Source organism: Gymnogyps californianus, chromosome 7, assembly GCF_018139145.2.
Source record: "Gymnogyps californianus isolate 813 chromosome 7, ASM1813914v2, whole genome shotgun sequence".
NCBI lineage: Eukaryota > Metazoa > Chordata > Aves > Accipitriformes > Cathartidae > Gymnogyps > Gymnogyps californianus.
Genome location: NC_059477.1, coordinates 19,347,855 through 19,419,943, shown reverse-complemented (window position 1 = coordinate 19,419,943; position 72,089 = coordinate 19,347,855). Strand labels below are relative to the sequence as shown.

At 37.2% G+C, this 72,089-nt stretch overlaps 1 protein-coding gene across 4 annotated transcripts; it reads right to left on the bottom strand.

The window, feature by feature from the left end:
* Nucleotides 1-12,816: 12,816 nt before the first annotated feature.
* LNPK (lunapark, ER junction formation factor) lies at nucleotides 12,817-56,904 on the bottom strand. 4 transcript variants are annotated; one of them, XM_050900334.1, is made up of 13 exons: nucleotides 56,864-56,904; nucleotides 52,868-52,949; nucleotides 51,547-51,591; nucleotides 50,166-50,353; nucleotides 46,741-46,799; nucleotides 43,483-43,523; nucleotides 35,895-35,975; nucleotides 35,755-35,806; nucleotides 28,241-28,459; nucleotides 22,965-23,085; nucleotides 22,191-22,261; nucleotides 20,759-20,929; nucleotides 12,817-13,775 (listed from the first exon to the last, which is right to left on the bottom strand). In XM_050900334.1, exons 2-13 carry the CDS (start codon nucleotides 52,892-52,894, stop codon nucleotides 13,585-13,587), a joined length of 1,266 nt encoding a protein of 421 aa, XP_050756291.1. In that variant the 5' UTR covers nucleotides 52,895-52,949; nucleotides 56,864-56,904; the 3' UTR covers nucleotides 12,817-13,584. The 4 variants fall into 4 exon arrangements, with proteins under 4 accessions (XP_050756291.1, XP_050756293.1, XP_050756292.1 ...); XM_050900336.1 differs by having other exon boundaries at nucleotides 22,965-23,070; XM_050900335.1 differs by having other exon boundaries at nucleotides 51,547-51,588.
* Nucleotides 56,905-72,089: the final 15,185 nt, after the last annotated feature.

Here is a 72,089-nt window from a genome sequence, read left to right as displayed (position 1 = left end):
TTTTGGCTACAGAGTTGATACTTCTATTGCTTCTAAGAGTGCATATCACCTTTCTAGTATAATTTATCTTACAGATATCTTATTAACTTTTTATTAATCATAACTGGAACTTGACTATCAAGTATGGCCAAGCTCCTGCCTGCGATAGAAGAGTGACATGTTCTGCAACTGTCAGTTTAAATCCCAGAGGACAGCCTGCCCCAGCATGAAGTGCTTCCAGGAGAAGAACCACAGACCTCTATATTCACCATGTTCCCCCTACCTGGGGGGAAGTAGCCCAAAGACTGGTTGAGGGTTTTTTTGGTGCCTTGCCCTTTTTTTCCTGTTTCCCCCCCTCCAATATTTTTTCATTCAGTGAAAACAGATTTGTTCAATTAAGTTCCCTAGAGACACTCCTTGGAAATCCAGTGAGTAATAATTTAAAAATAATTTACTTACAGTCCTAGCATACTTTCAGCATAAGAGACAGTAAGCAAACAACTGAAAAGTGCCTTTTCTAAGATCTCCTGGCCTCCTAGCATGGAAAATGACACCCATTGCCCATGACCAAGGAACTTTCAACTAAGTATTACAGAAACCATTAACTGTTTTATCAAAAATGCTAAACAAATAATTCAATTCATAATTAATTGGACAAATACCACATTAGAACAAGATTTCTGAGGAAATAAATGATGCAGTAAAGTCAGGTTCAATAAAATCATGGTGATATCCCTTCATGGCTATACATAATGTCCTTGTCATTAAGACATGAAAAATTACTGGCAGACAAATCATGCTGCATTGAAGCACTTGAGCCTTTTGCCAAAAAGAAACCTGAAATGAATCTTGGGTGGATTAGTAACATCTGAATTTTTTAGGACTTTATATTACCGTGCTCATTCCTTCTTATATTTGCTGTACAGAAGTATCCATTCAGATTATTCAGAGTGTCACGTTCTCAGTTATCACCACCACCATTATATACAACAGTGAACACACACAACCATAACACAAAAATTAACTTTTCTAGAATTCTAGCCCTGACCCTGACAAAAACTCCCTACCCAAGACATTTTTCATTCAACGAAGAGAGATCCACTCAATTAAATGCTATTAGTCTAGTAAACCCCATTTTTTGTTCAGGTATTAAAATAAAATCCCAGGTAATATTCCAGTGTTGTATAAGCTCAGAGGGAAGAGTTTATTAAATCATTATTTTTGTAAAGGCTGAAAAATAAAAACCAATGCTTTTGGTCGCTATTAAACACATACATTTTTACAAAATACATGCATCTTGTACTCTGTGGATGTATCACAGAATTTAGCCTGAGATGGAGTCCATTGACTGAGAATCCTTACAAAAATATCATTAAAGTTGGTTTTAATCAACTTTGTGGAGAAGTCAGAAGCATAACAAGAGAGCCCTGAAGACATACATTCCTCAAATGCAGCTTGTCACTCCCTTGACAAGCAATGTTTTGGGAGATGTACAGACACGTGCTTCCTTGGCCAGTGTTGGGCAACAGGGCATTTGTGGAGCCACGACATCAGATTTCTCAACCCTGCTGCCCAGGGAACTTTTTTCCATCTCAGCTTTTATGTCGGTGAAGGAAATTAGAGTGGCGTCAGCATCCGTACACTGAAGAGCGCACTTCTGGAAACCACGAGACTGAGGAACTTCCCTCCGTCCTCAGCGTACCAGCCTTTGGCAGAACCTGCAGAAAGCAACAGCCAGGCAACACACTTATGTCCTTTATACCCCCTGACCATAGGTGCGTCACCTGTGGAAGGTTCTTAAAACCCTTAAGCTTAGTTTTCAATGGGGCACTAACGGCTCAGGGGGAAATCTCAAGGCTTTAACAAGGATATGCTGTTCCAAAAGGGTAGCTGGATGCCCCACTATCAACATGAGTGTTCAGCTATTTAGCACCTTATAAACACATTTGTGTTTAGCAACTGAGCTTTTTGATATTTGATAATTTTATCAAGCTACCTTCTGAGCCCAGAAGCAAAGACAATGGAGAATCAGCATTAGTTTCTTTGAGGGAAGGCAAAAGGAGAGCAAGATACATTCTTGTGCAGTTGTTATGCATATTTTTGGGAGTTATACAACTTTAGTTTTGCAAAGCAATTTTCTGAACTTTCACTGACAAACAAATCTGATCTGAAAAATCTTACATCAGCAGGGTTGGTTTGCAGATGTTATTTGCACCATTTATTTATCAAAAATAACTAGAAAATGTTTTTAAAACATCATTCCAGACTGTACAAATAGGAATGTGACATGGGCTGTCTGTTTTACTTATACTGTTTTACTGCTTCATATTCTGAGCAAACAGAGAGGCTATTTTCCCCAGGGGTTCAGGAGGGCATACTATTTCATTTCTTCAGAAAATTGTTTCTCTGGATTTCAATCTTTTTAGCTAGATATGACAAAATATAATATCAAGAACACTTATGCTTTTTATCAGCTCTATTTTCAAAGCATAAATAATAGATCAGTATATATTTAAGTCAGGTGACCAAGTCTTATTTCAGAAATCAAATAAGCATTTTGCAATTTTTAAACGATGCTGTACATTTTCACTACAGTATCATTATGCCTTTAAAATGCTTTCAAAAGATCAATTTATAAGCATGGAGAGATTTTGAAGATATTTCACTAGTGTTAATAATACCTCACTCAGGTGGCATTCAATTTTCTGAATCCTTAGGTTAATGAGGCAAATAAATCAAAATTAAATTGGCCGTGGAAAAAAAATTCAAACAAAATTGCATCTATCACATTATACATCCTGAGACTCCTTCAGTACTGTTCACAATGGCTAACAACATTCCGGCTCAAAATCATTACGCTTACTCATAACACAATCTGAGATTTTAAAATCAAATAGATCAGACTTCATGACTAGACGAACATAACACCTTACTACATCAGGAGTATTCACAGGAAGTTGCACACAGTCTTAGTTGAGTACTTTCCATTAATTGTCCCTAAATTTCAGCTGCCCACCATTTGTTCAATAATCCAACAAACTCCTTCCAGGAGGATTTCACCATTGCAAACCAGTAAGTTTTAAGATGAGCCTTAAAAAGAAAATACATTCTGCAACCGGACTGTCATTCACCATCTCTTTAAAAAAGCCCCAGCAACACACAGATGCAGCCAAATAGCTGAAACAAACAAAAATCCTAGCATTTTTGAAAAATAAATACTTCTAGTCATATTGCTGTAGTAGGAATGGTGGAAAAAATATTACCTTCACTCCCTTCTCTAAAATATGAGAGAAAGGAAATATTTTCCAGATATTACAAAAGGGATTCTGCTGTTGGGGAATACCAGTGTTGTCAGTTCTTTAAAAAAAATGGTTAATAATATACAATACAGAGAACTAAAGATGCCTAAGTTGTTACCAGAAGTAATAAATTCAGCATGAGCAAACAACAATCAACAAATACTGACATGCAATGACACAGCAGTTGCAATTGTGCTGTTGTTACCTGTAGCCAAGTAACAAATGCAATTCTCTACCCATGGAGTCACCTACCTGCACAAGGGCATCCTTTCACCATAAGGAACTTCCCACAAACACAAAGCCCCAGTTGAAAAACAAACTTCCACACTGAGCTGTTGTAACCGCCTTCATCTGCTAGGTCAGCGGCATAGACTCAAGATTTCCATATACACACTATTTACAGTTTTTAATGGAAAACACTGCACAAAAGTAGGTTGGGTATTTTTTCAAAAATAAGTTAGTCTATTAACATTTAAAATTTAATGAAAGTATGCAAAAAAGCTTGAGGGTTTTTTCATTTTGAAGGAGTTAAGGGCCCAAGTGCCCTTACATGGCACAGGTTGAAAGCGACAAGGAACAGCACAGAAACATGTTTGCACAATTTCCCCAGGCAGCGCCTTCCTTGTGGCTTTGCAAAATAGTTTGTATGGCCAAGAGTTTGATTAGGAGTAATTTATGTGATAGTCTAATGTATTTGTTTTGCTTTTCCTCCCAGAGAACAAATGACACCACAGATAATCAAGAATTTTCTAACTGTTCCTAGAAAAGTAGTGAGAAAATCCATTAGAGACACCCCTCCATTTTGATGAAACTTTCATTACAAAAGTTTTTAGGTTCATTACCAGTCTACGACTAGTGTGTATGTACAGCAAATGAGTAACCTCCACAGCCAGGAGTTCGAAAGAGAAAGCTACTCTAGAGAAAGCACTCACCCCTCTGCTCATGGCAGATTTGGGAGAGACAGGCTCCATTCAGTCCCCATCCCACATCAGCAACTTGGGTCATCTGCCTCCTGCACCAGGGTCCCAGGACAGCCAAATGTTATTGGGGACTAGGGGTTCAGATTTTTGACAGCTTAAAGAAAACCATTCCAAAAGGTGTTGATTTCACCTCACTATAAAACAAAATAAGCATATCCCCAGCTCCTGAATTATAGTTCAGTGCCTAACTCCACCATGCCGACACTGCTCAGTGCCCAGCTGCTGAGGAAGCAGATATTTTAGAACAACAAGAAGTTCTACTTTGAGTTATTCCTTCGAGTTTTGGTTGTGACAGACAGCATTGATAGAAAGTCACCATTCAATAGTTACTCAATTGCTTGCTCAGAATGACACAGTAATTTTATTCTGATTTTTAGTCCACAGACCAGAAGCTGCAACTGCTATCAGTCCTCTCGAGGCTTTATGCTCTTTGGCAAAGAGTATTGATTTGTGTTTTTATAGCGCCTACCAGGTAGTGGTTGTGCACTATCATTACCCAATAATTTATAACAACAGGTGAGGAAGAAGGCTTGGAAACTAAACCAAATGTATCTTGATCTGCTCAGGAAAAAGATGAAACATCGCTGGAGCAGCTAAAACAGCCTTTTAAATCAATACGTGGTGCAGGTCTGAGACACTCTCGTATGTTCTGAAAGGCACTTAAAAGCATGTAAACTTGCATTATCATCATGCACGCAACCAACTCTTATCATGGGAGCAACATGAAGACCGTGACACGTCAATTGCTTGCAGTATCAGGCTTTAGCCATAAATCAGAATATGAAACTTAGATTACATTAGAACACAACAAAAAGGGTTAAAGAAACTCTCCCAGAAAAAAGTATTGTAAAAGAAGCCAATGGCACAAGACTCCCTTCTACCACTGAACTAATGTTAATTTAAAAGCCAAGATTCATTTGAAAACATTCACCTGTAAATCAAAAAGTCTCCAAAGATTAATTTCTGCATTTACACTATTTGCAAAATATATTTAACTTAGAGGCATCCTTTTTTTCCTGAAATAATTGCTTACAAGATGAGAACTAAAACACAATCTCAAGCGTTGTAAAGGTAATTGCTATACTTACTGCTCGTGTCATGTTGATGTATTACTACGTATCAAAGGTCACAGTTCTGTACTCATACATTATCAAATTTGAAAGAGCAATATTCGATTCCGACCAACCTTTAAACTGCCCAGAATGTGTGTGAAAATGGATGTCGGGCTAACTTGGGTTTTAAAAAAATGAACCCATGTTTCAGAAGCTGAGGGGTCAATTAAGCCAGACTGACAGGGTTAGGTGTCACTTCTGTGCATCTAATACTCTCTTAGATTATCAATGAGGTGCAGTACACTGATCACAGGCTAAAGCAGCTGTACTAATGAAAATGAAACAGTCTGAAAAAATTAGGTAATACAGGCCTGTGACACGGGGGCAGTACCTTGTGGACAATAATGCAGGAATAAGGACATAAATCACCATTTAGATACAATAAAACCTGTAATACCCACCCTGAAATGTATGTCTACGGAATCGCAGGCCAAAATCAGCATCTTCACAACTCCACAATCCCCTCTGAAGTTGGCACACAGTTTTTTATTCTGAGTCAAGGCAGGTTTTCCATGCCTCTACTTCACTGTGCACACAAAACTTTGCAGTCGTGCCAGGCTGACCTTTGAGGGTGGGTAGCTGGCTGTTCATGCCATGAGCCAGGACTTCTCACAATTGGTTGTAGCACAGATAAATGGGTCTTATCAGAACCTACTCAACCTTGAACAACTTTCTTTTCCTACGTATGCCAGTCCAACTGGGGGGCGGGGGCCGCACTGAAGAAGCTGGGGCACCCTCATCCTTGTTTTGGTAACATATGAGGTCCTTTAAAAAAAATAAATCTATGAAATCCAAGTTGATTGAGTACAGCCAGCACAGAATGAACTACTAAGCAGAATTATCACCTTAAAACCGTAAATCACTACCATGCAAAAAGCAACCTGACTCTGACCCCAGCCATCATCGTAATCCAGATCAGATGAATATTCAATAGCTTTTTCAGAATCAGGTTTTTCCTCAGGAAGTTACATACACAGCAAAGGCAGCATATATTCAAACAACAAGCTATATAATTTAATTTCATACTCTTTAAAATTTGCTTCATTGGGTAAAATACTAAATTTCAAAAGGGGACCACAAGTTTAAATATTTTCTCAATTACAAGCAGAAAAGCTAAGACAGACATTTCATGAAGTCTATTAGACCCTAAGAATTCACACTAACTAATGTCTTTGCCATTGATTTTAATGGCGTTTCAACAGCAGGTGATGTAACTACTGGTCAAGGCCACAGCTAGGATTAAAATGATACTCTGATTAAAGATACTATTTATAGTACATAAACACACATACCCTTTACTAATGGAACAACAAGGCTATTACAACAATAAGAACTTAAACTATAAATATACAAGATCTCCTGTTTAAATAAAAGCTTAATATACAGAAAAATAAGTTCAAACATTCCTTAAGAAATACCAACTTTCACATTTCTTCTAAAACATCATTTAAAATAGTTTTCTTAAAATGAATTTTTGTGGTGTTTTTGTAAAATGTTTTTCTTTGTGTGCTGAACAAGTCAAAATTAAGTTTTGTCAACTGAGTAGAACTCCCTGAAGCAATGCAAGCAATTAGAGGGCAGACCATTTCAGGAGAGCTGGAAGGTCTTTGTTGCTTGAGTTTTCTACAAATCCAGCATCTCTATTTTCATTTAGGCAGCAAAATGGAAAGAGAAAGAATTATTTCAATGTAAGTTACAAATTCAGAGATGAATTTGAATTTACAAAATTGAACACCCAAAATTGCCAGATCTCCAGTATCTGCACCCCTTGTTATCTCCTATATCTGATTATTTCAGGATTTTGCTGCATGTATTTCTCTCTGGCAGTTGCAATCTCCCTTTTGCAAATTATTTTTGTCACACAATAAAAGGAGAATACATGATTTCACAGTGGCAAAGGCTTATGAAGACCTCCTGAAAAACATTAGTAATTGTTTACTGAGAATCCTAGCAGTACAATGCTAGGTACGTATAGACGCAGTCCTGAAGTAGCCTTATTCCCACAGTGACTACAACGAGAAATAACTAGTATTACGAGAATCAGTCAGGACCCTCCCCTCTATGCAAAAATTAAGTCATGATCAAATTGATTTTATGCAACCTTGAAAGGGTTATGTTATGATTCAGTGCTTTAGATTTTGCACTGTTGCCAAGTTAGATAATCTATCAAGAATCTTAGAAGTGTTTGCTTTAATCTCAAAACCCCATGGTTTGGGAGCAAATTATTGTATAATCAATACATTTCATTTTAAAACCCTTCTCTCTATCCTGCCCATCATACACCTCTCTAGGTCTTATTCTTGCAGAGAAAAGATTGAATGTGACCTGACAGGACCCCAGAGAGGTTCACAAATCAAAAGCAGTGGCGAAGAGAAGTCAAATTCCTTGAGACGCACAATCTTAAGGGACAACTTTTTTTTTTTTTAAATGCTGGAGGGTAGCAGTTCCTACTGTTAAACGCTATTATAACTTACTCTATTTGTTCTGTAAACAAACCCCTAGTAAGGACCAAGTGCTAAGAAATTCCCACCTACTCAGGATGCCATCATTTTCCTCCAAAGAGCCAGAATCCAGAGCATGAAGTATACTTAATTTCAGACTACCAGATACAATCTCAGGTATGGCACACTTCTGATTGAAGTTTACAGTTTGTCCTCTGACAGAAGCTTTGGTGCGTTACTACACACCAAGACCTGGAAGCCAACAGCCCTATGCCAATCAGCCCCCTAGGAACATTAGCATTAGAGGAGTCAGTTGTAATTCCTCACTTTCATCACCCTCCACAAACTTGAGACACATGAACTCCGCCTAAAGACCACACACTGGAAGAGAGGAGCACTGCCACAGATCAGTAATTAACAGTTTCACAAACACTTTCCTTTCAGTGAATCAAAACTTTGACAACAGCCAAAAATCTCTTCCATGAACTATCACACAAATCATGTCATTTAATACATTAAGCGAAACCAGGAAGGGTGCACACCATTAGAAAGAATCCATTGGTCACGGAGTAATCTATTACCCTCTCATTCTCAAACTCCATTTTAAACCTAATGCCTCCTGCAAGGCTATTTGTCCAAACTATTAGGAACTTTCAAACTTCCAGTCTGAGTTTATCTGTGGAAAACTTACTTTCCTCCTAGTGTTCATGCACTTGATGTATTTGCAGTCTTTTTTTAAATTAGTTTGTATTAGAGATGCGTCTTCTATACAGTCTCCTATACACTACAAACATATATGTGAAACTTCAGAGGCTAACTACACCAGAAATCTGGACAGGTTTGCATTATCAATGCAAGAAAGTAATTGAAACATGAGATGTTGAGATCTGAGGCACTTTTAACCACGTGACTGGACAAGAACAAACATCTTAGAGATATTAGGCAAAAAAACCAATCCGCAAGACATGGAAAGAAATGAGGGCCTAAAGATTTTGCTTGAGAACACTCAGTGAACTGGTCAAATGATTATTTACCAACAAAGATGCAAAATGAATCTTCAAGGTTGTTCTAGTGAAACATTCACAGAGAGGCCATTCCTTACCCATGGACAGTCTTTCTCATTGTGGAAGAGCTAACAAAACCTCACTCCAGAAGCAGCTTATTTAGAATTTTCTTTACATCCAGTACTCTTGTACTGAAAATATTCAGACTTTATGAAGACTAAGACTTTTGAAGTTTTTAATAGCAGACTTAACTATTGAATAATGAACAGTTTAGCCTACTCACTCCTCCATCACCACAGATCCCCAAGTGCACAAATATTGCTAAGTTCAGAACCATGCACTAGAGAAGTGTTTCTCCTAGCCTTTGAAGGTTAATAAGGTTATAAAAACTAATTACTGCTACAGTTTCACTAGTCCTAGAAGTAGAAAAGAATTTCTAAGTTTTTATGTTTAAATAAAAAAGGATAAGAGCAACTTTGCTACCATCATCTCTAGTAATAGCTAGACAGTCTTATACCAAGTTATTGTCATCTGCTTATTCTGGAATTAATCTAAAAAGCAAACAAGTTTCTCCAATATGATTCCTTGTCAATTGCATCCTTATTATTTCTGACATAAGAACATGATATTAACCTGAGGTATGTACTGCCATGTAGTAATAGCCAAACCCTGCTACATTTTCTGAAAAAAATCTTTTCAAGCTCTTATCTTTGTATCTTGATTAAGACCTTGTTCTGACAGACAAAACCACTCTCCCTCCCCCCCCCCATCTGTTTCACTCTATCATTCTTTAAATCCTTCCATTGGCTTCTACTCACGTACCACATGGGGTTCAACCTTCTTGTTCTTGACTTCAAGGCAACCATACACACCCCTAGTTATATGCTTTTGATAACCTCTAGACCAGTCCATAAATTGTCAGCTTCCACATCATCTTCTTTTGCCTTTCCTTGTGAGCTTCTGCTTTTCCTGCATGTAGGCTGAACAGCTTTCTTGAGACAAGCCATCTTCATACCCAGATTCCCCTAAATGATCTATTTCTGTTAAAATCTCCAAGGGTAATCAATTGTGTTCTCCTTTAGAATAATTATTAGAATTTGAAGTAACATTCCCTCATTTCCCTGTTCTGCAGGCTTCTTCGTAAAACTTAAATTTGACCAACTGACTCATTTCAATTTATTTTGAATTAGAACACTCATTTGTCTTTCGTGGCAGATTTTACATAGCCCAGATAATTTCTCCCTAATATACAAACTATGTTTGAATAAAAGGAGATCTCTGCAATTACTCACAATATTTCAGAAGCAATAAAACCATGGTACCAACAAGCTTGCCAAGTATTACTTTACTACCCCCCTCGATTTTGCTTTTCATCCAGGCCACAGGAAGAAAGGGGGCTTGTATAACATCTCTCAGAAGTGAGATTTTCACAGGACCAGGCTTTTAAGTACTTTTGAAAAAATTAAGATTCAAGTACCTACCAGGAAGCCAGAAGACAACAAAACATGGAACCATAGCATTTGCTACATTTTTTCCCCTCTACTTTCTTCCACCTCCTCCTCTTTTGAGAGTCAGTCTGCAGCTGGATTAAATATCACTGACAATTGCTGTACCTTTTTGCTCTACATACTCCTACTTCCAAGTTTTTTGGTGTTACAAAGACACAACTAAGTGTGGCTACTGCTGTTCACTAAGAGGTATTTTGGACAGGCATCTCTTACTATTCCCACACTTACAGTAGACAGAAGCCAAGAAGCAACTGCTGCAGAAACAGAATCCTCGTCTCACATTCATCAGGGCTGGGGCACACCTACTTGGCAGAAGTAACATGTGAATGCCTACTGTAAATTGAGGAAAGCCCAGAGTCTGTTACTGTCATATGTATCTCCCTGAGCCTGAATTCACTTACAGATTAATTAAGCCTCTACCCTCATTCACTATAGCTGCTTTAAAATTCTGAAAAATTAGAAAGTTAAAAATAGATCTTTTTCTACCAAAATACCAGGACATCCATAACATCTTTTTCAAGCCTTCTGAAGCAATTAATGGGAACAACTGCTTGGACACTTTTTTTAGCATGAAAGTCTTTCAGGAAAACTACCATGTGCTTAAAACTCACTTATTCTTCCCCCTCCTCAAAAATTCTAGGTAGTCTTAGGTCTCATAGAGCTAGGTTTTCACATTTTAACAAGTATTTGTTTTCACATCAGGTTGACTGTTTCTACTTGATCTTTCAGTAACATATTAAACAGAAAGTATCAATCATTCCTGTGGCAAGTTGCTAATGTCACGTTTAAGAATATTGGGAGAAATAACACCCCACCCCATACCAGATACTGACTCTCCTTTTTAAAAAAAAAAAATTCAGATTCCCAACAACCTAAAAAGCATCAGTTTCCTTGACAAAAGCAGGACATCTGAAAACAGACATCTTCCAGGCTAATGAAAAAATTTTAACGTATAGCTCCAGTATCAAGATTATTTTCTCAGTCAATTCAATAGATATTTTATGCATTACAGCTCAGTGGTTGCTTGTCATGGGAAGGACGTAAAATTACTCTACAAAAAGCCTGACACTTAAGATACAAATTTTTAAAAGGAAATAATACATGGGCCTAGAGTAACCTTAACTTCTGAAGTTACAGTAATTCATGCATTCATATCCCATATGAGGGACCATAATGTCAAATTTTACTTGTTTTTAGCGCTTATAATGTAAGTACATCCAACAACTTACTGTGCTGAATTACTGAAGTATTCTGTGATTTTTTTTTTCTCCAAAGAAATCAGCCTTTAAACAGATAAATTAGTGAGACACAAAATGCAGTGTAGAGATTAACATCTGAAAGTCTTACAAAATAATGAGTAAGCTTTGTCACCTTTCAGGCAAAGCTATTTCTATTGTAAAAAAGTTCTGAAATACAAAATACGTTCTCTTAAAACATGAAAGAATGCATTCCTCTGTCACTTTGTACCCTGCACTTTTCTCATACTGTAAAACATGTTTGGAAGAGGGACTGTTTTCTTTGTATTCCCAACGAAGACAGTCACGCACAAGATTTTACTAATTGTTTATATATAGCCAAACACCTACAAGTACTCCTTTAATCACATGCCTACATTCTGTCTATTAAGACTACTAATTAAAATATGAATTCCAATTTAGTTAGTGAACCAGAAAAAAATTTCCTCATTTATCTAAATACAGACCAAACTTGATTCTGACTTATGCAAGGGTTGAGCTTCTAAGCTAACCCCAAAGAATCAGAAAATAAAGCATATATTTGGAAAAGAAAATTAATCATTGCTGTTCACGTAATAATTACGTCTCATATAAAGACATGGATGCTAAGGTCACATTTAGAAACATGTTTTTCTTGTAGAGGGCTTTTGAGCTACCAAGATTGAGCTTTTTGCTGCCTTTACACTGTAAAACCAGTTCACTTTGGGACCAAGACGATGGATTAAAAAATGTTTTTGAAGTCTCTCCTTCCCTCCATATAGTGAGGTACACAGAGAACATAACACACGATAAAACTTTTATCGGAACTACTACTAAATCAACCAAGTTACCCATAGTCAGCATTTATTTCTAAAAAATCCGATTGATTTAGGTACCTCACTTCCAGGCACCAGAAAAATTCTAGTCCAGATTCCCAACTGTTATATTTAACAGGAAATGCGTAACAAGTGTCCTTAGCTTGAAAAGCAATACAATAAGAAAAGTACAGTTTCAGTAATCCAGCAGCAAATATTCATTGTAATTTTAACAATAAATAGTATCAGACTTTAGGTACAGTTAGGAAAGTCTTTTGGCAAATGCACATGCACTTCCCCTGTTGATCAGGGATCCATTTTATTCTATCAAAGCCACCTTAGCTACATATAGACATGCTCCTTTTAAGGTGCTATATTCCTTCTGCACTTCTACAAAGTAACTGCAGAATAGCTGCATACAGCAGAACAGAAATTCTTTTCAGTTTTAGGAATCACAAAGCAAGTATTGCTGCTAGATGTCTTTATTTTCCTTTAACAAAATACACAAAGGCACAAAATTCACTTATATCTTGTCATTATTGTACAGGTATAAATAGTGCTTTGTATTCAAGTACAATCAAGTGCAGAGACTTTCTATATTTTATGTAAACACAAAACAGTTTTGTATGTACGTGCCTCTGGTTCATCTGCAATGCAAATACCAAAGGAGATGCCATTTATCTGAGTGCCATTTAACTGAATTCTGTCAAAAAGTTAGACAATGAATAACATTAACACCACCGTAATGACACTTTCCATATGCTTAAGTCAAATGTCGGGTGACACTTTAGCTTGTAAACATCTGTGTATTTAAAATGTACTCAATTCATTTCAACAGGGAAGCATTAAAAAGTATCTTAAGTTCACTAGACCAAACTTATAGATCAGTTGCTGCCAGTAATTGCTCTTTATGTGTGAGAGCTAAAGAGATGTCAAATTATAGGTCACCCTTAGCAAAGCTTATACTTTTAAATTTTTAAATATGCAAACTGAACGATGGCTACGACTGTTAGACTTCAACCAACTATACATTCTGTGTGTTAACTTATTTAAAGACACATGCTTAATTTACAATACCCACTTTTACACATAGGTTTGACATACTGTGGCAGTTGAGGCAGTTTAAGCTCAAGCGAGATTTTTAAGTTGTACCATTAAAAAAAGCTCACCTGAATAGTAACAACAGGCATGAACAAAGCTAAAAACTAGCTACAGAAGGCACTTGAAGTACTTTATTCTGCTTTCCTTAAAGATTCTTCACTTTGTTCAGGTGAAATAGACTCTGAGATAGAGTCTTCAGTTGTTGAAACGTTTTCTGCTTCTTTTTCAACTTCTTCAGCTAGCTTATTTAGCTGCTCAGGACTTGGTGCTTTATCATCTGTCTCATTTGTCTCGATGATCTGGGCCATGTCTTCTTCAGATTCTGTGAAAAGAAAAATGATGAAATAACCATTTCCAGAAATGAAAAGGTAGCTAATATTCATAAAAAGCAAACGAAACAACATTTTGCAATCATACACAGGTTTTGACTAGTTACTCCATGCAGTTCAACTGCTAAAAACTATTTTATTTTTCTAACAAGAGGGTCACAGGCAAAACCTGTAAAATTTAAGAAAAAAGAAAATACTATGGAAAAGAGTTCAGATCCCACTATGAAAATATTATGTATTATTTGTATATGTTCACCCTCAACAGAATCTTTCTAAGCTTGTTCATTAATGTGAGACAGTGTCAGAAATAAGATATGATGGTAATTCAGCTTCTTTGTGCTTGGTAATGGAAGTTCTGCAGAAAAAGCTATACAGTTGGTAAGAGTTCAATCTGTACACAGAACCTAAACATTCTGTTTTGGTGGAAACTACTTTAAACATAAGGAGCCAGATAACCAGAAAAAAAAAAAAAAGAGAATTCTAATCTAGTTCTCAACATCTCAAAACAGCCAATGAAAATTACTGCTTATTCTCCATCTTCCCACAGGAAGTGTAAGAAGGATACACAGGAGTATCTTTACTCTCAATCTGGGATGGGGGTTTCTTTGATAATAGGCATATTTTGAAAATCAGTCAAAAATATTTATCATAAGTACTACCTCTACAGTAGTAAATTCTAGCTTCACAACAGGATTTCAGTAGCATATGAGAAATAAGAGACAGTCACATTTTTAGGTAAGCATAAGCACTGAAAAACTGAACACTAAGTGTTGTACTAAATGACACAAAGGTACTGTAGAATGATACTACTGATGATGGTTTATTTATTGACTAGTATTAGTCAATACTATACAGCATACTGTGAAGGCAAACCATTTGCAAAACTGATGCAAAGTTACAGCTCAAAAAAGTTAACTTTATCAAATGTTTGTGATTTCATATTTATCAAAACATGTTGGGTATCTGAAAGTAAACTGGACTGCTTCAGGCTGATATTCACAGAATTTAAGCAGGGCTGAAAGTTTTAGAACCATTGCTGTGTCTTCTCGGGTCACAACTGACAAGAGTAGCTGCTGCACACCCTGGTACAGCAGACCTGGTACAACTGCCATCTATCACCACGAACTCAAGACTCCTCTTCCCACACATAGCTCCACATTCAATACCATTCTCCTCATCTAGCTAGTTCCAGCCTCCACTTCAGACTGCTCAGTGCAGCCCAGCTTCTCCATTTCTTCCTCTGACTTGATTTTCCGTCTTAACAAGTTTGCAGCCAACTTACCTCCTGATTCAGCTTCCTTCCCTGCATTCTCAGCTATAGGCTGCTCAACACCTGCTCTGGCTTCTTGTTCCAAAATTTCTCTGGAGCCATCTGTCAGATGGTCAATCCTCCTCTTTCTGCCCAAGCAAATTAATGTTCCTAGTTTCTTTCCAGACTATCCCACTCTCCCTTCCTGCTCTTCAATTTTCTTCTTGATCCCACCCCAGCCTGCGCTCAATCTTTATCTCCCAACTGTCAGTTTTCTTTCTGTCTCTGCATTTTTTCTTTGGCCTCAAATTCTATGAATAAGTTTGTGCCTTTTCCTGCTACAATCCCTCCACACTTGAGTTACATTCCTTCTTTATTGCTGCTGTTCAGGCTCAAGTCAAAGTATAGGATGTGAGGAAGAGACAACCCCACGCCCTCTCAGCTCATTTGTAGCATAGCCCAACCACTATGTGTTTACAGAGTTTCAGTCCTGCAGTCCTCAACTGAATGATGCTTAGCACTCTGCAGAAGTGACTCAGTCTGACTAAGGTAAAGAGACTATTCATTCAGTCTGATCAGGAGGATGCCAAGCATCTACATGTTTGAGGACAGCCCCAAGGACAAGCAGAAGCTTCTAATGAAAAGGAGAAAACCTGACTGAGTGCATGTTCTAACTATCTATATTCAAAGGAACAGTAGAAGGATGCTGCTTTCATTTTTATATTCTACTAAAAAGTATGGAGACACTGCTTCTCTAAGAAAAATTTGTCAGGTATTGTATAACTTTTCCCTTCACCTTGTTCTTGATTAAACTTAGTGAAACTCTTGAAACTCTCCAGAATATACAGTTAAAAAAACCCAACTTACATGGAAAATTTTGGTCTAATAATTAAGTCTGACAAAGTTATAAGGAACTAAAGAGTAGGTCCTTTAAATGAGAAGTCAGTGCAATCATAGTAAGTGGTGCTACTAACTCCAACTATAAACATGACCAACCTTCACTAAACATATACAGCGATTCTATTTTAAATACACCGATTAATGGAAAGCTTGCCTAAAGTCAACTTGATCTCAATATTGCATGATTTAAGTTATTGTAAGAGCAGTAGCTAAGAAGAGAAAGCTCTGATGGTAAACTTAAAGATGACAAAAGAAAATTAGTGTCCTTGATTAATACTTAATCCATGATTTAACTGAAGAATGTAGCTACACATACATGATCTCAACAGCAAACAGCCCTATGCTGGCCTGAGGCAAATTCAAGAGCTGTATCAATGCAACTTTAAAAAAAACTGCTCCTGGCTACAGCAGTTCCTTTTTTCCCCAACACTCCTGCTTAATGCTTAGTACTTAGAAAGCATATGTACTTCACATCGTAAGTAGTCAACTACGCCTCTTCTTGTTGCAGAGAATATTTCACTGTGTAACCAGTGAAATCACAATAGTGCATTACTATTAAGTAGAAGATGTATGTCTGTTATGCAGGAATTCACAAAAAAGTGGTATAAAATAATTACACTAAAATATAGCTACTTTACTTGTACTTAGTGTAGAAAAAACACAACCTTAGCACCACTAATGTCTGAAAGACATTAGACTTCCACACTATTTTCAAGACTCTTGGGACAAGTTTTCTTCACTACTGCAGCTCCCCATTAGGACAGACTTTCACACAGTGCCATGTGTCTGAAATATCTTTAAGGAACATGTGCTTCACAGTAGTCTGTGTTCACGGCTTCACTATCACAGAAAGCTATTTTGAAGCCTTTGAAAAAGAAGCCCGATAATGGCATAGCATTCGATTTCCTGTACCCTTTACGTCCTACGAAAAAGGCAAGCTATATTGTTCAGCAAAACTGAACTGTGGTAGACTGGAAACATAATACATTTTTGAACCAAAAGAACCTGTTTACAAGTCATTAAACTCAAGGTGAGCTGACCCATATCTGCTTGAGAAATCATTGAATTCTAGCCATATTAGCTGAACTAAGGAAAGAGCACAGCAAGCAGAAACTCACTTCCCTGAAAAGAAACAATGGCTTACAAAAAACATAGCAGGCTCATGCTGTCCTATGAAAGCAGAGCATATTTGGTAAAAAGGCAAGCCAAATCTCCGAAACAGAAAATGCCTCCCATCTAGTTTGTTTTTTAAAAAAATTAAAAAAAAACTACACACATTGAACTCAGACCATACTGACCAGAACAAATACTCAAGCTTGTTTCTTAGTCCTTTGTCCTCAACCACTTTTACTCCTAGATAAAGTTTCTGCTCCATCTATAACACTTGCCTAAAGCCAAGCTCTACTTTTGGTAGAACTCATAAATAAGCACGCACTTGAAGCAGCATTATTTCTGGGGGACAGCATCACTGTGAACCCTTCCATTGAACAAACCAAGTTTCTGTATCTGCCTTTTAAATGGAAGTCCTTTCAAACATACTAGCAGTTGCTGTATTCCAAGAATTCTTAAAAGTGACAGAGCATTAAATCATCATAAAATATTTCACCAAGATGGTCAAGGAATTCCATAAAAATCTGGAGACAACACAGGAAGCTGTTTCCATAAAGTGCTGACCACTGTGGTGAAATCTGGAGTTCAAAGGCATCTAATGAAGACCTCTGAACGTCAGCACCAGATATTCACCACAAACCACTGAAGCAGTCAAATTTTGTTTCAACCTTCAAAACATTGCTAAATGCTAAACCTGAATCAAGAACACAGTGTAACAGTACCGAATATAGGCAAGGCAAAATTAATCAAGAGGATAAAATTGGTTCCTGTTGGCTTTTTCAATATGATCCAAACACTAATACTTTTAAGAGAAGTACGTAAGAGAACAGACTAGCCTTTGATGAAAAGAATTCAAGATTGAGCCATTTAAGAAAAAGGTAAGAAAAGAACTGAAGTATATTGCTTCATTCTGGTACTAAAATTTCCCAAGTTACTCTGCTGAACAGGGAAGCATAATGTTTGTGCCAGTAATCTGCATCAGATTGACAGCTGACAACTCCACATTTCCAGAAGATTAAAAAATCCAAGGTTCAGTTCCAACAGCACTCCCTATAATCATTCTTCAGATCTCTTATCCACAGGAGTTGCATGTAACATGCTTGCCACTGCATGAGCACACAACTGAAAAGAGATTCAGCTTCACGCTCTACTCATTAGTAAAAGTAGCTGACTGGTAAAAAAAATTTATAGCACTTCTGTATCACATTAGCTTGCAGTTTCTTCAAGCTATACAGCTATGGTTTAAATGACTTACAGATAAGAGTTGGATCTCCCTGCGTTGTCAACATTGTGGTGAAGTTGGTTTCCTGATGTTAATGTTTGTTTACATGTAAGTGAAGATATTCTCTATTCTTGCTATGCCAGCAGCTATATTACTGTAGTGAACAAAAGCCTTCCCCAGAGCTATACCTCAATGATAGCTTCATACCTTAAACTTACAATCAAGGAATATGTTCATTTATTAATAAAGCCCGACCGCCTGTAAGCAGTTATGTTTCAAATTAGCATTCTGACAGAAAGTGATTTACTGAAAGTGGTATTTTCTCATTCATAAGAGATTACTTTGTGGCAAGTTGCAGGCAGTTAATGCACAGTGACAAACTGATAGGGTAGCACTGGCATCTTCTACATCAATAAGAAATTTCTCAGATATTAGTTATGTAAAATAGTAACATATACTCTATTTCTGGCTGCTTACTAATTATCAAAACAGAATGGTTTATAATATCTTGGATATGAAATATTCAGAAAATATTATATATTTAAGCTAGATAAAACCAAAAGTCAGTATACCAGTTACTTATTTCTTATGCCTCTTCTGAAAAATTTCACCATACACTTCCTCGTAGGAAAAGAGAACTGGGGAGCAAACCCCACAGTGATTTCCTTTGTTGTTGTTTTTAAATAAAGCAGCACATTAATACAAGACCACACCAACAAAAACCAAGTAATTTTCAGTGTTAAAGGTAAATTGGTAAAATCACATTTACTGCAGTAAAACCATCCTATATTTTACCCTGAAATACTTGATAAAATTCTGCTTTCAAAAAAAGCAAAAGTTATTTTGCAGAATTTTCACTCCTACATCTCAAGTGCTTAATTAAAACCTCACACTAATTCTTAAGGTTTTATATTTTTTACAACATCTATAAACTGACTCAGCAGCTCAGACCCATTCAAGGCATAGTTTGACAAACATTTCCTTCAATCATAATACCAGTTTAATTAGCACCCCCCTCTCCCAAAACCTCTAAGAACCTGCAGTTATGGATAATACTCAGAAGCCCGAGGCACCCACCTCCAAGAGCTGAATATTCATCTTTAAGGGCTTCCCCATTTGATTCACACAGAGGAAAATAAGCAGAGTTTTGAAGACCTCAGTAACAAATTATGTCTTTTCTATAAGAATCTTCTAACTTTAAAAGTAGCCAAGCAGCTACTAACCTACCCTCCATTCACTGAAAAGATTTAGATCATTTGAGGGCAAAGATGACATTTGCATCATCTTAGCTTCATGCATCTGATTTCAGTCTTACTTTCATACTAGTAATAGTACTTTTAATGAAGTAAAAGCGCACTATGGCACAGGAAAAGAAACCAACCAAGTTTTCCCTATAATGCACCCGCATCAGACCACACCCAGAGATGGCTACAGTTAGATATGCCTTCCCTACCAGTCTCATGCAGCCTTCTCATGCCAGAAAGTAAACGCCAATGCTGTTTTGTACTCCCTGTTAAAGATAATCAAGCAGAAACATTCTTTCTGTTACACTCTGACAGTTTTCCACAGCTGGTGTGTTTCTAGCCTGGATCTCAGGGCTGTACACTACTCGACAGCTTCCCCCCACGATCCCTGATTAAACTAATGTAAAATCCCATCAAATACTCAATAGCATATCTAACTGGAGATTCTCTGGTTTGAAATTATAATTTCTGGAGTCTTTTAAAACACCGCATCTTCCTGTTGGCTGTACACCAGATGCCTACTGTATCTGCAGACTATAAAACGTCTCAAAAGGAACTATATTAAATTAAAATTGACAATTTGTCTTTGAACTCCCTGAAATTAAACAAGGCAGTTTTACTAGATTTTCCTGCCCTGAGGAAAACAGCAAAAGGAACAAAGGCAGAAATTCCAACACACCTCAGTCAAATGACCTGCTGAACACAGTGAAAGTTAACCACTTCGGGACATATTCCTTTCTTAACTATTTCTGTAATTTACAGTGCTATTTTCTATCTGTTTATCAGTAACATTACAGTGAAAGATTTTGTTATGCCATCATTTCAATGAGACATATTGCCTAATATGAAGAAATTTTAGGGTACAGGACAGAAGACAACAGTATCAGCAAGCTAAGCTAGAAGTAGAGACAGGAAGAATTGAAAAAAATATAAACTGCCCCCACTATGAAGTTAGAATAGAATAGACTATTTCAGTTGGAAGAGACCAACAACGATCATCTAGTCCAACTGTCTGACCAATTCAGGGCTGACCAAAAGTTATAGCATGTTATTAAGGGCATTGTCCAAATGCCTCTTAAACACCAACAGGCTTGGGGCATCAACCACCTTGCTAGGAAGCCTGTTCCAGTGTTTGATTTCTTCAGTTGTTCTTATTCTTATAAAAAACTCATCTAAACAGAATGCTAGATGACAGGGGGGGACTTCATTAGACATTAAAAAAAGAGCAGATTCCATGAGATCAGCACATACCTTCTGTCTGTTGAGTCTCCTGGGGCTTTCTCTCTCTAGGTTCTAGAGGCTCAGTTTCAGATCGCAACTCTGTAGATTGCTTTTTTTCAAAACTGAAGTCTGGAAGTCGTGGAGCCTGAGGTCTAGTTTTTCTTGCAGGATTCAGGAAAAAGCAGTAGGCACACCTAAATGCTACACAAAAGCACACCCAATAAGTAGCCTCACTAATTAATTTCACGTTTCACCTTTATTCCTACAATTCCTGTCCAAAATACTAAAACCAGAGACTTAAATAAGTGACTATCAATACCTGAGAGTACCTCCATTAAATTTACACAAGCTGTTGCATATAGCTCCATTTTTAACTTCAGCATACGTTTGCTTCTTAAAAACCTGTTTGCTTTCAGCTCTGCTGCACTTATGAGTACTGCCCACCACTGTGAAAGATTTGACCACAATGAACAAAATAATGCAATTCAGTACCACCAGATGTTGCCACATGGTGTTCTTCTATTCTTTCCTACAAAAGAATTAAGTTGGCAGATTCCCCCCCCCCATTAAGATGCCACTTTCCTTACCCTTTGCGTAAGGAGATGTTATGGATTCTGCAAGGTATATCTCACTCTGCTTTTTGAGGAGCATTCTGCTCCAGTGGTGCTTAATTAAGAAAAGGCAGTTTTGTTCTGGAGAAGTACTGGATATCACTCGATAGTTAAATGCATATTTCCCACCCCAAGACAAGGGAGGAAGTGACAATTTCTTGCACAGTTGAATTGTGAACTCACTTGAGCTAAGATGACATCTAGACTACATATCTTTCGTTCCATAGGAAACGTTCAGCTTATTCTTACAATGCTGTATATTTACTCATAAAATTAAGCAAAACAAAATGAAACAGAAGATTTATCTAAGATTCCCTCATTTCTTAAGCATCAGGCTTACACTTGTGGTAGAAAGAAGGCAAAATAAAACACCTGTGTTCAATAAAGAGCTGTGTCTGTCTTAAGTTATTGTCAACCATAAATTCACATATAGCCCCCTAGGGCTTGTTCCCGCTCCTTTTCCGACACCTCCCCAAGATCTTCTTGCCAAAGCAAAATTTTGTTTAAGTTCTGGTAAGAGAGGCACACTTTCATGTCAGATAGCTTCTCAATATAAACCCCTTCTGAGAACCATTCATAGCCAGTAGCAATTCTCAGGGATGTATTGGAGGATGCTTATTTCTACTGAATAGGTTTTCTACACATAAAATCCTTGGCCTGAAGATTGCAATAAAGTACTTCTCTAAGTCTTGAAGTGAATCTTAAGATACAAAGTAGTAAGTTACCATAAAACTGTTCCCATATGAAGTGGTATTTTACACTGTCAGTTAAGTACTTAACTGCAACCAAAATGATGCATGTTAGTTATGAAACATAAGCCAACTAATAGTCTACCACAGATTAGCTCTTACCTACGTATTCAAACTCCTCCTTCAAAGCCATACCATTGTGAGAAAAACATTGCTGACATATAAGGGCGTACCTAGAAAACATGAATAATATATAATCACATACCTTTAAGTAATAACACACTGAAGTGAGATGCATTTTACCTTAGATATTGACTAATAGCTTAGATATTTACTCTTAAAAGGTAATTTCCACAGTGAAATTCTTATCCTTTAAAGTAAACTAAATCTGTATATTAAATAGTTTTTAAAGTTCATTTAAAAACAGTGAAATATTCTTAGCTACAATTTAAACCTCATGGTTCAACATATTTTTAATATCATCATTGTCAGAAAATAACATCCAAATTGAGTTTATATTTCATCAGAATACAGTCAATAAAAAAGTGACCATGGTTAACATGGAAGTTCTGATATGTTTGGACAGTTCTGAAGGCAATCTGAAAGCATTTATAATGGTAATAAAGCTGAAGTGCTAAGATAATAAAATTATTTTTTTTTTAGTTCAAAATATAATTAATTCACCCACTTGAGCACAGATTTTTCTTTGTATCACATGGCTAATACCACCCAAAGCGGAGGTTAATTTTGTGAAAATGTTACCATTTTTCCTACAAAGAGATTTCAGGTGAAGCACTGAGAAAGGGCCATTTCATTATGAAAATTTCAGACAAATTAATTTGCAATTCTTTTAATCTTGACACATCTGACTTAAAAAAAGTTTAAGAAGCTTCCTATCTCTTAAGTGTTTAGGTATTTCCTTTAGCAACATTTTACCTGTTCTGAGGACCATCGCCAACTAAATATTCAATAACTCTATCCACAACTCCTCGTTCTCGAGGAAGAATAGGTCTTGCTAAAGGAGGGCCTGGGGGATGAAGACCTAGGAAGACACAAACTATGTCAAAATTATTTTCAACTATATTATTATAATATATCTCACTGTGCATGCTAGTGTAATAAAATAATTGCACCTACTTAATATACATGGCTATATTTCTTAGTCCACTAGGAAAGCTATAAGATTTTTAAACCCACAATAGTTGGAAGTTCCTCTTCTGCTTCTTTAGCTTATAATCTTATTAAATTACTCTACTTTTACACCTTGGATATGTAATTAAATTTATAATTTCTAAAGAACTTAAGGCATCAATAGTATTTAATCATTACAAATAGAGGCTTTTTAAGCAAAGAAAAACTCCTTATTTGAGTTTTCTTCATATACTCTCAACTCTGCATATTCAACACTTCAAGTTTACACCAATAAATCTGGTAAAATCAATCACAACAGTAGAAGAACTAAAGATGTTACCAAAGAAGCACCCACTGGTTTTTGTGTAATTACTCTACCGCATGAGCATGCCCTCAGTGTGCATTCAGTCTACACATTAAACCTGTCTGGCCATTTGGCATTTTGGTAATCCCATGTTTAATGGAAAGTTGGATACTTTCAGATTTATGCTTAGTCAAAGAAGCCAGAAGGCTACTATTAAGATATCGTTTTTCATATCCCATGTATTTAACAAACTACTATCAAACTAAAACTCCATTAAGAACAGGTAACAGCAATAGCTGGTACTACCTTTTTCAACTCTGTTTACATATGGCAGTTAAAGTAGACCAGTGGCACAAACTTGTCTTTCCATAAAGTTTTAAAACATCTGGTCTATTGTACAAGACCACTGCAAGCTGCCAATTTGAATTTACGTAGCTTCGAGTTCCTATGTCTATATTCCTTTCCAGCCTTAAAACAGAAGATGCTAGGCATAATGAGCAAAACACGATTTGTCACGAAACTAAGTCTGAATCATTCAGATGTGACCATTCAAATAACTAAGCATCTGAAACTTCTTCCCAAGAAGTTTCTGGCCAAGAGACATTCTACACAAGCACAGGAGGTATTAAGTTACAATACTTTCAAACAAACAGATACCAGACAGATAGTCCTCAATGCGAGATAATTAAGTGAGCACTTGGAGGCAGGGGGGAGGAAAAAAAAAAAAAGACTTAAAATGTATTTCCATACGACCTTTATGAATTACATTCAAAGGCCACAAAAAAAAAACCAGTCCTTTCAGAACTCTGAAACTGGGACAAAATCGTCAGCTTCAAGATACCTGAAGACAAAATTATGAAACCCAACAGATAAGATTCAGTTTAACCCAAGACAAAATTACTTGTAATAATGCAAAAGTCCTATTCAAGCTCAAGACACTTAAGAAGGTCAGAAAAAATTCAACTAATATTAGCAGGTTTCGTACTGAGATGAGCATATAGTAATCTGAAGCCATGCAAGAACTAAGTATATTTAATTAGTAGAAGTAAAATTCTCAAGGCACAAGAAGTGACCAGTGTTTTCTCAGGGAAGAGTTCTGGCTTGCAGGTATTCTTGCTATATCCAGTAAAAACAGATATACAAAAAGCATGGCTTAAAAGAAAGGCTTTTAGCGACCACAGATTCAGCCTTCAATTCTCTTTTCCATTTGCTGTATGCTTCCAGTATTTTTCTTGGGAAGATATGTTTCAGAGAACCCCCTATAATGCCCAATAAACAAAGAAGCAGCTAAAGGGTAAAACAAACTAAACCCACTGAAGATGCAAAAAGGATTTTTAAAAAATCCAAATAAAGGACTAGCAAGAGAGTAGAGTTTGTTAGCAAGTTGAATTAATTCAGAAGGACATTTAATTGAAAGATAACATGGAAAAAAAGGTGGACTTCAAGCTTCTCAGAAGACAAATTTAGGTTTCTTGTAGCACCTTAGCTGGGGACAGCACCAGGACATGCACAGTCATAGCTTCCAACACAACTGATAGTCTTTCATAAACATACACACAGAAGTAACATGTACCTCTTAAGTAGAATATACACAGGCAAAGAAAACACAGCAAGTCTTACTATTTGATAAGCTGATCCAAGATGGGCTTTAAGTTTAAATACAGCATTAAATGTAACTGCCACCAACTACCATCTCAAGCCTTCTACCTTTTAACCTTCACAGATTGGAGCAACAAAGGAAAAAGAGTAACTTACGGCAGAACGTGCTACATTGTAGTAAACCTCAAGCTGAATGCCATGTACAGCTACTCTCCATCCTCTATGGCAAACATCAGAAACACTGTAGGAATCATTTTCAGCAATGCCCTCTCAAAGTGCTACACATAGAATGAGACTAATCTTGCCATTAAGCTTGCAATATTTCTAACAGCACAGCCTTTCAGAACACCTCTCATCAATACTGGATAATTGACCTAAATGGACTGTCCTAATCTTTACAAGCACAATAAAATTTGATCAGAAAATACTGTAATTTACAACCCTTCAATAAGCACAAAAAAGTTTCACGCTTGACACAAATGTTTTTAAAATAACCCTCATTTTCACAAACAAGAGAACTGAATTCAGGAGATATGAATCAGTGAATGCATTCCCAAGTTATTCCTGTATTCTGTCAACAAGCAGGAACCCAGACTAAGAAAACCCTCACAGCAGCAAGGCAGAACAGATTCAGTGCAACATTAAACCGGACCTAATGCTTCATTTTATAGATTCTGAAAAAACTGTCCAGAGAAGAGTTCAGGCAAAATGCATTTCTTAAAGCTTCACAAAAACCTGAAAGATCCAATACTTCCATTAAAAAAAAGTGAATGGACAATGTCTGACATAGGTGTGAAGTAAAGATCTGGAGCACTGATATAATCTGCAATAAAACGGAAACTACAATAATCTTGTGAATACCCAATTAACACTCAAACGTGTATTTAGCCCTACATTCAAAAGATCAAATTTTCATATGACCTGTACATCACCAATATATGAAAAGTTTCTAGAAGTTAATAAACAAGGTAAAAATTAAATAAAGTTACCTAGAATGAAACATCACAACACGCTCCAAGAACAACTTCAATTACCTGCCTACTAATAACTCAAACCAGCCATCTTAGTTCTCATGCTGTTATGGACACCAGTAATTAATATAAACATCAAAAGCAATCATTGTAGGAAGACTGGTCATTTCTGCAAAGCTTGGCAAACTTTCAACTACCTGCTGGTTATTAATTTTCAAACATATGGGAGCTCTGTGGTAATACACGTTAAATTGATTCTCCTCTACAAAATACAGTATAATGAAAATGAATTATTAATCTTCTCTAAAGTAGAGATAATTAAGGCTATTCATATTTGTTGCAAGCCATGCATAAACTTAGATGCAATGATATTACTCTTATAGATACTGAATTTACATACTTTTCACTACAGCTACATGACTGAGATTTTATATGCCTAGAAGATTTGGGGAAATACAAGAGAAAACAGGGCTTCCACATTAACTGACAATTGCAGTGGCTTCCATTGCTATCTACAACAAAATAACATGTTTGGTCAAAATACCAGTTATTAGTAAAAAAAGAGCCTATAAAGCATTATCACAAAAACTACATTAACTATTTTAATTAACAGGCTTGGCAACTGTCCTTTCAAACAACTCCATTAATTTTTTTCCTTCTTCCACTAAACCATTTCTGCAGTAAAGGCTGAATTTCATCCAGCTTATTCAGCGTGCCTGAATCTTCCCCTAAGAATAAAACTATTATATAGCTAATATTATTTTATTATATAGCCAGCTGCTTAAACAAGAAGGAGCATGTAATTTTAAACTCATTAAGGAATTTTCAGTAAGGAGGTTTCAGTAAACATGGTTTGTAACCAAACAACCAATTTCCTGGTGCAAGGAGCTGATTTCTGGTACTTCAAGATAATCAAGACTTACTAATAACTTGCCTTTACAGTTCACTTCAGGGATAAAAACAAATTTAGCAGTTTCTTAACACAGGTAAACAATTACTAACAAAAAATAAGGCTTAATGGACTCTGCAGAGAAGTGAGAGATCACAACTTTTCACGACAAGTTTATTCCACTACACTAAACAATACGAACAGGCATTTTAACATTCAGCTGCCCAAGATCTTCCATTAGGAGACCAGGTGTCAATATATTATGTATAGTCCTACTTTTAGATTGTACCATGGAAGTTAGTAAGCAAGGACATACAGTTTGTAAGACTCAAGTAACTTAAAGTTAAAAATCAGGAACACAGGGCAGAGAAAAATATTCTTGATCACTGTATAAACAGCAAAGAACTACTCCACATTATAGTGCTGCTCAGAAGATTCTTGGCAAGCTGCGTCCCTTCTATTTTCAAGACAGCATTTCATCTCCTTTCTTGCCTTGTGATCCAACTTGCCAGACATCCTGCAACAAATGAAAGGCCTGGCACTAACCCACACACAGCTTTACCATCCATGAGGAGAATGAGAACGCCTCCCACTCAAAATTCTCAAATTTTGCTATCCCTCCTACAGAATTTAGTTCATGTTCTATTTAATAAAGTCCATCTTATCTGAACACCAAGCCAGAAATCAAGGGAAAAGCATTTTCAGGATATGAAACCAAATTTTAAGGAGCACTCATTTCTACCAGATTTCAACTTGTTGCTAAACTTCTGACTCTTGTACCAAAATAACAATGCGATTTTAGAAGAATTCAGCTACCACATAGACAACTTTTCTTGTGTATTTGGTATTTTACACTTTAATCTATGAGTATAGATTGCATGACTATACCTCCTAGAGTAAAAATTTAAATAAATGTCAAGATGCATGTTAAAAAATATGTGCAGGGTTTAGTGAGAAACATGAATGTATTCTGAAAGTGTTCTCCTCTGTACCTGATTTATATAAGTGTAGAGCTCTTCTAAACTAAGAACATAAAAAGGTATGCTATATTGTTGACTACAGAATACTGCAAAGTTTTATTGCCATTTAAACAAAGAAGCCATAACAGTTAAATGAGCTCAGGCAATAGGTTTCAGCATCAAAAGGTGCCAGCTGTAAAGAGTTATGGCTAATTGAATATGGAACTCCTGCTTAATCAGATAACTGCTCTGCTATTTCCAAATGAAATGCCATTTCCATACTGTCTGAAAATGGCCTATTTTATTGGTAACCAGAGAAAACAATATAAACTGTAAATAACATTAAGTGCTCTGTTTACCCATTCCAGGCACTGAAGTAGCAGGAGATCCAGGGCGTCTTGGTAAAACATTTGACTGCAAGGATGGCACAACAGTTCTTTCTGGGGGTCCACTCAGAGCTGGTGTGTCTCTCTGCAGACTAGGAGATCCTGGAACCAGTGATTTTGGAGAGCCTTGTTTAGGAGTCGCAGGCGGGGGCGTAGAAGCATTTCTTTGAGCTGTGGTCCTCTGACGAATTTCTGACAAGAACATATGCATACTGAATTTAACATCTACCATTATAAGCAAGAGATTAGTAAAAGTACGTTCATATCGTTATTCCAATCAGCAAATCACAGGGTCAAACAAAATCAGAAAGGTCTATATCTACAGATCACCAGCTGCCTGGCTGAGCATGCCATAGAAATAAACATAGTATATTCTGTGTGGGGTTTAACAGCAGTAATCATTAACTGTTAAATACTCAGGGCAAAATTCTTCTAGAAGAAAATTAGCAGATACCTACCTTATGATTCTGTTCACTAAGGCAGAACATTGGAGATGAACTGCTAGATTCAAACCTCAATGTACAGACAGAACTGACCACTGTTTTTATTCTATGGTTTAAACATGCTTCCAAGTATTTAGTTTTCCATAGGACCAAAAACTATTCACTCAGTGTCTAAAATATCCAGGCTAAACATCCAGACTTATTAAAAATTTTTCAGATTGGATAAATGAAACAACTCTAAAGCCAGAAGAAAATGTAATGCTTCATTCAGATCATATAGTTTCGTTCACTTTTTTCAGCAACCCTACCAAGCCACATGCTTTGATCGTCACAAAGCAAGAACAGGTTCTGCTGGAACATGTCCTTACTTTTACCTCTTCTCACTCCACTACCAGAGTTACTATTAAATCGCTATTATGAAAAACTTACTAGGTTTCCTCAGTTCTTCTTACTTGAAGCCAGAGTTCTCATTAACACCAATGGCAATATCATCCCAATAATATATTAAGGTTTGGACATTATATTATTCATGCAAACCTGAAGTTCCATTATATTTATATGCAAGTTTGTTCCCCAAACCAAGCCAGGAACAGTGCTCATGAACAGCAGTCACTATCATCTATTTCTCATCCTGTCTATACCTAATCCCCTCTAGGGAGCCTTTGAAATACACTATTGCAACAAATCAAATTGAAATATAACCCTCACTTTAGGGCTGCGGACATTAACATGGTTAACAAGTGACAGCTTAGTCTCTAAAAGATACACCCCAAGAACACCTACACCTAGGGCTATAGTACCCTGCAGAGTTAGTGTCTAGCACCCACATTAGTTCGAACAAGCTTGCTTGTCTTCCTTCACAACAAATCAAATTTAACATTAGAATTGGACTTTAAATTCATCTCCCTGAGTTTCAAGATTAGAGAGATTTTATCTGCTGATTTTGTGTCAGGCTGGAAGAGTTTAAATCCTTAGCAGGCAGTTTACAGGTCCACTGGCAACCAGCCACGGGGAGATGGACGTGCTGAAGTCTGAAGGAATGATTCCTGTCCCCAGAAGTACAATACTACCATGCTAAGCGTCTGCATGGGCTGGAGGAGGCAGGAAGTGTGCAACATCAGCTTACACTAGCTAAGAAAGAGTTGCTATCACCGGAGTACTAGGTCAAACATAAAAGTTCTGTTGGAAAATCACCAACATCTAGTGCCATAAAATTGCAACACACATAGGCTATGTTCTTGCCTACTTATCTGTACATATAAATAGGATTAATATACACCAGAAGAAAGAATAACACACACTTTGGTATCAGTTAGAAGACTACAACTGCACAAAGTCTTACTAAAAATCCAGCTAGTTCAGTTTCCTACAAAGCAGGATAAATTACTAGTTTTCCCCTGCCGCACCTTCATGTGCATGACTGCGTTACTTCACACAACTTTATCGTCCAAGTTAGACCACCCAATGAGTATGAAGATTCTGTATTTTAACTTGGTTTTAGCAAGTAAAGTTTGTTCCCTCACTATTTAAACTGTTCAGAATCTGGAAACCAGGATAAATTGGTGAGGTAGTCACAGAAATTCTTTTAAGGTTTCCTTGGTGACTTGTTTCTATTCTGAAAACTGCTCCTGTGTTGAAAGTTTTATTTTAGTCAAGAATTCATTTATTATGAGCCTCACCATTGACATTTCTTTGAGAGCTTTTTGAGAGACCTTAGTAGTAACCTTTCAAGTCTGTCTACACTAGAATTGCATCATCCTCTCCATGCCATCTGACCAACAGGCATGACTCATCTACAAACAATATATTGATTCTGCCCCATGATTTATTTATCCATGTGTTCAAGTTTATGTTATAGTTTCCACTCGTACTAGTTTCAAAAGTCAAGCTAATCAAGAGTTTCTCAACTCTTCTCAGCTCCACAGATCTTTAAAAAATGAGTGATAAATATGAAGCCTAACTCCACTTGTTCCAAGATCATTTTAAATATCTGTAAAAAGACATTTTAATCCACTGCTAAGATTTTCTTCATTCTTTTTCATTACAAAACCTGCTTTAGTATGGTTTTACATATAAAAATGTCAAAGATCATGACTATAATTTCTACATATGGATGTTACTTCTACATTTTGAAGGCTGTCTTCCTATATCATGTTGTTTAAGCATGTCAATTTTGGTTGTTTAACAGCTCTGAGTCTGTTTTGATAGGTCACAGATACATCCATGTTTATTCTGAGCCCATAATACACTATTTCTAAGCAATTTCCATACCACCTGCAAGAGCTTTTGCCTGTTCTTTCTGAAAAGTCATTTTTGGCAAGCCTCCTTTAAAAAGGCTTTCAATTTTGAAAGTTACTGCTACTTTAATGACTCTTTCCTCATATTTTTGCTCCTACAAAGATGTTGAGCCCAAGTACTTTACAGTCAGTATTAGGAAGATGTGCTTCAGCAGTTTTAGTCTCATTACAGAGGTAAGAATGCAAGACTCATTGCTAGTTTCCGCAAAATATCAGGTTATTCACAAAGCTTGCTTTTTTTTTTCTCCTTTTTTACCCTCCACTTAGAAGTTAATTTGGCTTTCACTCTATTCTTATTTCATACTTAAGAGAACTTGCCAACACTCTGCTGCTCCCCAAGTAAGAGAAGTTACCAGAAGAACTTGTGAGAAAATAAGAAATGCTCTCCTTAGCAAGACCAATAGCTCATCCATCCCAGTATCTCATCTCTTACAGTGGTTGTAGATGTTATTTAATGACAACACACAAACCTGAATGCTTTATGTTGCCTACATCTCTGATACTTCCCCCAGGATCCATAAACGCATTGTCAGGGACATAGAGAGTACAGTCCTGTCTAACCATTTTAGTATCACATATGGACCCTGTTGCCCATGAACTCCTCTCATTTCTTTTAAACTTGCTGTCCGCTTCCGCAGTAACAGCCCTAATACTCTTCTGCAGTAACTGGATATGATCTATATACTTCTCAAATTGCCTTATGTTGAGATGCAATGTGTTAACAATGAGCCTCTTGCAAAGTCCCAGATTTCCATAACTCAGATTCCACAAGTTAGCTGAGTAACATGTCTGTTCGGTCTCAGTGAATGCTAACACAATATACAGCTACTGCTGATGTAGTTTTAATGAAGTTTTGCAATTTTCCAAGTTTTTTTCTTCCCTAAATGATTTTTGTGCATCTGCAAACCAACTGTATGAAGACAGATAAATAACTTAAAAATAGAACTTTTATTCTTCAGGCTCACTGGAGTCCAAATTCTGCAGTTACTAGCACTGAACAATACAGATACATAAGCAGACACATTACTTAACAGGGCTACTACTCACAACTGATGATTCAGTTCAGATCTCTTAAAGAATATTAAGATATTGCCAGTGGTGAGACAGCTGTATCTTTCATGTTTACAAGCATAACTATTTTATTTCTCCCTCACTTCAAAACTCCCTGATTTTTGAAGAGAAGAATACATCATTTTTAAAGAGCTAGAGCATAATGCAGGTCAATATATAGTTCACAAAACTTGTTGGCTTTAGTGGCAAAGACCAACCAAGAATTTTCTTTCTTCCTTCTCGTGCCTGTACCCATCCCACAGCTTGCAACCATCTGTTATTGCATTATTTTAATTCAGGTCATGGAGTGATCTCATTTACAGTACAGCCCTGCTAACAGTTGTGTTAGCACAATGAAGGGAGCAGGTATCAACCATAGGGTATTGTTGGTAAATATTTATTCCACTGCCAATATATACTTACCCTATTTTTTTTTCATACAGCGTAAGTACTGAAAAACTATATGCTTATCAACTCTACCCCTCAAAACATTTTGGAATAGATAAAATTGCACTTCAGTTTTCAAATTCCTTTCCTTCTTGATTTCCAGGTGCTTTCTTACACCAAACTCAAGATTCATCTGAATCATCTGTTAAAACTACAATTATTTAAGAAGTGCGTGTCAAAAATCACAAGAACTGCAAAAAGAGCTAAATATATATGAAAATTGGGGCACTACCAGTTGTTTTTCTGAGAACCAGCTATTATGTAATGGTGATTAAATCTTCGTACTAATTAGCATGATGTGCATGTTCCATTTCAACTGGTAAGTCAAAAACATACCAACTAACTAACCTTTCATCAGCTGCCTCATATACAACATTGTCCAACCGGATTACACATTGGTCATTATTTACCCTCTTTTTAAAAAGACTCAATTACAGACCTCAAGATAATGAGTTCTGCTGCCTGGCTAGTTTGTGTCCAAAGTGAGCAAAGAGAAGATCAAGGAAGCTTTAATGTTAACAGATATTTTATTATTCCCAATCACAATAATTCTACCACATATTGCATACACCAAATTACACCACAACCACATTAAGGTGTCATCTAGTTACAGTAAGTTATATACCGCACAGACCAGAATCTAGTATTTGTTTTGGGCAGATATTATTTAGTGTGAACAGCAATAAGCTAGTGGTTTTTTGATAGCTAAAAACTGAAATAATTACTGCACATACCAAGAACAGGTTGTTCCTGAACTATAATGCATCTACAAAATACAATAACCAGAATATCCACTTTTACATGGACAAAAAAGCAGCACCAATTCTAAATTCAATGTGTTAGAGAACAGACTGGAAAAACAGAAAAAAGGAAGTTGTGCTGTATATGAACAAAATTATATAGAATCACAGAATCATTTAGGTTGGAAAAGACCCTTAAGATCATCGAATCCAACCATAAACCATGATAGCTTACAAAATTTATTTTCCAAAATCATTTCCAAGGCTAAACTGCACTTTTATTCAGGATAACGTAAATTGCTTACTTTAATGTGGATGCACCCAAAGAAGTTGAATAAAGTTTGAATCAGAAGTTTACTTTACGTTTTCTCAATTGTGTCCCTACTTAGAGGTCTCTGGTTCACACCACAACAGTCTCAGAGAGCAGCACTTACATTCTTCTCAAATGAAACTAAACTGAAAGATGCCCTCCACCAGGTCCATGAGACCAGTTTACAGCTAGCCCTAAACTAGCTGTAAACCCTTAAACATATATAGTGTGGGCAAACTCCTCAGCAACAACTGTTTCACTCTGCAAATCTACTCCTATTATACCAGACATATTAATGTAGACCACAGCCTATAGTGGCTGGCTCTCAGAAATACTTTAACTCTCTCAGAACCTCTCCCTCAATAGCCCTTCTATTAACAGCCAAGTCAAAATCAACACAACACACCATACGCTGGATCCAACTAACCTGCGTTTGACTAACTCAGAACCCTGGATCAAAAGCACAGGCACTGTGCTTTGTAAACCCAAACACACACAAGACTAGTTAACTAATAGAGACTGAGCAACTCGTCACCATCGCTACTTACAGTCTGGGCAGAGGGGAAGAGAACAATCATGTAACTCCTTAGGAGTTTCAAAAATGCTGGTGATATCTCTTAATAAAGCCAGGGTGACTAAAGACTTCTCATTGTCTATTTAATTTATAGCTAGTTATCTCTAGATAGAAATACACATTTCCAGGCAGTTTCATCCCCTGGTCAGCATTACTTGCATTCTACAAACAGGTCTGCCACTCTGCTTCTGGAGGGACTTCTAACATATCTCAAGGAGAAGGATGAACATAAAGAGTTAAAAAAAAAACCAGACTACCTAAACATTACAGGTATGACAGAATTCTTGGCAACCACCCACTGGCTGTATTAAGACAGAACAGAACAGGGTGTCAGAATGGCCCTTCAGCCTTAAAAAACTATGAATGTTGCAGAAACGGAACGATGGGAGAGACAGGTAAGGAGCAAACTTGAGGAAAAGCTGTTGTGCCTAGGACACCAGAAGAGATAGAAGTTTTACTGCTAGCGTACTGCACTGCAACTACTCACTGTCAATGTCAACAAGCAAGGTTGGGCTAAAAATGTTTTCATGACAATTTGAAGCTAAGCAAGAACAAAACAGTGGATTTGACCATGCAGCTTATAAACACCTTTGTTAGTAAATCCAGGTGGTCTGCACCCATCAAAACCAGCACCCCAAGAGCGAAAAATGAGACAAATAAAAGTTTGGTTACTCACAAGAATTAGACACAAAGCTGACAATTCTAATATATGCTCTAAAGCAATCTGTTTATTTTATGCAAAATTATGCATATCAGATCCTGCAGTTCATTTTGAGCACCAGCCCCTACAGGTCTAAGTTGGTTATAACAGCAAATTAGTACTCACACTTTGAGACAGATCTTTGTAGGTATCTTCAGTATTATAATACAAGCTGGCCTTTATACTGTCTTAATGCTAGCATTTTCAGTTTAACTACAGCATACTATACTCAACTTTAAGAAAAACTTCACAGTAGTTTGTTTGCATACATATTTTTAATTTATAGTCCACATTTTTAATGCAAACACTCTACTGGAAGAATGTGGGGGAGAGATCTTTTCAGTCTTGAAACCTGCATGTGCAATCTAGAAACAAGGCTTCCTTGAAACACATGCAAGTTTTTTCTATTTCTTTTATTATTTTATTCAATAGCACCTTTAAATGGAACATCATAAACTAGTAAAGAACTGTCCATTCTTTGCATCTAGAAAATATCTGATTTCTGCACTAGCTTTGTGGAATCTCTCCATCCACTATATAAAAGTAGTTTAAGTACTGCTTTAGGAAAGGTCTAACTAGCTAGAAATAGAATAGAAAAGCTAAGTCAATGAACATTACATAAGATTTGAAAGCACCTTAGTAGTCTAGAAAAATTGCAAGTATGCCACAAGAAGTTCATTTTCTCTCTCCTTTAGCATCAAGCAGCATTAAATATCCTGCTGTCTAGAAGAGCATCAGCCTTTAGTAACAGATCCCTTGTCTGAAAAATACAAAACAGTAATGGGCGTAGTCTAATAAACAGTCTATTAACCCTAAATAAAGGGCAACTGATCTACAAATTTTATCATAGAGAGACTTCTAGAGTGGAAATTGCTATGAAAGACGAGTATCTATGCTAAAAAGCAGCCGTTTTACAGGGCTATTACCTTGTCCAGGTCTTGGGGTTGCAGATGTTCCAGTAGATGGCAGTTCAGCCTCCTGCCAATTAATTATAAATAACATTATCCGAATGTTCGGCTCCATAGTACCCTTCCTATTAAATCAGTATCAATATGAAGATTCTTACCTTTGCACTTGATTCTGGATCAAACCTTTCAAGGATTAATTTAGCAGTCTTGTACGTTTCCTTCTCCATGACTTCCTCAAGCTGGAAACAAAAGGTTCCACACATCAATACAGAATTCTTCAAAGTATTTTCCCCCCCATATCCTCCCATTTACAAGCAACTTATTAATGTTACCAAAAAGTGAAGCTCAGTCCAATGAATCAGTAGTATGTTCAGATACCTGCGGATTTGCTGTATTCAATGGAAATGAAATTTTGCTTTCAAAAATAGTTTCTAAACTTTAAACAGGCTACTTGTATTTAACAGCTTTATTGCAAGGAAACGCCAAATATTGCTAATTGTTTACATATAATGAGGAGAATAATTACATGCACCAACTTCAATAATGGAATGTGCAAAAATCTATCAGCCATCATTATTGGAAGTTATTAGACATGACAAGCGAATGACAGGTAATTCCTTAGATTTATTTCCTCATAGCACTTAATGCTATTAATTTAAGGAAGGTCGTTAGCCAAGTGCTTTACAGAATAAAGTCTCTGTGCCAATTAACTGCTGTCAGCATCGATTTTAGATTATTTATTAGCAGAAGCAATTAGCTTTCTGCAAATGCTGTGAAAACTCACTAACTAGAGAACAGCCATGGAATTTGCTCAAATGACTTTAAAGGATCTCCATCTTTACAGCAATTCAAACTGCTTTTCAGAAAAAAGGGAACATGTTAAGAATTTAAATAAAAAATTTACTGAGAACTATGCATACTTTAGGGAGTGTAATTAAAGCACTTCATTATTACAGCGCTTTATTTACAATGCACTCAAGTGACTTTATAGCTAATACATGGACTTAATTTAAAAAGTAATCACTAGTAAAGTATCATTTTAGTGGTTAACAGCCAACATCAGAAGAAGCTTAACTTTAAAACGGAGATAGTTGAAGTTATGACAAATAGCTAATATGTATAGAAATTATAATGCATTTTACAGTATCTTAAGCAGACCTTTTCTCCTAGGTATGCTGACTAATGGCCATGTTCAGCTAAGAGTGGGGGGTTTGTTCTTAAGTTTGCTGTTGGCATAAACTGCAAAACTGAAAAGGTCAGTGGTCAAAAAATTAAGTTCTCTCAAACTCATTTATCACTGCTAAAATAATAAATGGTGCAGGTTAACATGACTTTTATGCCATTATTTAGCTAGTGAGAAACTAAACTTTCAGCCATTCTGCATATACAGACCTTGTAGGGGTTTTACCTTTAGACAGACCTCAGAATTACAAATAGACCTCAGAAGCTAAATAAAATTCACTCAATTTAATGGATACACAGTATCCATTTAACACTCACTCCTACACACACTACCAGAAGTTTAAGGCAAGGAATACTATCCAGGCTGTTAATTAAGGACTGTTGAAACAAAAAGGAGTGAAGAGGGAAGTAAAAATCAATTTCCTAAACTTGTATTTCAGCACGACTTTGGAGTTAACCCACTAACTTCGTAAAACAAATGCCACACAGTGCAGTAAGATCAGAATTAAGGGTCTAATAGGAAAAATAAAGTATTTATTGCTTATAAAAGTGAAAACCATAAGGCAGACCTTTAAATGAAGGGGTAAGGTTAGCGAGGTGAAGCTGCCAAGTGGGGAAGTATTAACAGACAGTGTCAATATCTGGCCTCCAAATCAAAATGAAAAACCCCGAGTCACTTTACATCGATGAACGTATAATGCATGCAATTGTCTTTATAGCCACACAGGAAAATGAGAAATAACCTTCTGCAGGACAAAGTGACCTTTAGGAAGAGAAAAAACAGAAGGGTCTACAATCACTTGACACTTTCCTTATCTAACACACTTTTTGCTATAGCAGTATTAGACAGGATGGTAGTTATTTGTGAATATATAAGTTTTGCAAAAACAGTAACATTATTTTGAAATGGAAAAATTTAGCTCTCATCACAAGATTCAGATGTTAAAAGTTATTCTTCACATTATATAGTTATTGGATAATTCAACAAGTTACTCTTCATATTTTGAAATTCATATATAGCTTTATAATTCTAGTAAAGCTGAATCTGAACAAGAATTCAGTTTCACAACTGACTACAAATTTCTTGAAAATGTATAGAAATTGTCAAGATTTCTATAAGCACACTCACTGATCTCATGGTTTCACTTCTAGGATATATTTTTCTAAAATCAATTGAAATTTGGCTGACAATACCAAATAAGGAATCAAACAGGTCAAAGTTTACTCACTCTTTGAGCAAATTAGCATAATTACTAGAACCAAATAAGGGTCTGTGTAAAATTTAAATACTATCTCTACGTTTGCATAGCAGAAGAAACTGGCTTGTGCACTGCCACAGCAAGCTCATTTAAAAATGCAAATCAACATACTGACTTCTGGATTATTCATCATCCTGAAGCATAATCTTGGAAATGTTAACCTAGTGCTCAGCACTGGCCGCTAAACCAGCAAATTGCTCGACACCTCCTGCTCTTTTTCCATAATATACTCTTCTCTGAGATCCAAAACTTTTCCCACAAAAACATCTTCTACTTTCTGCCAAGGGCTAATTCATAGTCTATTATGATGAAGCTTAAATGCTGAGTAACCAGGATCACAAGTGAAGCCTCTATGAAAGTTAATACCGGCCTAATCATGGATTTTTCAAACCTATTTCATGGAATTAACCACATCTTAATAAAGCAGTACAGTCACGTACCACATTCTCTCCTATGAATAACTGCATGGATGGTCTCCTTTCCAACTGGCAACCAAACAGAATTCCTGTGGCAACAACATCAGTTGCCTATATTGAAAAGTAATAGGAGTAATGTATTTTAAGCTCCTTATAAATGCGATGTAGCAACTGGAAGCCCGAAGTATTAGCACGGTGCAAACTACTTATTTGCCATACTACCACGTGAGTTCTTAAATTGAATTACTTGGTATGTCAAACCCGACTATGGAGAGGTATTTCTTTATGTTCACACAAAGCCACAAGATTCATTTCAGTCTACCATGTAAGACATGCCAGTACACATTGCAAAAGTTTCCTTAAAATAGGAAATAAATCATTTAAGCCACAATAATTAAGTGTACTCTGGATAGATCCATGCAAACAGTAAAACCACCAAAGTAACTGTTTTGTGTGAACGCTGCATGAAAGAAATACCTCATTTGATCATTCATCAGTAAATGTGATTTTTAACCGCATTTTGAGCTTCCAGTTGCACGTTTGCAGTACTCTAGCATATATTGGGTAGACAAGACTGGGCTTATACAACAACCAACTCCTAGCAGAGTTTTTGTCACATACTGAAGGTTATCAAAATATCTACAGTTTTCTATGCCTGGAAGGCTGAAGATATAAAGGTCATTAAACAGTAGTTACTTTAAATAACAAAATTCATATGCTGCATTTTTTTTCCATTATTAACTTAACTCCAAGGCAGCCCTGAAATCAGAGTACTTTTTTTTTTTTCTTGGAAAATTAACAGATGCAACTTTCTAAATTCTTACCTGAAATGGCTAGGAAGTCTGTCCAAGTCTAATATTACACTCAGCCTACCATAACAGAATAGCTGAGCAAACTTCAGCAAAGTTCAATTCTAACATTAGCGAAGTAATTACTATACTGTCTTCACAACTCTCTCCTCAGGCTAAGAATGATCCCATCTTTAAGACTGCTGCTCCAGGTAAAGTCTCCACTAATTCCCACTTATAGCAGCTTAATACAAGTCCTATGCCCTTGCTTTAATATGCTTAACCCTCTGAACTTGCTCATCTATACACACTCAGGCTTAAGGGCTGACATCCTCATTAACTGAGAACTCTAAGGCCAAAATTACAGCTACACAATCACGAACACAACCAGAGTATCTCTTACGATCAAGGAGGGAGAAAAAGTTGTATCTTGAAGTAGTGCCTTAATTACAGCTAATGAACTTAATCCCTACCCCCAATCCATAAAGAAACACTCAACGTGTTTTAAAGCATTCACTAGGAAAAAAGTAGTGTAGAGAGTCAGTTCTGTGGAAAATAAGTATTATACAAACTTTGAGTCGAAGTACAGGATAGACAATATTAATGGACGTTTCCAGAGGAAGTATCTGTAATTTGTGTGTCAGGTATTTTACCCACGTGAATATCCATGTGATTATGCCACCAAAGACTGAAGCCTTTTGAACAGAACTGGAGTTCTGTTGAGCAGCTCACTGCACAGCCACCTAGTTGAGGAGCTTACTCCACTATCGGTACCCTTCAGCATGTAAGTAATGTCACTAGGGAAAAAGTGGAACACATGCCTGTAAAACACAAGTACTGTAACATTTTTCAAAGGACAATTGTCTTCAATATAAGATTTCTCCAGCAATCAGGTAGCTGAGCTGCAATGAAGTGAAAAACCATAGCTGTTGTGGCAGGCTGACAGTGCCTAGACAACAATTTGCATTACAAATAAACAGGAAATACATAGTTTACTTATCCCAAATACTCTGAGGATCACAATGTAAATATGTTAGTAAATAATCCTGTTTGCAAACTTAGTAGCAAATCAGAATCCAACAGGGAAAAAATCCTCTCCCTCCTCCCTTCCCATTATTTTACTTGGCAAAGGTTTTTGTTTTGTTTTAGTAAAAAGTAGGTGTGGCTACAGTTATTCATAGCCACATATAGACCTAAGGAAGTTAATCCAAAACAAAACCAAATCTGAATATTATGAAAACCAAATTATTACAGAATGCAATTTTATCAGTATTTTTATCTCAAATACAAATTATATTGTCTCATTACTTCCATCCACCTTCAGCTCATTTCAACATGCAAGGTTTCATGTATGATGATCTAATTTTAATGCTTAATTGAATACCTTTAAATTATGATGAAACTCTTGAGTCAGTCTTCTGAGTAAAAAATACCAACATCACGCTGACTCAAGAGGTTGCATTAAGTCTTCTGTTTCTGGTCCCTTGCTAGGAACCAGGCAACAACAAGACCAGGAGGTAATCATGGACTTTTTATTCCCCTCAGACTGAAAAATAGCTGAGTTATAGGTTATTGGGCTTTCCAGAACCCTGTTTTACTAATCCTATTTAGAACTTTGTCTTCAATGATTAAAGCTTGACATACATATATACTAATGGCAATTTATATTTCCAGGTTTAAACTCTCCATAGTTACAACTATGATTTCTAAATTGTTGTCCTGATTTCAGCTGGGATAGAGTTAATTTTCTTCTTAATAGCTGGTACAGTGCTGTGTTTTGGATTTAGTGTGAGAATGATGTTGATAACACACTGATGTTTTAGTTGTTGCTAAGTAGCGCTTATCTTAAGCCAAGGACTTTTCAGTTTCCCATGCTCTGCCAGCAAGCAGGTGTGCAAGAAGCTGGGAGGGAGCATAGCCAGGGCAGCTGACCCAAACTAGCCAAAGGAATATTCCATACCATAGAACACCATGCTCAGTATATAAACTGGGGGGAGTTGGCCGGGAGGGGTGGATCACTGCTCAGACATCGGTCAGCAGGTGGTGAGCAACTGCATTGTGCATCACTTGTCTTTTCTTGGGTTTTATTTCTCTCTTTTTTGTTATATTCCTTTTCATTACAATTATTTTTTTATTGTTATTATCATATTTTATTTTACTTTAGTGATTAAACTGGTCTTATCTCAAGCCATGAGTTTCACTTTTTTATTCTCCTCCCCATCCCACTGGGAGGGGGGGAAGAGTGAGCGAGCAGCTGCGTGGTGCTTAGTTGCTGGCTGGGGTTAAACCACAACAATTGTTCACAAAGTATTTGTGCAGTTGTTTAATTTTTAACTACTGCCTGCTCTTCTACAATATGTTGTTTTGCATATGCAAAATACACATTTACATCTTGTTTCAACAGCACCAATTCCCAAAGTAAAAAACTCCCCTTTATAAACCAGCTTTTTCCTGACTAATCTTTTATTCAATGGCTCTTCTCTAAAGAAGTGCTTCTCACACACAAAAATTCAGCATTACTAGTTCTTCTAGAACAAATATGAAGATTTTCATGATTACTGAAATGAAGGCTTTACATTTAAGACTCAAAGCCATTTTGTTCTCCATTGTGCTTTTTCTGTTCCAAGAACTTTCCCTCCAAAGCTACCCAATGACTATGTAAATTGGAGGGATTAACTAATTTCAGTTAAGCAGTTTTCGTAAAATAAAATTTAAAACATAGTTGTCACACTCATTTATTTCGTTCTCAGAAAACATAGGCCTCTCCAACCCCTTTTTATCATCTCTCCAACCAAAAGACACTTCCATTTAATAGATTCCTTAATACAAAGATTAGCAGATATAAATATCAGCAAATCCTCTTTACCAAAGGACAATGACATAATTAGGTTACAGGTTATCATTTTTACATCTACATTTTAAAAGTGATAAAAAACAGAGTGGAAGATCACTGAAATCTGTTTCCCCTGTAAAGGCCATATAATAACAGACTCTTACCTGACTCCTTTTTGTAGCTTTGTTATGGGTTTTCTATTAAGTTAGCTACCATGGCAAAATCCAGAAGGCATGAGGTGAACACTTTGGCAAATTCATTAACAATAAAGTCTCACAATACAACTTTGGGAGTTTTTTGGGGGAGGAGGGCTGTTTTGTTGGGGGGTGGTGGTGTTTGGTTTTTGGTTGGTTGGGGGGCGGTTGTGTTTTGGTGGTGGTGGTTTTTCAGTTTTGCCTTGCAAGGCAGGAGATGAAGCCAACAACATCAGTAAACAGAGAATTTCCTTACAGAATGATTAAGTAGAGAGGAAACAGCTTTCAGTGTTACAAACTTCGCAAAGAGTGCAAGTTATCCAAGACTTGGAATCTTTTCCATTCTAAATTTGTCTTACTGAGATTAAGTGTTGATCCAGTTGAAGCAAATACCTGGCACACACCAAGTTTTATACTGCTAACTCATCCACACAGTTCACAAAATAGATGACCTCAAGACAACCGATAGGATTGATACATGACAACATAAATATTTTAGAGGAAAGAATGTAATGAAAGAAGTATGAAGTACAAAAATAAGATGGAGGAGGATGGGAAATAAGTGGTGATGCATTTAAGATATAAACAATAATCTGTTACTTGATGAAAAAGTGAATCCAGACAAGATGGAAGTCCTTTTTGCTATTTATGAACAAGACACTAAGTGATAGAGTAACTACTAAAGATATAGTTGCACTATGTTCTTAGATCGGTTTTTATAATTTTTATGATCCTAAAGTAAAAGAAGTAGTCAGCAACGAGTAAGTTAAAGCATAAATATTTGTTTTCTGACAAAACAGAATCACTTTACATAGATCTAGCAACACTAAAACAGTAGGTTTAAGTTAAACCGCAAAAAGACAATTTATTCTCATATGCAAGCAGTCCTTTGTAATTCTAGGGTAAGGAAAACCTCGTGTGGTACTAGAAAATGTATCAAAACAGAGGAATGGTAATAGTTTCACCTTCCTCCCTCCACTCTTCATCTATATATTACAATCAAACTCAACTTGTAGCAATGCAAAACCACTTTAGTAGACCATAACAACTAACTTTTCTTGAAGTTTTACTTACTATTTTTTTCTTTTGAGATTTTAAATCTTCCAGCGCATCATCTAAAAGAAGGACATCATACATTAGTTTTCAAATATAAATAAGAGGTAATTTCAGCACACTCTAAACATTGACTTTGCCCTGTGACATCAGGAAAAATGATGCACTGACCACTACCAACCCTACAAAATTAGTAAACTTTGCATAAAATCACTAAAGTTTTCATGTGAAAATAAATCATTTTAAATGCTGAATGAAATTATAGCCCACTGTTATCACTTTACAGTTATAACTATTAAAAAGTTTTATGTACCTTTTCCTCATTAAGCAAACCAATTCTAGCCAGTGCCCTGCTTTGACCTACATTAAAACTGGTACAAGAATGGACCAAATACACTTAATCTCATGAGTCAAACTGCAGAAAAAAAGCTTGAGGTCTAAGTATTAATATATCTGAGTACCAGATTTACTGGCTTAAATATTTCACATAAGCCTCCTAACACATGCTAGTTTCAAATGCCAGGTCAATTCTGAGCTTCAAATCTCAATCTATTTCACTCTTTCAATACTTCCAGACTACAGTAAAACCCCCAGTTTTGTAAGAAAAGCTACCAGAAGGTGATTTTACTACTAAATGTTAAGAGACTCTGTTACCACTAGTAGGCACAGCACCTAATCTCTCTAAAAGGAAGGGAAAGAAGAAAGGTCAAATGCACATGGGATTTTCCTTGAAGTCAATGCTTGCAGCTTGGCACTCATGGAAAACTCACTGCAATAAATGATTGCCTAATATAGAAGACACTCTCTTGATAAATTCTTTTTCTACTACCTCCTTCACAGCAAGAAGAGTTTAACAAAAAACTTTACAACTTTTTCCCCTTCTCAGCTCTACTGGATACCAGCAGTTTACTTCCTGTAAGATATAGCTATTTTTACCCATTTTTCAGTTTTCAAAAAAAGAAAAAACCCACCAAACTAAATAGATACTTTTTAGTATCTTTATTTATATGTATTTAAGTATGCTACACACACTTTTTAAAGTTACTTCAGGAACACTACTGTTACTTGAAATTAAGGGAGCACATAATTACTTGAACTTTTCCAGAATGTAGAAACCCTTTTTGATAGAATAAACCACTTTATTAAATGTACAAAATACTAGAACTGGGCATGTACATATTTGAAAGTTTATGCAATGAAAGGGTAACTACAACAATCCCTTATTAGTTAAGACAAATAGGACATGGATCAAGACCATATTTAGCATTGGGCTGGACCACAGAAGATACAATTCCAGAAATTGTGCATCTTCAAATTAATAAGGTACCTCCCTCCACCAAATTTTAGTTATATTAGAACACAGCCTCTCATGTAGCCCCACACAGATTAACACCTTGAAATGCACTGCAATGCAGCATGGTATCATGCAACCAAACAAATAGCACAATACAGTCAGCTGTTAACAGTTACTTAAGAAACAGAACCTGCTTTTGGTATAGAAATGCCTAAAACATCTTCAAGCATAGCCTCCCACAAAGCAATGCAATCAGTTTGAAGTGTGGGCATTTGTTTCTGATCACTTTACCTCCTGTGTTCAATAAGAACCTCATGAAACACCTGCCCCTTCAAACATGACCAAATGGCAATTACTGCAAAGTACTCTCAAGAAACCAATATATCTCATCTTAATTAAACCTACAGGAAAAAAGAATTCATACTAGAGAAGTCAATACCTGCAAGATACCTCATTTATTTTCCCCACACTTTGGGACAGATCAGCCTAAATCTTCCTCAACAGTTGTCTGCCTGACCAGTCTTAAAAACTGAAATACCGTAATCTCTCTACATCACCTTTCCTTGTGTCTCACTAGGAATTTTCCTCGTTCAGAGCATGGTTCCCAAAACTGGTGTATGCTGGTTATCCAGCATAGAGCTTTATAGTATTAAATAATCATCTCCAGTGACTCAATGTGTTATATTAACTTATCCCAGAATAAAAGGCTAGCTTTGAGCTACTCGGTTGCCAGTTTGCTCTCTCAATAATGTTTTCTCCTGCTTCACTGCTGTAACTCTTGCACAGCGCATTTGATTTCTCTTTTCCAAATACAGAACTTGTCTCTTTGAGGTAAAACACTTCATTTTTACCCGATCTCTGGAACAGTGCAGAAATAATTCCTTTTGGCATGTTCTAACATCTACTAAAACCCTTTATACACAGGTTCAACAAAAGCACTAGACTTGCTTATATGCTAAAAACAGCAATAAAGACATTTAAGCAAACTAGAAAAACATACATACATTTTTTTCTTATCCAGCCATGAAATGCAAATATATATTCACCTTAGAAATGAATCACACAGCACCACAGAATATATGGACAATTTTATTTCTACATAAAAATGTATGTCCTATGCTTGCATATCAAATGAAAACATTAAGTTTAAGAAAAATTCCAAAAGTGATGTTTAACTCATAAGCTGTCACAAATTAAATACATCATGTTGTTCTGCAAGTCATAAAACATAGTGCAACTTTGAGGTTTTCCTGTACTATTGCTCACATCACCATGAGATATTGTTACAGGCTGGACTGCTTTCAAAGAAAGTCTCAAATGAATTCTAACTACTGCAGACAAGTGCCACAGATGCAGTTTTTAAATTTTGCATTAGAATGAATCTGCATGTTCTTTAACAACTTTTTATATATATTTGAACACCTGCACTATTTTTTGTTTTTGTTATAAAACTCCCAATTTTCCTTAGATCTCAAAACAGCACAAAAACATCTGCTTATCCTTTTTCCGCTCAGGAAAACATAAGCATGCTTTGGAGAACATGGGAGAGAAAAGCTATCTTGACAAATAAATTAAACATATCTGCTATAAATCTCTTCTCTTATACAAAAAGATAAGAGATTAAGACTGCTGAAATACTTGCAAGATGCAAATATTAAGGGAACTACTACTATTGTTTATATTTCCTTTCCCTCATTCCTACTTCTACACTACATTTTATTCCCTTACACTTTGAAGTATGCAAAGATGGGAGAAAGTTACCCCAATTTTGTAAGTGAAGTGAAAAATTAAGCAGTTTCCTTCCTGTTCTTTCAAGAACAGTGTGGTAGAAACAACAGTTTAGCTAATGCTACCCATTTCAGCATCAACCAAAAGACTACTCTTCTTTTCCTGGAAGCCAAATTATCCAAAATATTTACATTTTCATAGCAAGCATCATTCTCAACTAGTTCCATATTCTAAAAAAAGACAGAAAAAATACTTACTATTCCTTTCTGTCCTTTTGGAAAAGAAAAAAATGAGCAGTGTTCTTATAAACCAGATTCTTTAAAACAGAAAAAAGAATTATATTAATTAAAATATATTACAGTAACCATTTCTGAAGTCATTTAGCAAACAGAAGACTTACCAGATGAGATTTAACTTTGCAAATACGAAGAACAGAAATCTTCAAACAATATTTATACAGAAAACTAAAAATTAAATCAGTATCTTGTCAACAAGACATCAACACTGATCTAAATAAAATCATCCTGTCTTAAAATTTAACCAAGTATTACTATAGGTAGAAATACTAAGGAAGCAGCAAGTAACATCATCTCTTGCTAAAATGTTCAGTGGGAACTTTTTGAAATCAAGGTATGTGCAGCTAGCTGAAAATTACTTAGTCATCACTTCTTATTTGATAGATTTATGACACATGTTATCCAGAAAACCAAGCTTACCAGCTAAGGCCCAAAATTAAGACCTGGGAGATTTGTGGGAAGAATTCAATACCAATGATAACCATGAGATACAGCTATTGTACAAATGCTCTCCCAGGCAGGGTTAACTGACCTGACTCCTGGCGATTTTACAGAGGTCTGAATCCACTCAGTTTCATAGGGTTTCAGCTGACTTAGCTCAAACAATGGAGCAGTTTATCTGTGCTCAAGATAAAGTTAAACTGATCTATGACCATCTTACATTTGAAAGGTCTCTCCGCAATCATCAGGACTTAATTTGTTTTAAAGCTTAGAATTGCTTATAATTATTAAGTTGACACTTTTCCTGGCAAGTTATTCGGCCTAAGCGAAGTGGCAAATCTCATACTTCAAGCCCTTCCAAGCATCTTATCTAAAACCCTCCAGTGCCACGCACTATGTAATAAAGCCTAAAGTAGCAACGTTTCATTTAAGAAAAAAAAATTCTTAAAGGCTAGAAAGGTTCTCTGAATAACAGCTAGTGTAAGAAAGCAGGCAAAAGGCTGTAAGATTTCAAACAGAGTTTCAACTTAATTGATAAGAAACCTTTTGCAGTTATATAATGGCTGCCCAGTTCAAAATGCTTTCAAGTATTAACAATACAACCTGAGTTAGGTAAGTTAGACAAGACAACTGGAATGCGAGAGTAACCTATCCAAGGTCAGAGAAACAGAGAAAGAAATTTAACTCTATTCCATGTTCAAAGGTGTGCTGTAATAACTACTCTAAGAATACGGATGGCTTTGCCCGCTTACGCAATGCAAGATGTGTCTCTTCATAAAGTATCAAAAGAAATAAACATTTTACAGGGTTTGAACTGCCTTAAAGACTACGTTACACAGGCAAAAGCATTATTTCTTTTTTACTCTATGTTTAATAAAGAGTCTTCTACCTAAAGCTGTATTCTAAGCTAATAAATATATAGTAGGACTTCATGAAATAAAAAACATTTCCTCTTTAAGAACTTTGAGGTGAAAGTTTAATAGCAGACCATTTCAGACCAATTTTACAAAATAAAAACATATTTCTCTGAAAATCAGAACATGCAAGATGAAACAATCTAATTCAAATGAAGATCATTTCAAGAAGAGCATCCTTCTAACATGTTAATATATTTCTTCAATTTTTCATATATTTCAATATACATTTAAAATTAATGACGTTATATATTCCTAGAACTTAACTCATTCCACCAGCATCAGTAACTTGCTGAGACCCTGAGGGAATGACTTAAGGCAGAAATAAGTTGGTAACTGACTGCAAGCTAGAAAAGGCAGACATATTCCAGTTTGATTAGGGCTGAAAAATCTCTAGAGCTATTACTGGGTGGCACCAGGCATTCAGCATGGAGTCACCTCTTGACCGACAACAAAGACAAGCTGGCAGTTGCTTGCCACTCATATCTGCCAAAAAAAGCTGAAGGGGAATAGCTTAAGAGAAAAATCAGATAAACAGTTGCAAGTCATAAGAGAACAACAGTCTAATTCTAAATGTTAGTAAGCCGATACCTAATTCAGAATTTTATAGAAACCCCCTTTCAAAAAAAAAAAAAACCCAAGACCTGGAGGACAAACTAGAGAATAAAAATCCAATGTGAAAATTCACACCACAGCGCTAGAAGCTATCACCTTCAGTAATAAAAGTTTTCATTTCTACACTAATCCTAACACACCTATGTGAAGGGAGGCTGGTAATACTTCAACAAGCCTTCCCTGTTAGCACGAGCAAGCTTCACATGCTAACAAAGACTTTCAAATCCTTGTCCTTAAGAACAGAATTCATATTGCTGCCAAAGATTAATCTGAGCTTTAATTTGTATATTAATCCTTTCCATTCAAGATATTGCTGCCCATGTATCTTCTCCACAGGATACCATAACAGCAGCATATTAGTACATTATGTATAACACAGTATGACATACAAAAAGCATCTTGAAGTATTTTTCTTGCATGTTATGTTATGCTGACCCGCACTAATCAAGCTTTCAAAGTCTTAAATATTTACATCTGACTTTGCCTTTCAAGTCTAAAGCTAGGGCACTGACAATTCACATTTTCATACAAAGATGCTGTACAAATATGGACGGTATTTATGATGTTAATTTTAGCAAATTAGTAAATTTACTGTCCTCCCCATCGGTAGGAAGATACTCAGTAGGCTGCTTCTCCTCCTTGATGATCTGGGGGAAGGGGAGGCAGGGAAGCAGCTGTTTAGTGAGGTGGGATCGCATTTTGTTATCTTTAGAAAAGCAGTTTTCTTAGAAAACAAAAGCCACTCATGAGAATGAGTAGCCAATCAGCTCCATGGAACAAAAAAGTAGACAATACTTTCTCCTATTCACATCCAATGATGTCAGGATATCTTCTGGTTGAAGAAAATAGTCAATGATTTTCCAGAAAAATGGCTAATTATGTAAAACTAGTCCTCAACATATTTAGGTTGATGACCTTTCAAGTCAATTCTGTATTAACAGTCACCTAATATGTAAAAGTAAGTTTCTCCATTCATTCCTGTATTTTTTTACCCGATTTTATACGCTGCATTTTACATAGAGGCAACATACCTTAAGTCACTTTCACATAGTAGTGTTACTTTTCCAAATAGCAGTAGAAACAAAACCCTTCTGCTTATATTACATTACCTTGGAGCTGTTCAGATACAGGTCTCCCTCTAGCCCCAGTATAATTTTGATAAGCCAAGTAACTTTAGATGCTAACATCTTTTGATGGTAAGACTTAGTTCTACACTAAACCCAGACCCATGAGAGACATTTCCCTCAAAGAAAACATCTGCCTCACTACCTGGATTTATTTTAAAAGAAAAAATTCAGCAAGTTATGACAACTCAAGGATTGTCAAAAGCAAACCCAAACCCCTGCTGAGATGTATTTTCCGTCTCCTTTTACCAAAGAGACAGCAGTTAGGAAAAAAAAAGGCACATTTACTTACATCAACGGAAACGCAAAAAATGGAAGTGTCATAATCAACCTTGCCATCCATTCATCAGGAAGACACCACAAATATACAATTAAGCAGGTGACAAGGTAAAGAAGTGAAGAGTAGAGAAGCAGCCTTCCAACCCATAGTTTCTGTAGCCTCTGATTTTTTTCTCTAAATTCTTCTAATGTCTGTATTTCCTGTAAATAAATAGGGTTCAACCTTATTAGTGAAATTAGTAGGTGGTTTTACTAAGCTGCCTTTAAGTGTTTGCTAAAATTAGCCATATCAATTTGATACTTGATTAGAAAAGTCAAGCAGCTTTTTGATAAATGACAATATTTGCCCAAAGATAACTTTCATAGCATAAATACATCACACTATTAAAGTTATGATATGGGCCACTCGCACTGTATTAGCAGTAACAAATCGCTATTGGGAAGAAATATTACAAATCAGCACTTTTTCCTATTTGTAATGTGTTAGTATATTTGGGACAAGTGGAAAATGCTAATATCTTATGAATGGCAGTCTTTACGATCACATAAATCACTACCAACCATACTTCGCATCCTGAAACTTTCATCAGGCACTGTGGAATTTCAAATGCTTCTAATACTTTTCTACTAACATGGGAAATTGCTGAAACCTCTCCATCATTTCACGTTTTCATTTCAGTATTTTCCTCACATTAAGAGTGAAATCCTGAACATCTGAATGATGCTTTTGGCATATTAATAAGTGATCAAGCAATGCTCTGCCATGTTACCATTTTGACTGTTCAAGTGACAACAGGAGTACTCACACTTTCATTAAAAGCAAAACAAAAAATATCAACAGCATATTTCAAAACAGTTAATTTCCCCATAGAGTACAGATATCTGTCACAAATGCTGGCTAAAATCACAATTGATTACTGAACCATCTATTCAGTTATTCTGCCCCTGACCTTACTTACTACTGCTACAGTTACAACTCTTACACTTAAAACCATACATTGAAGCTTTTCTAATGAGCCTGATGAATGGAACTTTGCATTAGTGACATTTTCCATTACATGGGAGTTTAACCATTAGTTACAATTAAATTGTGTAATCAAGTCAACTTCACATTCATTCCCATTTCAGGCTCTCTAAATAAATATTTAAACTGTAGTTTCTCACTACTATACGGTATGTTGTTTGGGTTTTTTTAATGACTAATACTAAGGGGAGAAAAGGTACCAGACCATCTGAAACTCAGAGTCTCTAGTATATCCAACTGGAATAATTATCAAAATAATTTAAAATTCCATGACAGTATTTTACCTAATGTGAAAGAAATACATTGCCAGCAAAAAGGATGCATATTTCTAAACAACAAACAAACAAAACACCAAAAAGCAAATACATACCTTATCAATTTTTTCTAATACTTCTACAGTGGAAGGCTTTGCCTGCTTACAAGAGAAAGAACAAAGATGTTAATCTCACTAAGAAAAAGTCAATATTTTGAGGATTACTGTACATTAACAGTTTCCTAACAGAGACATTCATAATAGATTAATATATTATCTATTTTACATAAAGGTAAGAAGTTTTCCTACTTTAATAGTGACAAATAGAAGGGACTGTAATGAATCACTATTTTACAGTTGGTATTACTATTAACTGGAGGCTCCTCTCCTACACCACAAAAGATGAAAACCTATAATGCATGTACAGCAATAATGGATGTGTGGGTGGGAAGTAAAACAAGGAGAGAACTGATGAGTGGAGGGAATAGGCAAAACAAAGAGAATATATACAGGAAGCCCTAACCTGAGAACTTAAGCTTTTTATTACTATTCATTCCACACAGATACATGCTCTAAATAAATGATAAGCAACTGCAAATAAGTGTTATCATCTCCAGTAAAACTCCCCTTAGGAGCAACTTGGAATTCACCTTCTAGGAATCTTTCCTAATTTCTGAGAAGTATAAAGCCACTATCTTCCCCCACCCTTCAGGCCACAAATTCAAAAACCACAGCCCACATTGCATCACCATGAAAGTGAGTTTCCTTCTATTACACAAAACTGACATTTCACCTAAACTTTTGCCTTTAAAGGAGTTTTGTATGGGAGGCTCTGAAACCAATTGATAATATGCAAAGGCAAACCTAGACTCGAACAGCTCACACCTCCTGCCAGGAGAGTCGTCAAAAACCTCATGCCTCTTCCCCATAAACTCAGTACACCATTCAATAATATACAAGCCAATAAAAACAGTTAGGAAGAAAGATTTGTATAGGTATAAGTAGCTACCAAAATATTTGTTAGAACAGACACAGAATGATATTCTGCATGTATTCATTTTGACCTAAAATAGCCACCAATCTTTCACATCACAGATGCTGCTGTATCTATCCCGATGAAGCACCACAAAACTATTTAGATTTACAGAAAGAGTTAAAACTGTATTTTTCTAAGTTAACCAAACCAGTGCCAGGCCTAGTACTGCAAAGGAAATAAAGGACAGCCACACAGTTTCACAGTTTAGGGATTTGGCAGAGAATATTTTTAGTCATTATGTCTCACTACTGGACTTTTAAGTGACTTTTCTATTAATGGGAAAAGTTTAGCACTAACATTTAACCAGCATTAACAGTCAACCAACAGGCATTAAGAAACATGTCCTGCGTAATTCCATCTTCTAGACTAAAGATTATTATATTGTTACACAATTTTACTTACCCTCCATCTTGAAATTAATCCACCCATCTTCTATTGTGGACAAATGCTGGCAGAACTCTCAATCTTCTACAAGAATTCACAGCTAGAAGTGAAGCATTAAGCACTTAGGAGCAATCTAACAGTGTAGTCCAAGATTCACAAATTTATTCCAGTATCTAAAGGAATCAAAATACCGCGTAAAGCCACTGCCTAGTTATCTACCTATACGTTATTTTAAAATTCAGTCTTCCGTTTCATAGGCCATCTTGTAAGTCAGTTGATCAGCCTTGATGTGGCCAAACTTATTTTTACTTTGGAAATATTTAACCAGAGAGGAGTCCTCAAAAACAGAGGCACAAAATAACTGCTAAAAAAGCCACCAAAATCCTCCAGCAGAAAAACAATTTTTAAAACTTATTATTAAGCAGGATTATTTAAGAAACTGATATCCAATTATTTCCTCTGCTGCTCATAAGCATAACTCAATGTTCCTTTTCAGCTGTCACTCCAGGCATCCAGCATTAACATCCTACTATTCGTGAGAAAGTTCATCTCCAATAAGTCTACTCCCTCTTCATGCTCTCATCAACAAGAACATATTGGATAGCACTATTGTTCTTCCTTTGTATGATCAGTTTCAAAGAGATTTCACTTGCTCTAGGAAAGCACTACATCGGCAGGTGTTCCCTGCACACAACACACAATGCAGTCACCGGCACAAAGGGCCCTAAAGCAATTCCAAAGGTGCAAAAGCAGCTCACCTCACCCTACACAAACCTGGAACCCATGAACAGCACAAATTTGATCATCTAGGTCTAGGTTCCTGAAATAAGTGTAGCAACTTTCCATCAGCAGGTAGTTGGAATCAATTGACTTTGAACCTTAGGACGGCAGAATTTCTCTCCAGTCACTTAACTTACAAGTTACTACCCAGTGAACGAAAAAGTGATCGGTTCATATCAACCCCAACAGTAAACTAATGCTCAATCCCAACTAGTGCTCAAATCTTTTTAACTCTGGAATGAAACAGTAAGACTTATTAAAACAAAGCACTGATCCAGTTAGGCAGAAATATACGTGATTATCATCTTGTTTATTAAGTTACCTTTGGTCAAAAATTGAAATATAAAGAAACCTAATCTCAATCGAAATTTGTTTCCAAATTGTCTGAGGCTGTCAGAACAAATTAATATAATACAGGATGCACATTGCTCACTAGCACGAACACTACTGTAGTATGGTAACCTCTTCACCTTTCAAGAAAGCCAAAGACTTCAGAATCCAGAACGATAGGCCCTATGATTTCAAAAACCAATCCGTAAAGATAAGGAAATCTGTATTTGAAATGCTGCCAAAATGAAGCTAGAACAGATGGACAAATTAGCTCTGCTGCTGCCAAATTACTAGCACAAAGGGGTGAGCTGCAGAAAAAGCACAACTACCCCTTGGAGTCTTGAGTAAATTCTCAAAATAATCACTACTACAGCAATTCACCTTAGTAAAACAGCAGCAATATTTTTATTTTTCAAACACAAAATCTAACACTGAGAGTTTTATACAATTGTCACTTTGCAGTTACAGGCAAGTTGCACGACGGGTATTGCAGTAGATCTGAGCAGACACCTTCACAAATATTTCTACAGAGACAGATAGTATCTTTATTGCAAAACAATATGAAAGCTATGTCAAATAGCCAATCAAGAAGTTTGTAAACTTAGCACAAGGTTCCCAAATCTAGTCTGCTTCCCTAGCATCGCCACTGCTGTTAGGAGCAACAGTAGCTCTCAGTTGCGGGCATACAGAGACATGGAGATGCTCACATGGTCTTTTTGTGTGCCATTTTCCTTCAGGCCATAGTTTGAGAACCTCTGCAGTAGAAGCGTTAGAGGATCTTTTGGGCACAGGTTATCCGTGAGCCATTGGTGACACCGATCTTTGTCAATAACACATTCACAATGCTATCTCTACATGTGTTTTTTAAAATATCTGGCAAATACCTGGAAGAGAAACAGGTTTGACAAGTGTCACCATGCGCATAATTTTACATGAACTATGATGCTGACGGGCTTTACGTATACTGCTCTGCAAGTCAGTAATAGTACCAAAACCCTTCCCCAAAGAGGTATCAAGGGATTAGGGCCACTAGATTCACATTTACAGTTTAGTCACTGAATCCTTAGTTAGGAGATGGAGAATTTTCTATGGTTTCTATGGAGTGCCTCAGATGGTTTCCTTCCTTTCTTCTCTTCTTTTTGACATGACAACACAAATTGTCTTCAACTGCTTCAAACTCTCCCCCTTCCTACTCATGGGCCACTCTACATACCTACCACTAATATCGTACTGTTCATGGCAAGAGTCCTCCTTCCACAAGTCTCATTCCTTCCCATGCTCTAACCATCAAATTATTGCACAGCACTTTTTCCTTCTGAAGACCGCATTTCCTTAGCACAGAGCTGCCCTTTCCACTCACTGAGGACTGCTGCAATTGGACTTATTTCCACAAACTTTATCACTGATTTAATATACAAATAAGATAGCTGCAACATTTCCTAGTCCTAGGCTTAAAATAGACAACAGAAATGTTAAAAAACACTTAATGTAGAAGCTTAAGAAAACACTATTACCAATTTTATCACCCGACTCTCAAAAAATATAAAAATTTTCTGATAGCATCTCCTCTACCCCAAAAATATGCAATTTAATTAGTAAAAAGCAAAGCAAACGTGCTACAGTAAGAGTACCAGTGCAGAAAAAGTTTCTCTTTTGAAAGAGGGATGAATCATGCACAATTACAGAAGTCATCTACCAATCTATTCATCCAGATGGAGAAAAGTTTGATGATCTCATTACACTTTTATCAAGTCAGTCTCAAACTTCAAGCTTGCTGTTGATGTTTTAAGATGAAAAGCTCTCAAAAAAAAATCACTCTCCAACATAAATTTTAATAACTGACATGTTGAAATTCAAGACTGAACAACATCAAGACAAGTCATATTAAAAGAAAAAAGGAAGGCAGAAACTTGAAATCAAGGCTTTGTGTACAGACATATAGACCTTTCCCCTGAAGGAAGGGGGAAATGCTCTTCAAATGAGGTTTTTTGTAAACTTAGTGACTTCATTTTATGTAAATATTTTCAGATATTTACCATTACAAAGAACACAAGTTCTACCTTTCAAATTGAATCTCCAGTTCTGCTCACAAAGTTTCCATCCAACATTCATATTCTCCCACAACTTACTGACCTCAGAAACTTCCACAGTAACCATAAAAAGTTTCTCCAGCTATGAGCACCGTGGACAAGGAAACAAGCAAAACAATACCAGGAGCATCACCCACCACCTACTGCTAGCCTGTCCTAGAACCTCCCAGTTAAAACAAAATACTGAATTTTCTTCAATTTAACCTTCATTTTCAGCTGTTTCTGTTTGGAAGCATCCTGTGGAGGTCCTATGCCTTGTAAAGCCTTAATTAAAGAGACAAATTAGTTCCCACACAAGAGACCCCAAAGCGATGGAGCAAGGAGTGGGTGGGTCAGGCGCTTGTTTTGAAGCCTGCGAGAGAGGCCGCCAGCGGCCCGGGGAGCGAGCCCGAGGGCCCGCGGGCAGGGAGGACGGCGGCAGAGACCAGCTTCGGCTCCCGGCGCCTGCCTTTCCGCCCAGCCGCCCGGTCAGCCGGGAAAACCCCACTGCTCCGCCGCCCCCCCTGCTCCCGGGCGGAGGGGGGAAGGCGCCCGCCGGCCCCTCCCCGCACCCGATGACTTCCTCTTCCGAGGCTGCGCCCCGGCCCGCCGCCGCCCCGCTCCCCAGCAGCCGCCCGGCTGCCCGCGGCGAGGCGGGAGAGGGCGGGGGCACCGGCCGCCCGCCCTGCTCCGCTTCGGCCCCCGGGGACGCGGGGCCCGAGCCGCCTCACGGGCGGCGCCAGGCGCCCCTCTCCCGCCGCCCCGCCCACGGCGGAGCCAGTCCCTACCGCGGAGTCGCTCAGGGCCGGGCCGCTCCTCCCCCGCCAGAACATACCTGCCGCGGGCCGGGCCGCGCATCCCGCCGCCTCCGCCGCCGCCCGCCGAAGGAGGGGCCCGGCCGCTGGGGCGGCGCTCCCATCAGGCCCCGCGCGGCCCCGGCAGCCAATCAGCGCCTGGCTGCCGCGGGGTGCGCTGGAACGAGGGAGGGGCCGGACCGTTGTGGGAGGGGCTGGGCGACGGCCGAGGCGCGGCGGGCGGCGGGGCGGTGTGGCAGTTCCCAGCCGTGCCTCAGCACGGTACCCCGGGGGGCTGTGCCGAGCCAACTCGAAGCGGGCGGGTGTCGGAGGCGATCACCGCCGTCTCGCCGCCACCGCCGGCGGGGCTGGGGAGGCCGGGGAGGCCGAGCCCGTCCTCCTGCTGCTCTCTCTGATACTTATTTACAAAAAAAACCAGTGTTTTGAAGCTGAAACCTGGGAACGCGAGGGTCAAACTGTGGTGTGAAGGTTTGCAGCAGCCTCCTGACACTGGTGTTCAGCCTCTGCCAATGAAGCAGGTGCTGACAGACGCTGTGCTGGATGCGTTTTCTCTGCGGCAGGCGCTGGAGTCGCCTCAGGGTCACAGAAGACGGCTGCTCTCACTGGCCCTGTCATTCCCGTAGGCAGCCGTTGAGCTTATTTGGAGAGAAGCAGCACTCTATGTTTCTTTAATTTACATTGCTGTAATAACAGTGCCCTCTCTCTTGGTGCACTACTTTATCAGTTTTCTTACATGGTGTCCTTTCTTGGCTGACACCCATCATCACCTGTCCTGTGCCGAGAGGACTGAGGAACAGAAAATAGTTGCTCTGTTTGCACTGTCTTTCTCATAAGGTCTTCAGTGACCTGCTCAGCAGTTTTACCACTACGGGTACACAAGTGGGAGCATGTGCACAGATGTGGAGGAAGTCCTTCAGAGTGCCCTGAAGTAGAAATTCCTATGCAGAAGCTATATACCTTCAGCTGACCCTGCATTGTTGAACTCGTTATGTAACAATGCATCATAACACAGCCTATAAATGTTGGGGGTTTTCCAATCATGGTGGGTTGACCCTGGCCAGCAGGTAAACACCCACACAGCCTACTGCTCACTCCCCCTCAGCGGGATGGGGAAGAGACTAGGAAGAGTAAAAGTAAGAAAGCTTGTTGGTTGGGTTAAAAGAGAGTTTAGTAAATGAAGGAAAGAAAAAAGTGATGCAAGGGAAATAATTCGCCAACTCCCACAAGCAGACCGACGCCCAGCCAGTCTTTGAGCAATTGTCTACCCTGCAAGACAACCCCCCACACACCACCTTATTCTGCTGCCCCAGTTTTATTGCTGAGCACGATGTTATATGGTATGGAATATCCCTTTGATCAGTTTGGGTCTGCTGTCCTGGCTGTTTCCCCTCCCAACTTCTTGCCCACCCCCAGCCTATGCACTAAGGGAGCAGAGCATGAAAAAGAGAAAGCCGTGACACTGTGCAAGTACTGTTCAGCAATGGGCAAAACATTGCTGTTATCAGTGCTGTTTTAGTTACGGAATCCAAAACACAGCAGCATATGGGCTGCTATGAAGAAAATCAACTCCATCCCAGCCAGACCCAGTACATCAATTTTAAAAAGAATTCAAATCTAAACAGAATAGGCAAGACTTTTAGGCCAGGGGAGGACAAACAAGATATCCCACCACCTTTCCAGGTAATACAATCGGCTTCCAGCTTTAAGTATTAGAGCTGCTGAGTCTGATCATCTGCCAGGCATTCATTCTTAGTTTTGACATTGGGAAATTAATCCTTTTAGCTTCTGCCAGCATTCAGACTGAATCTTGTTGCTCTACATTATTAGCTAGTTACAATATCAGCTAAGTAACAACTTTTGCTGTGAATCATGGTCTAGAATGGGCTTCAAGTAAGTTCATTCAAAGCAAATGGCAGTCAATGCAGAGCCACTGACTACACTAGAAATGCTCTGCTATTGATTACAGAGGTCACCTACATCTACAGCTTTATTTTCCTCATTGAGATGTAGACTGTTCCTTCCTTTCCAAGTGGAAAAACTCAGTGACTGAGCCTCTCCTCCTCAGCTTGCACTCTAGAGCCACTTCTACTTAAATCTGTGTAGCAATGACTATCCCTGTGCTGAGAGGATGTCTTCCTTTTTGCTTTCAGATGAAATACAGCTGTGGTCCACTCCTGGTTTTGATACTTCAAAGTGGTATGTTGCTGGCGAGAAGCTGATTTAAATCTTCATTTTTAAGCTAACATATTTAAGTGTACTGACGTCTTTTTCCATGGTCTAGCATAGTATTCACTTAAAATAAACCCAAATAATGACAATACCATATTTGAAGGCTTTTTGAAATGCTGCAGCCAATACTGGCATCTCCAAGAAGCTTCTCCCCTTTTTTTTCCAGAATCGTCATAAACATTTTCAAGTCACCACAAAATCCAGCCCTGATTCAGGGCTGAACCAGAATTGTGAGGGAGATCCCAGACTCTACTTCTGTCCTTGGGCCCTGTTGCAGAACTGTTTTTTATGCAAGCCGCCTCCATGAAGTTCTAATCACTGCTATACAATTGTGAATCTATCTAACTGGTAGTTTTAAAAAACTATTGTTAGCTACCATTATTGAACTTTACGTGCAGATAAGTCTCTCAGCTAAGTGATGTTATATGATAGCACGCAGCTACCTGTTTGCTTCAGAGCCATGATCTACCTAAAAGAAGAAATGATGCCCGTGTAGCTGGTGAGGATAATAAAACTGAGTATAAAACCATAACTTTGAATCAGTCAGCTTAAAATTTTCATTAATCTGGTTCAAAACTGCCCCCTACAGAGTATTTAACACTCTAAATAAATTCCCTTCAAAATCCTTCATTATCAGTGGGATTGGTGTTTAACCTAATTCTGTGTAACGACTCTAACAGCAGAGTACATCTTCAGAATTTTCACCAGCATCATAGATAGCATTTAGCATTTTTGGTCCCTCTATATGCAGAACACTGAACAGTGAGTAATAAACTTCTTTTAAAATGTTTTGGTCTCATACCCTAAGACTGTTTTGCCTTCAAGAAGAGTTTTTACATGGTAACATTTCTAACACTGATATATGTTAGCAATATATGTAGCCTAGTAGTCCAATTTATTTTTCTAAATAAATATATGGGTCTATACATCCTTAGGAAAATTCTATCTGGTTAAGAGAAGCTTAGTGTTGCTAATTTATGTTTACTTGAGGTTTTTTATTTAGGCTTCCAAGGTATGTTCAGCATTCCCTTAAAGTAGACCCTTTTGGACTTCGCTGGCTAGTGAGGCCATGTAGTTTAACTGATTTAGATGCTGGGAAATTTTAGATGCTGAAACTGAACCATTGTTTACATTGCACATGGAGATGTGATTGCAGCAAATGAAGGTACGTAGATAGCTTTAAGATCATAAACTCCACTGCCCGTACCACTATTGACTATGGTCTGTGTGTGCTGCCATCTCACCAGTTTTTTCACCACGCTGTTAGCCAATGCAGTTTGGAAATTAAGTGCTGCTGTGTGCTGCATTACTCAGACCAAAACTAGGGTACTGTGCCCCAGCTACTGTTTCAGTTAGCTGTTCTGTGCTCCTTGCTGTACACCACAGGGGATTCCTCAAGAGCACAGCTTCACTTCAGGCCACTTCCTCGTGCCCCGTTCCTCAGTGATTAAAGCAAGCCAGAGCTGTTAGGGACACAGTCCAGGCACCCCTCGCGATGGCTCTGCTCTCCAGCTGCAAAGCTACTCTACCACCACTGGTGGAATGGGGTTGGTGTCAACATTTAGGTTGCTGCAGCATCCTTACATCCCATCCTCAGCTGAACGTACTGCAGCAAGTGGTGTTAGCGTAAGCCAAAACTGAATTGAGCAAACAATGGATCGTGTGTCTCGAGGCCTGGACTCTGTTTCCTCTGCATCTTGAACAGAATGAGTGCATGCTGGCATTTCATAAATGACAAATACATAGTAATTAACACACATTTGTGAATGTCCTGTGTAAGTCAGCTTTGGTCAAAAACCAAAGTTTATAATATATTTGATAAAGTAATATAGGAACATTATATTTTTACCAATGCAAGAAAATGCATATGTAATTAATAACTTCCTTGTGTGGGCATATCTGTAGTAAAAGTTACATCAAACCTGCACCTTACTCTTAACTGACACGACTGACTGTGATGACTCCAGACTATTTTCTTGTCTTGTTTTGTTGCAAGTTTCAGTTAGGACTGGGAAAAGAGCTAGAGAAAATTTTTCAGATTACAAGGAACTGGTAGAGCCCTTGTAGAGGGAACTGGTGAGCTAGAAAGCGTTGAGGCCTGAAGCCATAAGGCAGGTATAAATTGGAAGCTGCAAGAAAGGCTTAAAAATGGATTAATCAAATAAGTCGTGACATTTGAATCATTTCAGAGTACACAAAAAAGGTGGCGCTCCTGAGGTAGGGTGACTTCAGTGACATATTTTGGCAAGATGTGCTTTAGAAATGCGCTCTGCAACAACAGCAGGGAGGAAGATATCATGGCTTTGATTTAATTTTTTATATGTAATAGTATATGCTTCTTTTGATGTTCTGATCCAACTGTAATATTTGGAGTGTCAGATGTCTGTGTTCTTACAGTTGCCTCTAATTCCCTGAACTTTTTGGTATTTTATCATGCAGGGCATTTGAATGCTCCAGCACTTTCATGAAGTCCTTTGCATCTGACTCTTCCTGATAAATTATTACCTCAAAAAGAAATATATAATCCATCAGGTCAAAAGGTATCATTTCAAGTGAATGGCTCATATAAAAATCTTTTAACAGTTGCATAAAATCATCAGAAAAAGCCAAGATCAACTTTTCCATTCCATAAAATATTCTTGTTGTGATTAAGACCTTTGCTTTTGATTAATAATAATTATTATTGTTATTACTAATACTATTATTACTATTACCTGCTATTGCTATTGCCATTGCTATCTGTCACTGTTGCTATTACTGGTACTGTTGTTATTGCTATATTACTATTGCTGTTAATTATTATTACAATTGTTACTATTATTATTACTATGCTTATTTTGGTGGTTATTGTTCTGTGGCAAAAATTTAAACATTTACAAGCTTTAAATAAAAAAAAATCTTAGTGTCTTAAACCTCTTGGTTGATACCCTAGAGTGTGAACTTTTCCATACTTCAAAGACCATCAAGTTTAAAACAGGAATGGCAGTCTTATCTTCATTTAAGTACTATAAATCTCTGACAGGATGTTTAGGAACGTAGTTAAACTTTGGATTATTTTTGTGGCACAATGAATTGGGAAAGTGATTTCTTATAAAACACTGAAATGCATGTATTTTTTCTGTCATTAACATCTCATGAACAAACAGAAGAAGCCTAGTATGAAATTGTCACATGAGAAGCAGAAACATAGTTTTGCCTCTATTTGAAATAAGTTATGCTTCAAATCATATATGAAGTTTTAGAAGCAGTTATTATACACATATAAGTACATTCCCTTCCCTGATGGGCATGACTTCAAGCTTCTGACTCTTTAATGGTTATAATAAGTAATATATGTTTACAGTTAGAAAAATGACTGTGTAAACAATAACTCAATGTTCTGTAAAAAAACGTACTAAATCAATTTTCCCTAGTCTCCAAATGAAAGCATGATTATTCTCACTGAAAGTATTTGAGCTGTACTAATACCTAAGTCAGCTATATTATTTTTGCTTCCTGGAGCAGTTTGCTCTTTAAACAAATTAGGGGTTTGATTCAACAGGATTCCTCCTCTTTAATAAATGCATAAGTACATCCTTAAGTTTTATTAACATCTATTTCCTTGAAGCTAAATAAAATAAAGAATACTTTCCAATAGCCTTTTTAATATGGTTGTGCCTACTGGGCAAAGTGGGAACTAACCCAACAAAATGAGGGCCAAATTATGAAGTAATTTGAATGAAACTCCTGTTGACCTTAAGAGGATTTTTACTTGATGAAGAATAATGGAATTTGGAACCAAGCAAATGTGATTCAAGGGGCAAATGAGAATGTGCTGTTCTTACTGCAGCAAGCCTCCCTTCCAGGGCGCTGCGTGTGTGTGCAGAGCACAGACAAGTGCGGGAACGGTATCCCATTTCTATTCAACCTGACTGCGTTTTAGTGCTTTCTTATTAGTCAAGCTGGAGGAGACAGGCAATGAGAAGGAAAGCTCTAATTAGTACATATATTTTGCTTTTGATAACTGCTCAAAATGGTAGATAGAACATTACCTACATTAAATGCATTTCATACATACTCCTGATTGTTACAAGAGCCTACTTTAATGAAGTATTAAATTTACATATAAAATTGTTTTCAGCAAAGTACTGAGAACTGGATCTGCTAATAAGCTTTGTTCTGCTTGGAAACCAAACGGAACCACGGAGTCCCAGAATGCCAGAAATAGGACAATAAATATTTCTGGCACAATTTCAAAGGTGCATAATGCCAGACATAGACATGTAAAAATAATGGCAAGCTCTACAGAGATTATAAAAGAAACAAAATCACAGTTCGTAATTCATATAATCATGTTAAATAGCAGGCTTATAAACCAATTCATATAATAAAATCCACATGTAAAAGTATCTGTGATTTCATTTAGTTAAAGATGACAAATATTAGAGCTCCCCTTGAAAGCAAATATATATCTTGCAAGCTGAAGGCCGATGAACAGTTGCTTTGTGTTCATGTTTAATGGTATAACCTCTGTTAGTCCTTTTGCACAGGTGATTTTCAAATAACTTTTCAAAGAATGTGAAATTTGAAAGTGTTCAGAATTTCAGAACATATTTCAGCTACTGAGTATCCTTTACTACAACTATTACTGCTTCAAGTTTAGATAATTTAAGACCTGAATTTACAGTCCCTTCACATGCAAAACTCCCAGGCAACATGATTTTCTCGTAGTATGTCATGCTAATAAATGTCTGAAACAGAGCTTGAATGAATTATATTAGAAGGATGTCAAAAAATATTCCCTTTCTTAAAATAAAGCTGTTTCATTAAATACATATACAAGACGGACAAAAAGCAGAACTTCTACTGTAATCACTTCGATGACTTCAAATGATAGGATTCAAAGTCATTCCAAGCCTTCTTTGGCCACATAGAGGTGCTTAGATAAAATTAATGTGTCTTGAATTTTAAAAACACATTTGGGAACTGGCATTTCAGAGCAATGAGTTGGGTTTTTATTGCACATTTTTGGGGTACTCTCCACGTTCCAGTCATAAACTGACCCATAATCAACCAATGGACCCATAATCAACCAGTAAAAAGTAAGGCCAATGATAAAGATGTAATGAGTCAAAGGTAAAGTGCAGATGAGATGTAGGGGAAGAGAAAAATCTGAAATAAAACTTCGGTTCTTTAGGCAAAATAAACCAGAATAAAATGCATTAGAAAAGGCTCATTTTCCAGGACAAGCAGCACATCAAATTAAGTTCTGTTGAGACTAAAGGAAGTTACCAGGAAATAGAAATAGCATGTAGTGAAGTCTAGGAGTTTTGCTTTAGGGCAAAATATATATTTTTGTTAGGTCTGGGTTATTTTATTAAGTAATATACATTTATCAATACTAGATCAGTTCTTTCATGCCAGAAAAGCAGAAAAAACTACTATAATACATTTTATGCTTGTCAGTGACTTAAGTTCTTTATGAAGGATAGTAGTTTAACACATTAATTTAATTACCTTCACTTTAAGACGGATAGATGCTAATCCCAAACATTTTAACCTAATGTACAATGAAAACTTACTTACTCTCATTTTGTTAGCTGCCTGTCTTAGCAATTTGTTCTTCAAAACATCACAACCTCTCTTCATTTTCACAAAAGTTCTAACACTAGAGTGCACTGAGAAGACCAGTGAATAATAACAATATCTGGCACACTGCTAATAAAACAGTATTGTCTTATTGATGTCCCATCTGCCTTTTGTTTATTTGCCTGTATTTAAGATGTAAACAGTTTGGTGCTGTCTCTGTTTTATGCTTGAATGACCCATGGCTAGCAAACTGAGTCCTGGGATTCCTGGAAGCTTCCACAGTGCAACTATCCATCTCCTATTCTGTAATGTACTAAATTATACCTATCTGATACATGTATTGACAAATCAGAAGCTTTCCTATTTGGCTGGTTTGCTTACTCTTTGATTTACCAAGAGAACTTTCAGGAAGGTTTTGTGGCTTCAGGTGAGATACTGCAAGCGATCTGATTTTCAGAAAGTACTAATTGTCTAACCTTTGAAAATCAAGTCTTTTTAAAATGTCTTGAGCTTGGCTCAAGTGTTTTTAAAATGTCAAGAGCAGAGGAATCCATCCATACTCGTTAGGTATTTTTTTGATCTTGACCTATGCATCTTCCTATTTTTTCTATTTTTCAGGAAAATAACTTCTGATGTATGCAAATTATTTTCCCTTTTATTGTAATATAACTAAAAATTAACAGTAAAAATAAATCATTACATTATTGCTGAGAAAAGTGCAGGCACCACACATATTTCTAACAATCTATAAATGCATTCCTACAAACTTGTTTATTGGATAAGTCTGGCCATAAATTGGCCAGGACACAGAACTTTATATGAAAAGAGCAGAACATAGAACAAAAACATTGTAAGTCCACAGTATTAGATTTAAAGTAAAGTAACCACAAACTCCTAAACATGTATCCCAAAACTCACAATCTTTATAATGAAAGGAAAAGACCACATCATATAACTGTCTTAGCCAGGCAATTCGGCATTTAACTTGTTTATTTTTCAGTTAACAAAATCCAAATATCTCTGGGGAAGACAATGTTAATAACAAACATAACCACATAAGCTTTGTATATGAAATTCAATTTTAGCTTTAGTAGGGCCTGTCAAATTGGAAATTGTAGTAAAAAGCCAATAAACCTTAATCAAATTCTATCACACAGAGAGATTGGGCATTTTATTTTTACCCAGTTTGCTCCAGAATTTCTGGTCTGATCCTGAGTCCTGAAATACTTGCATATTCCTTTGATATTATTCTCAGCTTTGCAAGTAATTTACCATACTTTTTAATAAGGAAATTCCATCTTAATAGAAGCAATCCTGCTTAATGGGCACATTTGAGAAAAGGAAGAATATTTGCCTTTTGTTTTTCTGGTGATGTTAAGAATTTTCCTGAGTATATGATTCCCTACTGGTAGAACTGCTGTTGATTTCCCTAAAAGCAGGAACAGCCTGCTCGTGGAATAGCCACCTGCAGTCTGCTGATTTTAAAGCTCTCCTGAAGACACTTCTTTAGCATCGGTTTCAAAAGTACATTCATTGGCATCTATTTGTTAAAATAATTTGTATATATCTAAAATAATTCTTTGCTTCTTCACACTGTGCTTAACTGTTTTTATTACACTGGCGTCATCTTTTGTTCTTTAACATGTGCTTTCCTTAATTTAGAATTTACACCACCTCTATTCTTTGAGCATTGCATGAAAATAGACCCTAATCCTTCACCAGAGTCTAAGCAGGATATTTTAGCCGCATGCTTCCCCAAAACTTTATTAGGGTTCTACACAGTTGTAGGGGTCCACACATCATGCAGGACTGAGACCTGATTCCCTCTGATAATTCTGTGACACAAATCTCCTTAATTACTTGGCAATTTTAATCTATTCTTTCTACTCTTGCCCTTCACAATTTTTGCAGACTAACAGAGTTGCAAGACAGCATATGGTTTTTTATTTATCATTGCTGCTGTATTATCTAAGCTGTGCATTGGTTCAGGAGATTGTTCTGTTCATCTAATTTTATAACACCCATGCCTTCCAAAGTGACAGCTTGTGTTGGGCGCCATAGTGGAGAAATCCCACAGATTCTGACTTTTAAGGATGAATAGACTACATAAAGCATTGAAGGGAGGCAGTTAGAGCTGAAAATGTTAAGCATGTCAAAAATGGTAGACTCATCTGCTCTAAAGTCTTCCTTGGGCGTTCAAATGTTTCCTCACTATCTCATTGCTTTATTGGAAGGCTTTTCAGTTATTAACTTAAATCACATTACATACATTTTCACATTTTGAGCTAAATTCTGTCTTCAGATGAACACAAGCAGCTCTTTGACTTCAGCAGAATTTTGTGCGAGGATATCTAAAAGCTCTATGCTAGAGGACAAGGCTTCTGTCTAGACTGAAATCATGGAAAAAGCCTTCTTAAGTTTCCAAAAACACCCTAGCGTAAGAGCTAGCACCCTCATTCTTTACCCCAGATCTCAAACAAGAGAAAGGGCACTTCACTGATGCTCATAATTGTGACAGCACTCATGGCACATATATAAAATATTTTCATTTCCAAAAGGGTCTGTGTCTCATCTACTTACAGATCCAGCAACCAACAGTTCCTTCAGCTCGTATTGCATCTGCCAGAAAGTTATTTCACGTGACCATGAAAGCAGACAGCAGAATGGGAGGAACAGAGGTGGGAACCCCTCCATCCACAGCCCCAAAACCACACCGGTGCTATCATCGGACCCATGACACTGATCATCCACTTCGGGCCTGAGCTGGACTTGCCCTGCTGTGGTCAAACACTAAAAGGGAGACATTCATCCCCAGTACACAGTCAAAACCACAGATCTCCATTTCAGAAGTGGGTGTGTTATGAGGAGTTGATATCTGGTTCATTGTATTTTTAAAATCTTTGTCTTTGAAATGAGAATTCAATGATCTACCCAGCTGCATACAATTAAGAGCAGCAGCTCGGCATAATAGGGTGAGGAACTTTTAATGGGTGTTTATAGATTGAAAGCATCAACCTCTCTTTTAAATGAAAGAAGCAGTAGAAGAAATAGTACGTGCTAAAAGATAACTCAGAATTCAGAGTGCCCTTAGAAGAGGAAGATCTGTTATCCTTGAGGCTTCAAAATGCCAGGCCTTCAGAAGACCTCTGTGTTCCAGTATCACCAATACAAAGAGCGGGAAACTACTTTTTAAAATCTTACTCTGAGGAAAATAAAAAAAAAGAAGTTGCATTAGCATTTTTTAGCTGCTTGGAAGGTTAAAAAGATTCCAGCAAAAGGGTTTAGATTGAGGTATGTGAGGCAAAAACAAATATTTCTCCATAAAATGGCTACACTAGCATAAAGAGAAATACTTAGTAGGCTTAAGGTGGGAATTTAGGGAATAGTATTTTTGCTTTTTTTAACAGGAAATACTGTTTAGGCATTTTATATAGGGGGTTCTGCATTTGTGAAGGGATAATTTGCTCTAAAATATGTGGGCAACCAGCCTAAATTCTCTAATTGAGTAGTTTGCTTATAACCCCAGGCCATTAGGTGAATGTAAACTATTACAGGCTTAGTAAGAAAATAGTCCCATTAGGATTTTTGTATTTGTATGTGGTTGTGGGTTAGTGTGACTGTTTCCAAAATGATGGATTAATGAAAAGGTCTTTTTTTCTGAGTTTGCAAATACCCGCTTTGAAATACCCAAACTCAAATTAAGCTGAAGAGTTCTTTTTTTCTATCAAAAAATACCAGATCAAGGCTTAACTATTAGTTCCAGTGTGAGTTATCTAGGATAAATCACAGGTATGTTTGCAATCTTTACAAAATAAATATTCCTACAGAAATACCTAATTCAGTTTTTGCTCCATATTTCTTAAACTCTCCTTAATTTTAAGTGCCAGCTATTAGTGCAATAAAAATGTCCCCTGCAAAACCATGGTCTTTCTGGAAGTGTAAGTATTTAGCCTTCATGCTTTGTACACGTACTTCAATTGCTAATGTTAAGATGTCACACAGACTGCTTGTAGGCTCATATTTCTGTAAGGAAGGAGACAACTTTATGTGCAGCTTCTTTTATACTGCTAGTATTAAATCTTGTACTTTTCACTACATAATACATCTCTCAGTTGAATAGTCTATTGCTTTTCCTGTTTCCCAGGCAAACTTTAGCCTATCACATTTTATTTTTCATGGCCACTGTATGTACATAATATGGTAAGATACTAAGAAGAGGAAACATAGCTTTAATTAAAAGTAATGGGAATAAATGACCTACGTATAAACACATTAGAAGTCAGCCCTAAATTCACTGATAACTTCCAGCATCCAGCCTCCTTCCCACAAAACCTGAGAACCAAGAGTTATGAGAAACTCTGACATCTATGAAATGAGAAAAGTCCTGTAATAGCTTTGGTGCAGAAGGTGGTAAACAAAAAGTATTTGTGTCAATGGTGCCTAAACTCCAAGGGAGATATGTGACCACTGAGGCAGACAGTTCTCCAGATGAAGTGAAGGAGGGGTGGGTGCAAGTGTAGCTCAGCATCCCTTGGACTCTGGAAAATACTCACCTAGCAAAAGAAATGCCAGATCTGAAGACTGCCACAGTTTTCATGTGAATTGACAAGTTTATCAATATAATAGGGACTGGAAGGATTAAAAGAGAGAAGCAGAGATCAGAACATTTTGCATCCAGGCCAAATAAAACTGAAGCAGAACGTTGGAAAAGGAAGCTACACACTGAAAAAAGGGTGGTATTGCAACATACAAATAATCTGGTTGCTCAGGGGATTAGAGGGAATAACCCCAAGGGCAGCTTCCTGTAGAATTAAGGAACTATGTAAAGGGGATTTATTAAAAATAGAATGGTCACATGGCTTGTTCTGCTTCTCTTACAATGTCAAAAGATTGTGAGTTGTTGATGTTTTCCCATTATATCAGCAATATAAGGGATTTTGTTCATTAAGTAATAGAGTGATAAATAGGAGATCCCTATTTTGAGGATTTAACAAAGTTAAAAGCACTGCAAATCCAATAAAATAAAGCACAAATAAGAATAATGTGAACACAGAATAAGCATAGAAATGCAGTCAGGAGGGAGCACTATGTTCAATAGTAGGTTCCTCTGGCTATACCTCGAATCTGATGTAGATGGAAAGGAAGACCAGTAAAAGTAAAAAATTGAGCATTATAATCTGAATAGGTTGTCAGGACAACCACTCGAGAGAAAACATTACGATTTCAGATTTTTTTTGAAGACTTAATCTTCTTGGCATCACAAACAAACCTACTTCAAACTTTCCTTCTCACACACAAAGTCCTCCATAGGCATTCCCATGTCCTCATCCTTTCTGTCCCATACTGTCTGCACAGAGACCGGGAATTTGGGAACTCAAGAGGAACATTGTCCCAGGTCTCAGTCCCATGGCCTGGATCCACATGATTCACAATTACAGCTGCAGACAATTGCAATGAAAGGGGAAAGTATATTCAAACCCCCTCTAAAAATGTATAGATGCAGAGCAGCGAGCACGTCTGCTGTAGGGAGGTGGAGCATGTTCACTGCAGATAGATCTTTAGAGAATGTATTTATTAAGCCCTTACACATTGCCACTCAGGACATGTGAAATAAGAGGCTTATTTATTAGACAAATTGGAAAAAAGCACATCCCTAACTTAAAGACAACTCCTCTGCTAGTCTTAACTTGTTAGTCCAACAAGAAGCTTTAAGATTGGGTTTTATTTTTTACTTTGGGGAAAACAACATATTTTTCATTAATGTAATAGCTTAACTTCTGGTGCTAAAATTTTCAGACATTGGTCAAAGGCAGGTACACAAGCATTTGGTGTGAACAGTGTAAGTCTGAATATCAGGGACAATGGACAATGAGGTCTTCTAGGAGGTGTTGGAAACCTTAGCTGTACAGAGTACTATTTGCAGTACTTAAAATGAAGATTAAAACTCATATGCAGACAGTTCGATGGCTGCAACTGAGCAAATTCAGATGTTTTCCTGGAGTCATGAATTAATTTTCAGTTGTTCATTTGTGTTTCTTCTTCTGCCATCAGGTTCCTGGCAAGCTTAGCCTTCGGCACCATTTTAGGCTCCAGCTTTTGCTGTAGACCAACAGAGCTGGTGCTGCGGGTTGTCTCTCCAGAGGAAATTAGAAACCAGCCCTGAACATGGAATATAAACTGACCATTGAAACCTGAACATAAAAACAAACGAAAGTTTTACTAACTTCATCAAACACTCTTGAATTTCCTGCAGTACAAAGAGGCTGTGCTTGGTAAAGGTTCTCTGCAAAGGCGGCTGCTGCTCTGAGGAGTCTGAGATCCTCCTTAAGAGCACTCACACTCTTCCCAGAAGAAAAAGCAGACTATGAACACTCAACATTTTGCCTGTGATGGTATTTCTGAATTCCCCAGCCTCTGGTTCTTCCCACCCATCCAACCAACCGAGAAAAACAAGCTCTGCAATGATACAGAAATGTCTCCATTTCCATACATGTGACGCAAACGTCTCTCTTACTCAGTTTCACTGCCATCACCTTTCCTGTTCCCCACCTTGCCATACACAGTCTGGCTGCCCCTAAGGTCAGAAGTAAGACACTGCAGCCTTGAAAATATGGGACAGGAGGGGGATTTTGCAGATGTTCCAGTACTTGGGCAAATTCTCCTTGGCAGCATTCACATCCTTTCTTCTGTTTGCTCTCTTGACTCTCCTACTAGGAATGTTTGCAAAACAGGGAATTTGGAGTAAATATTGCAAAATACCTGCTGCCAGTGTATGTGTGAGGGTCAGGTTTCATACGCAGATACCTGAAAATTTTCTAAGTGACATTAATTGCTCAAGAAGCCTGAATCAAATAGTTATAATCAATCAGCCTTGGAAAGTAAATATTATGAAGCAAAATATAATAGAGGCACTGGAGACTAAATTTTGTCAAGAAAATAAATGGATATTTATTACCTTCAGAAGTTTTATGAAGGAACTCCAGATGCTGAATACTTCTGAAAATCAAACCACTTCTCATTGTGGAAAGATGGAGTTAGTTGCCTTCAATCAAAATTGTTCTAATTTGCCCCATAGACTTTCTCAGTCAAGAGATTGCTCAGGACAAGCTAAAACCAAAATAAGTGTCAGCTGCTAATAATTTTTCAGTCTAAGAAGAATTTGGCAAAGCAATGACATGGAAGGGATAAAGATTCATGAATAACTTTTTTTTTAATGAATCCTCCATTCTATTTCTACGGAATTCCAAATTATTTTTCCCCTGTTCAGCTTTTCCATAACCTCACTGGGGATGCACTTCGTCTCTTGTGTCGGTGGAGGAGCCCCTGGAGCAAAGCTGGTTTGGTGGTTCTGAACAGGTAGCTCAGCCTGGCTGTGCAGGAACATGCTCCGTGGTACATACTGCCTTTTAGCAACTGTGAACTGCTCTTTAAGATGTGTCCCATCTGCTA

Bases quoted from the DNA above. Each gene is read 5' to 3' on its own strand.
- LNPK (XM_050900334.1), bottom strand. From the start codon at position 52,894: ATGGGTGGATTAATTTCAAGATGGAGG. The intron at 51,592-52,867 runs GTAAGTAAAATT...TTCTCTTGTAAG, and splicing joins GATTAATTTCAAGATGGAGG to CAGGCAAAGCCTTCCACTGT. The intron at 35,976-43,482 runs GTAAGTAAAACT...TTTTGTTTCCAG, and splicing joins AATCTCAAAAGAAAAAAATA to CTTGAGGAAGTCATGGAGAA.